This window comes from Vanellus vanellus (genome assembly GCF_965231255.1).
Source record: "Vanellus vanellus genome assembly, chromosome: Z".
Classification (NCBI taxonomy): domain Eukaryota; kingdom Metazoa; phylum Chordata; class Aves; order Charadriiformes; family Charadriidae; genus Vanellus; species Vanellus vanellus.
In genome coordinates, this window is record NC_138908.1 from 36,903 (window position 1) to 106,664 (window position 69,762).

At 48.4% G+C, this 69,762-nt stretch overlaps 4 protein-coding genes across 5 annotated transcripts in view; 3 read left to right on the forward strand and 1 right to left on the reverse strand.

Moving 5' to 3' along the window:
• Positions 1–19,120: 19,120 nt before the first annotated feature.
• On the forward strand, positions 19,121–42,839 carry FRMPD1 (FERM and PDZ domain containing 1; the record flags this gene model as incomplete). Its single annotated transcript, XM_082497323.1, has 15 exons — positions 19,121–19,221; positions 20,025–20,182; positions 21,747–21,849; positions 22,231–22,276; positions 24,799–24,906; positions 29,019–29,114; positions 31,538–31,663; positions 33,224–33,343; positions 33,650–33,786; positions 35,031–35,157; positions 35,569–35,664; positions 36,926–37,108; positions 37,540–37,687; positions 38,389–39,204; positions 40,495–42,839. The coding sequence occupies 15 exons, from the start codon at positions 19,121–19,123 to the stop codon at positions 42,837–42,839; spliced, it is 4,710 nt and encodes a 1,569-aa protein (XP_082353449.1).
• Positions 42,840–45,012: 2,173 nt separating this feature from the next.
• Positions 45,013–50,760, reverse strand: TRMT10B (tRNA methyltransferase 10B). Of its 2 annotated transcripts, XM_082497870.1 has the most exons (8): positions 50,596–50,760; positions 50,396–50,504; positions 50,173–50,297; positions 49,315–49,467; positions 48,449–48,527; positions 47,521–47,588; positions 47,091–47,214; positions 45,013–45,775 (listed from the first exon to the last, which is right to left on the reverse strand). In XM_082497870.1, exons 1-8 carry the CDS (start codon positions 50,743–50,745, stop codon positions 45,669–45,671), a joined length of 915 nt encoding a protein of 304 aa, XP_082353996.1. In that variant the 5' UTR covers positions 50,746–50,760; the 3' UTR covers positions 45,013–45,668. The 2 variants fall into 2 exon arrangements, with proteins under 2 accessions (XP_082353996.1, XP_082353997.1); XM_082497871.1 differs by lacking the exon at positions 49,315–49,467.
• Positions 50,761–50,816: 56 nt separating this feature from the next.
• Positions 50,817–60,054, forward strand: LOC309682921 (uncharacterized protein). Its single transcript, XM_082497052.1, has 5 exons — positions 50,817–50,921; positions 52,747–52,908; positions 56,254–56,353; positions 58,962–59,092; positions 59,712–60,054. Exons 1-5 carry the CDS (start codon positions 50,871–50,873, stop codon positions 59,997–59,999), a joined length of 732 nt encoding a protein of 243 aa, XP_082353178.1. The 5' UTR covers positions 50,817–50,870; the 3' UTR covers positions 60,000–60,054.
• Positions 60,055–61,280: 1,226 nt separating this feature from the next.
• The window catches only part of DCAF10 (DDB1 and CUL4 associated factor 10), a gene marked incomplete at its 5' end in the record, with an annotated part of 18,795 nt that continues 10,313 nt past the window's right edge, over positions 61,281–69,762 (forward strand). Inside the window, 2 exons of the mRNA XM_082497788.1 lie at positions 61,281–61,585; positions 66,462–66,575. Coding sequence (XP_082353914.1) covers positions 61,281–61,585; positions 66,462–66,575 — 419 coding nt within the window. The remainder of the gene's footprint in view (positions 61,586–66,461; positions 66,576–69,762) is intronic.

Below are 69,762 nucleotides of genomic sequence, written 5' to 3' on the forward strand. Positions count from 1 at the left end.
GAGCCTTCTCTTTTCCAGGCTGAACAGCCCCAACTCTTTCAGCCTCTCCTCATAGGAGAGGTGCTCCAGCCCTCAGATCATCCCCGTGGACCTCCTCTGGACACGCTCCAGCAGGTCCCTGTCCTTCTTATGTTGGGGACTCCAGAGCTGGCTGCAGTACTCCAGGTGGGGTCTCACAACAGTGGAGTAGAGGGGTAGAATCCGCCTCCTTTGACCTGCTGGCCACACTTCTTCTGATGCAGCCCAGGACACAGTTGGCCTTCTGGACTGCAGTCGCACATTGCTGGCTCATATTGAGCTTCTCATCAATCAGCGTCCCCAGGTCCTTCTCCTCAGGGCTGCTCTCCAGCCATTCCCCGCCAAGCCTGTGTTTGTGCTTGGGATTGCCCCGACCCAGATGTAGGACCTTGCACTTGGCCTTGTTGAACTGCATGAGGTTGGCTTGGGCTCACCTCTCCAGCCTGTCCAAGGTCCCTCTGGATGGCATCCCTCCCCTCCAGTGTGTCTACCTCACCACACACCTTGGTGTCATCAGCAAACTTGCTGAGGGTGCACTCAACCCCACTGTCCATGGCAACGACAAAGATGTTGAACAGTACAGGTCCCAGTACCGACCCCTGAGGAATGCCACTCATCATTGGTCTCCACTTGGACATCGAGCTGTTGACCACAACTCTTTGAGTGCGACCGTCCAGCCAGTTCTTTATGCACCGAGTGGTCCATTTGTTGAATCCATGTCTCTCCAATTTAGAGACCAGGATATCATGTGGGACGGTGTCAAACGCTTTGCACAAGTCCAGGTAGATGACATTGGTTGCTCTTCCCTTGTCTGCTACTGCTGTAACCCCTTCGTAGAAGGCCACCAAATTTGTCAGGCATGACTTGCCCATGGTGAAGCCATGCTGGCTGTCACCAATCACCTCCTTGTTTTCTATGTGCCTTAGCAGAGTTTCCAGGAGGATCTGCTCCATGATCTTGCCAGGCACAGAGGTGTGACTGACTGACCTGTAGTTCCCCGGGTCTTCCTTATTTCTCTTTTTTAAAATAGGGGTTATGTTTCCCCTTTTCCAGTCAGCAGGAACCTCACCAGACTGCCACAACTTCTCAAATATGATGGCTCGTGGCTTAGCAACTTCATCTGCCAGTTCCCTCAGGACCTGCAGATGTATCTCATCAGGTCCTATGGACTTGTGCACCTTCAGGTTCCTCACGTGGTCTCGCACTTGATCTTCACCTACAGTGGGCAGTTCTCCATTTTCCCAATCCTCACCTTTGCATTCTGCATCATGGGCAGTGTGGCTGCAGTCCTTGCTAGTGAAGACTGAGACAAAAAAGTCATTGAGTATCTCAGCTTTGTCTCTGTCCCAGGTAACCAGCTCTTGCGTTTCCTTCTGGAGAGGGCCCACATCTTCCCTAGTCTTTCTTTTCTTGCTGACATACTTAAAGAAGGATTTTTTGTTTGTCTTGATGTCCCTGGTCAGATTTAGTTCTATCTGGGCTTTAGCTTGTCTAACCTGATCCCTGGCTGCTCGAACGATTCCTCTATATTCCTCCCAGGCTACCTGCCCCTGTTTCCACTCCCTATAGGCCTCCTTTTTGCTTTTGATCATGTCCAATAACAAATAGTAAAAGAATACACAAGTCACTCTCACCACATGGTGAATTGGTACCTTCCCAAACAGTGCTTGCCAATCACCCCAGCTAACCCCATTTATGTACTGACCATGACATCTAAGGTATGGAATATTCCACCGGTCACTCCATTGTTCTGTCTATATTCCCTTCTCAGCTTCTGTGGGAAGCTGGAGTCCTTGAAAAGCCTAAATATTGTTTAGCAGCAACTAAAACAATATGCATTATTGACATTCCTTTCACAGCAATCACTAGAAAGAAAACTAACTCTTTCCCAGCTGAAACGAGGATAATGCTGATCAACCAGAGTGTAGGAAAATGGAGTGTGGGGTCAGAGAGAGCAGGGGCGGGGCGGGGCGGGGCCGGGCCCCAGGGAGGCGGTAACACCTCCCCGAGCCCCGCCCCCGCCCAGCCCCTCCCCGTCGCCGGCTCCGGCTCTGCGCTCCGCGCTCCGCTCCCGACAGCAGGTAACGACGGGGGCCTTTCTCCGCGGCGACGGCGGGGTTGGGCGCGGGTCCCCTCCTGTTCTCGGAGCACCGGAGGTGTGCGACCCCTGACCCCGGGTGGAGGCGGCCTGGGAAGCCCGCGGCGGGTGGGGTGCCGGTGCCAGCGGAGGTGCGGAGCACACCGAGACGATCAAAACGGGCCATTTCGGCTGAAAGAAGTGTTGCAGTAAGTAGTACTGCTGGTTTTGCTCTGCATCGGCCGTTTCACAAAAGCCACGTGGAAAATTGCTTTGCCACTGGAGTTTACAGCCAGCTCCGGGGATGTCTGCTCAAAACTCGTTGTCATCAAAGAAGTGAGTGCTGCCACACGGGCTTAGCTGGCGGTAGCGAGGCAGATACAGTGGGAGAGATTGTGCCATACTAACCCAGGGATCTAGCAGAAAGCCGGCGGCTCTGCGGTTTAGTCTAGTGTCCTTCTGATATTTGTTATCCAGAAATACCTGCCTCGCTGAGGGCCAGCTGCTTCTACTACGTCCGTGTGAAGGAAATATTAATGACCTTGAATTTTGTGTGCCTCCCTTTAGGTGACTTGTTTAGTGCACCTCATTTAGGTGACTTGTCTAGTGGTTTCTGGCCTGATCTTGCACCAAATGCTGTGAGCTAATTTTCTTTTTTTTTCATGGGAGGAAGCTATGTGTACCCTCCCCTCCACCCTTTCCCCATGCCCAAACAGAAAAACAAGCAAACTAAAAAACCCCAACAGCTCTCTGTTGTGGAATTCACAGTCAATGATTTTGGCTTTTTGACCACCATGGGAAAATACTGTGAGAGAAATTTCACCTGAGCTTGAGGGAGCGGAAGTCAGAGTAGTTTTAACATGCAAGCAGCAGGTGCAACACTCAGTGGAGAGCTTCATCATCAAGAGTGGTGGTCTTGCTGGGCAAAGGCAGGATCTCTGTGGGGCAGGTGGAGCACAGACATCAGAACTCTGTGCAGTACAGCGGATAGGGTCAGGGTGGCAGTGTGTGTTCATCTTTTATGTGTTACAGATTTGTGTTGCTGCCCAAAGTGATTGGATTTGCTCCATTTGTATGTGCTCGTGATGGCTATCTAATGACTGAAAGCACCAGCTTCTGCCTGGGTAGCCTGTTCTGGATGTGCATGCTGATATCCATCTCTTGAGCATTGTGTGTTTTTGCGAACTCTCTGCAACAGCTTGTCTGTGGCTCCCTTGTTGGAAGGCGGATTTACTGCAGTAGTGGAAAACTATCTGAAATTTCTCCTTCCTGGCAGATTTGGGTGAGACGTAACCCACCAGTGAGATGAGGGAGATAAGGCTTAATGGTCTGAAGGGGCTATAAGACAAGAAATATTAGGAAGCCCATTAGTCATGGGGGTCTTGTCCTGGAGGACCAGTCCTGCTGGTCCAGAAGAATCTGCAGAATTGGAGATGGAAATGATAGTCATGTTAGATGGGAAGCCCTCAGTGAACCATTTCCTCCACATTATCTCTTTCTGTGACACTGTTCCCGCTCCCATGTGAGGTTCTCTGTAGCAAGGCAGAGAGAGAACTGTTCAGAGCACTATCATACAACCTGATAAAAATCCAAGCTGGAAAAGACAAAAAAAAAGCCCTGGAAGCCTGCAAGGCAGCATTTCATTTTCCCTGCATAAATTCCAGCTGATACCAGCTAGAGAGGCACCTAACCCTTGCTCCATCCCTCCGTTTGTGAATCAGCCTGTGCAGCTCTGGCAAGATTGATGAGTAAGCTCTGGGACCAAATTGGGTGGGAAGGCCAAAAGCAAAGGTGCACTAGAATGATTGCAAGGATGCAAGACAACTCAAAGGAAGAGGCTGGCCCTCTGTCCAGCCCCATGATACTAATCAAGGTAACAGACGCTGATGTGGAGACAGGTCTTTCTCAGACAAGACTAGAGGGGTAGAAGTGCTCTGGATGGACAGGGTGCTTGAAAGACGCCAGTGAAGTCTTCCAGCATATGGCAGGTGAAGTTCTTTTCCACCAAAGCTTCTCGGTCATGTCCTGTACCAACTGCAGCTGCTATGGGAGTGTCTCGGCAGCAGCATTGGCAGCATTTGGGTGCAGCTGTGCTTGCAGTCAAGTGTGGAGCTTGCTGTGATGGAGACTCCTTTGCTTCTCTAATTTAGCCATTGGTAGCAGGCACAGGGCACACATTTCCAAGTGTAGTGCTATCTAATTTATCCTGGGTTTCACTCCTCTAAGTTTTAGTAAATTACCCTCTAAATTCATGCTAAGCAAGCTGCTAGCAAATAGAGCAGTGTGTATAATGCTATTTAGTTATCTGGGCTCTAATGCTTGCAAAGAGCCTGGCATTTTTAAAGCCAAAGAGAAGCTCTTAGGCTTTTGTGAAATGGCTCTGTATGCAGCATGAAATTCCCAAATCAATATTTTTCAAGTGCCCATATTTTCCCTTTCTTTATTCTTCCTTTCTTGGTGTTTGCCAAAAGGCTATGCAGAAGTTGTTTCCCGGCATATAGTCTTCATGCTCAGTGAAATCTGAGGCACACATAAAGATCATCTTTACTAACAGGTATGGAGGAACCTGTTGCATTGCCTGCCCTGAATGTGTACGTGCTGAGGTGAGTTTACTCCTGTGCAAAGAATCCCAGGAAGACACTGGAAATACTCCAGAGTGCCAGACTTTACAGGCAGGTTTGTTGGTTCAAGGTCTGCACCAGGACATGGAGATCAGTGCCGATATGTGCAGTTCTTCACAGAAGCTTTTTGGTTTGGTTTTTGTTTTTTTCCCTGTTGTGCAAATTGCAAGTGGCATGAAAGTGTTGCTAACAGGATGAGCTGCTTGATTTCATGGTATTGTATGTTCAAGATCTGGGGAAGAGGACAATCAGAGGCAGTTCTTTTCATCGCCGATAAAAGAAGTTACCATTGGAAAACTAAGTCAGGAAATTAGAAGGGAACATTCCTTCTATTGCTGGTGGTTCTTGTCTGGAGAGATACAGCTGAAGAGATGAAAGTCTTCACACACTTCCACACAAGTCTATTTTTAGAAGTGAAAGCTATTCAGGAGGGGAAGTATTGATTTTTCTCCTTTCCTCCTTGAACGTTCTGTTTATCATTTTCTTCAGTTTGTGTGTAACAGACTGTACACAAAGCTATTCTTACTTCTCGCCTTCTGCTCTAAATGTATGAGCCAGGCAAGGATGCAGGGTCTTTGCTAAAACCATTATTTGGTGCCCGAAGTCATTGCATGCTATGTCCAGAACCTCATATTTTAAAATTAATTTAGATGTGAAGTCTCTTATGTCTGCAGGAAACCAGAGCGCAATGAGGGTGTAATGGTACAGGCCAGACTTGCAAATGACTTCAGAAAGCAAGCTAGCAGCTGGCACGGCCCTGCAGATGGGCTAGGGAGAGCAGCAGGGAACGGCTAACTTGTGCTTGTGGTCACTAATGACTTCTGGTCACTAGTAGTGTGCCTGGTCAAGCTAAAAGAGACAAAGGGGCCATATTCACAAGTATCTGGCAGCACTGGTCACGCTGCTGCTCTGATGTTTGCATCTGTTCTCAGGTGAACTACAAGATGCACTCCTGGCTCCCTAAGTCTGGCCAGGTATTGGCTTTTGCTTAAAGATGCCACAGTACAGATTCTTCTGGTCTTCTTGGAAGATGGCTGTGCTGTGTGATTGCTGTGGAGGTTGTAGCTCATTTGGAGCTTCAGGTTCATCCTTCAGCTGGCCAGTGGCTACTGGGCTCTTCCTCTGTTGTTCTACTGCAACAAAGCCCTGCTCCAGGGCTGGGCATGGAGTCACCTTGCCAGCAATGCTGGCACCAGGTCCCAGCAGTGCTGAGTCTGAGACCCCACCAGTCAACCATGTGTCCACAGGTTGCATGAGAAGCTTTGTCCCAAGGGACACACACCTGTGAAGACACTGGGGTCTTTCAGAGCCAAAGTGTGTCTGTAAAACCTGACCAGTCCTGTGGGAAAGTGGAAGGTTGGCGGGCTTGGGTAGTTGTAATGTGCGAGTAGAGGCAGCACAGGTGGTGTGTCTGGAGGTGTCCCTGATGCTCCTGGGAAGCCTCATCTGTGTGCAGCAATTGCATGTGGCAGGGTTCAGCAGCACCACAGCCTGAAGCAGAATCTCTCCTGTCTTTCCTCGGTTGCCAAATGCTCAAAATTCTCCTGCTGACTGTTTTTGACTTACAGGAGGTGGAAAGTTTCTTTTTTTTTTTTTCTTTTTTTTTCCTTCATGGTAGCAGCTGTTTGTAAGTGAAAACTTGGGCTTCAGTAACATTAAAAAACAACGGTGCTTTTTAATTTTTTTTTTTTTTCTGGGGGAGGTGGTAGCGATAGTAATTCTTTTCCTGATATTACAAAGAAGTGCTGAACATCAAAGGTTTTTCCACTTTGGATGAGAAGGAAATAATGCTATGGCTTGGCAGCACTTTGTGAAAACTATGGCTTGGGCACATGATGTTTCTGACATGGATTGCACCTTCTGAAACACTTCATGGCTTTCTTACCACATGATGTGCTACTTTCCTCCTTTAAGACTGGAGGAGATAGCGTACTGTGGGAGGAGTCCAGTCAAGGACTCTGACTTCTTAAGTAGCTGAAGGAGGCATCAGAAATGACACTCCCTCAGGCTGCTGCACTCTGTCCAGTTCACACAGCATGGGTCCATTTTCCCAGGGTCAGAAGCTGACCTGGCTCTGAGGATGGGCTGATGAGTGGGCATGGTGGTGGCTGTCACGTTATTGCTTGAACTGTGATGAGCCACACAAGTGCAACGTACTTTCATTCTGTAGAAACAAAGATCTAAACCCCAAGATGCATTGATGGCTTGATGAAAAACTAATTAAGTCAAATCGGTGCTTTTGCCTAAGGTAGTTGGTGACAACAGCTGACAAGCCAGAACTTGCTTGCCTGCTCACTGAAAGCATGGCAATCCAAAGTGGTGACTGCTTGCTTGAACAGCTGGAGAAGGCTTGTGCACAGTGGTGCTGTAATTGGATGGTACTGGGCTTGCTTGGTCTTGCTGGGCAGACAAGGTCATGTGTTTCTGGCACAGCACAGTTTCTTTTTCTTGCTGCCAATGGCAGTAGATGAACCAGAGAATGTGCAGTGGACTATGTAGGATTGTGCCGGTGTGCTGCCTCCTGACCAGCCTGGAGGGATGTGGCCCGTCCTTCTGCACAGCACTAGGTCACGAGCTTGCTGATCCACTGTCTGGTGCTTTAGGGCTCCTTTGCTTTTTAACCAAGTCAAGCTGTTAATTTTCTGGGTCTCAGCTCAGCTTCCGTAACATGGAGAGGATGGCCAGAAGAGCTCAGGACTGTCACACAGTTGGAGGGACATCAGCTCAGCTGTGAAGTCCTTGTTAAGAGAGCGGGCCATCCTGCAGTACCAAAACAATTATAACCAGGGCCCCAGAGGTGATCAAACAAGCAGCTGACATAAGAGTGTGGAGGATTAACTCAGCTGAACAGACTTCAATCCTATTAGAGACATCTGGCAATATTGAGTGGTGTCATGGGGGTGTTTTCCTTGTGAGGAGAAGCAGTGCTGCTGTAATGGGTAAGGAGACTCACATCACGACACACAAGGATGTTTGTGGCTATGGGGAGGATCCTTGTCTGGACCCTCCTCCTTGGCCAACAGGATGAGCCCCAGATGGGCCCATACTGTCATATGGCAGAAGGTTGTCTGTGGACAATTTTGCCTGGCCTTTGATCTGGGCAAGCCCCACATGAATGTAACCTGCCTCTGCAAAAGCTGGGGAAACATCGCAGATTTGCCCAGGGAGAACATCTCCTGCTTATATTGTGTTGACTTATGAGACAGGATGACCATGCTATTTTTTTTTCTTTTTCTTTTTTTTTTCCCTATTTTTTTTTTCCTTTTTGCAAGGGTTATGTTATTTAATTGTGTGCTTATGGAAACTGAACCAGCGGCAGGTCAATCACAGCCAAATAATGACAGCAGCATGGTTCACCCCAGCCCATGTGCTCACGTTTCTTTTTTTCTTTAACTGTTCACCTGCCTTGCTACAGGGGCTGGAGATGGGAGCCATGACAGGGTCCTGTAATAATCCTCAATTTCTGTAAAAAACACTTCGTTGTTGGAAGAGAAAGGAGGCTCACCCTGTCACTATCTGCTGTTTTTGAACGAAGATGAGCCTGGGGAGAGTCCCAGAGGATGTGGACTCTGAGAGGTAATGGGTGAGTGCTGGCTGCTGGGCTGCACTTGTGAATGTATGCTCTGCCTCCCTCACCAAGCCGCCATCCAACCGCCCCTGAGGTAGAACTCAAATCATGAGTCTGGGCACCTCAATAGCATTTCAGGGTTGGTGTCTTGGGTAAAATGTCTCCTAAGAAGAGGAGACTTCTTGTGGGCCAGTTGCTGCACAGGCAGAAACATTCTTGGAAGGGTTTCTGGTATCATCTTCCCAGCTGGGGTTTGCTCTCATTCTGGTGCAAATGCAGGTTGCCGTGGAAGCTTTAATGCTAGTCCTCTGGCCCAGCTGTCTCCCCTGACCATACCTCAGGGAACATCTTTAGTTTACTCTGTGGAATATCTGTAGATTACTGTTCTGTCCCAGTGGCTTGTCAGGGCTGGCTGACCTTCAAAAGCTTTGCTGCAGAGATGCTCAGTTGTGCCAAAAGTGTCTTCTGATGCAGCCCCGGCTCACAATGAACTATGTTCACCAAGAACGAGCTTAGTTTTCTGCAGTCTGCCTAGGAAGCAAAGAATCTGCTTACCCTCTGGTGGTACTTGGACAAGAGCAATAGCTGAAGGAGCAGACATCACCAGTTGTACCAATACCGCCCTACCCTATAGCTGACCCATTACATGACGCAGATCCCCTGGCTGGTCAGCAGAGATGTGCATTCAGCTGTGTGAGGACCTGCCTGTTCTCCTGAACCTGCATCTGCCTGACCCAAGCAGCTCCACACCTGTTTCTGCTGTTGAGGGTGAAGACTCCTTCCTTGGTTGAGGGACCACAGACTGGGTCTCTTGTCCCACAGGACTCTCTGGAGTCAGGGGTGTTCATTGAAGTCTACCTTGACTTCAGTAAAGCATTTGACACAGTCTCCCACAGCATCCTCATGGCTAAACTGAGGAAGTGTGGACTGGATGATTGGATAATTAGGTGGATTGCGAACTGGCTGAAGGAGAGAAGCCAGAGAGTCGTAGTCAATGGGGCAGAGTCCAGTTGGAGGCCGGTAACCAGTGGAGTGCCTCAAGGGTCGGTACTGGGGCTCATATTATTCAATATATTCATCAATGATTTAGATGAGGGAATTGAGTGTACTATCAGCAAGTTTGCTGATGACACTAAGCTAGGAGGAGTGGCTGACACGCCAGAGGGCTGTGCTGCCATCCAGAGAGACTTGGACAGGCTGGAGATTTGGGCAGGGAATAACTTAATGAAATACAATAAGGGAAAGTGTAGGGTCCTACATCTGGGCAGAAATAACCCCAGGTTCCAGTATAGGATGGGGAGCTACCTGTTAGAGAGCAGTGTAGAGGAAAGGGACCTGGGGGTCCTGGTGGACAGCAGGATGACCATGAGCCAGCACTGTGCCCTTGTGGCCAAGAAGGCCAATGGCATCCTGGGCTGTATTAGAAGGGGGGTGGTTAGTAGATCGAGAGGGGTCCTCCTTCCCCTCTACTCTGCCCTGGTGAGACCGCATCTGGAATATTGTGTCCAGTTCTGGGCCCCTCAGTTCAAGAGGGACAGAGAGCTGCTAGAGAGAGTCCAGCGTAGGGCAACTAAGATGATTAAGGGAGTGGAGCATCTCCCTTATGAGGAAAGACTGAGGGAGCTGGGTCTCTTTAGTTTGGAGAAGAGGAGACTGAGGGGTGATCTTATTAGCGTTTATAAATATATAAAGGGGGAATGTCATGAGGATGGAGCCAGGCTCTTCTCAGTAGCAACCAATGATAGGACAAGGGGTAATGGATTCAAGCTGGAACACAAGAGGTTCCACTTAAATTTGAGAAGAAACTTCTTCTCAGTGAGGGTGACAGAGCACTGGAACAGGCTGCCCAGGGAGGTTGTGGAGTCTCCTTCTCTGGAGACATTCAAAACTCGCCTGGACGCCTTCCTGTGCAACCTCATCTAGGTGTTCCTGCTCCGACAGGGGATTGGACTAGATGATCTTTTGAGGTCCCTTCCAATCCCTAGCATACTGTGATACTGTGATACTGTGATTGGGGAGGACTTCAACAAGAACCTGGGCTAAACCTTTCTTTTGCTGTCCTTGCAATCTCTGGAAGCAAGTGGAAAAAATGTGGCTTTCTGACAGCAGAGAGGCTGAGCATAAGCTGAAGGGCTTCTCTGTGCTATTCTCCAAACCAAGGAGATCAGCTGTGTGGTGGACACCCTGCTGCTGCAGTCTCATCTTTTCAGAGCTTGTGAGGGCAGCAGATAGCAGGTAACTGGTCTCCAGGGAAGACCATGCCTGACAAGTTGGTGTAGCCCAGATAGGGACCAGGCTTGCTTTGTCTCTGAACTGCACAGTGTGAGGATGTGTCACCCGCTACACAGAAGGTAAAATTATAGAATCACAGAATATTTTGGGTGGGAAGGGATATTTAAAGGTCATCTAGTCCAACTATCCTACAATGAGCAGGGACATCTTCAACTAGATCAGGCTGCTCAGAGCCCCATCCAACCTGACCTTAAATGTTTCCACAGATAGGGGCATTGATCACCTCTCTGGGCAACCTGGGTCAGTGTCTCACCACCCTCATTATAAAAAAATTCTTCCTTATATCTAGTCTAAATCTATCTTCTTTTAGTTTAAAACCATTACCTGTTCTCCTATCACAACAGGCCCTGCTAAAAAGTCTGTCCCCATTTTCCTTATAAGCCCCCTTTAGGTACTGAAAGGCCACAATAAAGTCTCCCTGGAGCCTTCTCTACTCCAGGCTGAACAACCTCAACAGTCTCAGCCTTTCTTCACAGGAGAGGTGCTCCATCCCTCTCATCATTTTTGTGGTCTTCTCTGGACCTGCTCCAACAGGTCTATGTCTGTCTTGTACTGGGGACTCCAGAGCTGGATGCAGTACTGCAGGTGGAGTCTCACTGGAGCGGAGTAGAGGGGTAGAATCAACTCCCTTGACCTGCTGGCCATGCTTCTTTTGATGCAGCCCAAGATACAGTTGGCTTTCTGGGCTGCGAGTGCACATTGTCACCTCATGTCCTGCTTTGCATCCACCAACACCCCTAAGTCCTTCTCCACAGGGCTGGTTTTGATCCATTTTCCACCCAGCCTTTATTGACACTGGGGATTGTCCCAGCCCAGGTGCATGACCCTGCACCTGGCCCTCATGAGGTTCACACGGGCCCAATTATCCAGCTTATACAGGTCCTTCTGGGTGGCATCCCCTCCCTCAGGCGTGTCCACTCAGCTTGGTGTCATCTGCAAACTTGCTGAGGTTGCACTCGACCGCACTGTCCGTGCCACTGATGAAGATATTGAACAGTACTGGTTCCAATATGGACCCCTGAGGGACACCTCTCATCATGGCTCTCCATCTGGGCATTAAGGTGTTGACCACTACTCTCTGCATGTGACCATCGAACCAATTTCTCATCCACCAAACAGTCCACCCATCAAATCTATCTCTCGCCAATTTAGAGAGAAGGATGTTGTGGAGGACTGTGTCAAAGGCCTTACAGAAGTCCAGATAGAGAACATCTGTAGCTTTTCCCTTGTCCACTGATGTAGCTACTTCATCATAGAAGGCCATTGGCACAATGGTCAGGCAAGAACTGCCCTTGGTGAAGCCATGCTGGCTATCTTGAATCACCTCCCTGTTCTCCACGTGCTTTAACATAGCTTCTAGGAGGATCTGTTCCATGATCTTCCCAGGCACAGAGGTGAGGCTGACAGTTTGGTAGTTCCCAGGATGCTTCTTTCTACCCTTTTTAAAAATGGATGCAATGTGTCCCTTTTTTCCAGTCACTGGGGACTTCATCTGTCTGCCATGACTTTTCAAATATCATGGAGAGCGGTTTGGCAACTATATCAACCAATTCCCTCAGGACTCTGGGATGCGTCTTGTCAGGTCCTATAGACTTCTGTATGTTCAGGTTCCTCAGGTGGTCATGAACCTGATCTTCTCTTACAGTGCCCCCTGCCAAGTCCCTGCCTTGCTGGCCATCCACTCAAGAGGGGTGAGGAGACTGGTTGCCAATGAAGGCTGAGGCAAAAAAGTTGTTGAGTACCTCAGCCTTCTCCTCATCCATTGTTACCAGTTTGCCAGTCATGTTCATCAGGGGAATATGTTTTCTTTGACCTTCCCTTTCTGGCTGACATACCTTCTTATTATAAGAAGCCCTTCTTATTATTCTTTGCGTCCCTTGCCAAGTTCAGCTCCAGCTGCGCCGTGGCCTTCCTGACCCCATCCCTACACAACCTGGCAATGTCCCTATACTCTTCCCAGGATACCTCTCCATGCTTCCACTGCCTGTGCATCTCTTTCTTGCCCTTTAGTTTGACCAGCAGATGTAGATGCATCATCATCCACATTATCAATTGACTGACCTTCCAAATCCAGAGCCTCATACCGGTTGTACAGAGGTACCTGGGAAGGTAAGGTAGGCAAGGAGGCGGTTCGCGTGCTGCCCAGAGTGTGGACTTCCCTCCATTCATTCCGTTTCTTTAAGTTACTGCCTTCTGCCTACTGGTGGGAGGGTACGGGATCACTTTGATCTTGTGTTTTTTTTCTCTGGTGGATGTTTCTGTCTTGAGGAGCGCAGAACATGGTTCCACCAGCACCTTCAGTCTTTTTGGCAAGAATAGCTACAGTTTGGATACTGGCAGGGCTGTGGACTTAATTATATTCCTTTACTCTGCCATGAAGAGGCAAAGGGGAAGACATGACAAAATGCACCACCCTGTTGTGTATTTTTCACAGCTTGTTCTGGAAGGTGGCTTTCACAGCTAGCTGTAGTGCGCAGCATCCTAATAGCACTGCATGCATGGCACAGACACCTCAGCTTTTTCTCCAGGAAAACTGCTGAAGTTCAACACAACTGTGATTATTTTGAAGCCCAAGAGCTCTGGTCTGAAACTAGCTATCTGTCAAAGGGTAAGAGGAAAGATAAGACACTGAGGCTGCATTAGCAGCAATTAATGGTGTTAGTACCAGCAATCTTGCTGCTTTTGGGATACTCATCAGCCCCATAAAGGAGCACTTCGAAGAGGACAAGAGGACATTTTTGGAGCTGGGAGCCCCTCCTGAGGAATAGCAGACTGGTTTTTAAAGATCTAACCCAGTGCACAGTTTTTGACTATGCATGAAAAGAGAGATTTGGTTTTGATGAAAAGCTGAGGGGACCAGCACAAAGCACTGTATTTACACTTTGGGACATGGCACCCACTGCCATTGAATCTTACTGCCTGTATTTTCAACACCACAGGTTTTGACTGTGAGCCCTAAAGCTTTTCCAGTTAAGGGATACAAATGTTTAGAACTTGTAGACACATCTGCAAAAGGAATGGTCTCCCACAGAGCTGTTGTGGATGTTGCTGCTAGTGTTGGGGTCCCTGGCATGTTAGGGTGGCCAGAGGCAGGGTTTGTGTCTTCCATGATCAGACAACCTTGCTGCAGATGGCGAGGCTTCCTGCAAGGGCTGTGTAGGATTAGCTGGAGCTTAGAGGCCGTAAGCATTACTGCAGAGTGGCTGGGAGGATGACTTGAAGATGGGAGGTGGAAGAAGCCTTAAAGGCCCTTTACTCCCTTAGTAAATTCACATGTGAGGCAGGAGTACTGCATTAATCTTTGCGCAGCTGCACGTGCTTCTGAGAAGTGCTCCTTAAATGCCACAGAGAGCAAGTTACAATTGTTGGGTGCCTGCTGCCATGTCTGGATTCATCTTCTGCTGGCAACGTCAGCATGACTGGCAGCAACAGTGGTAAGGCAAATGCCGATCATCTGCTTTTCCAGTAGAAAAGTGTATTTTGTAAAGAAGAAAATGTAGTTGTTCTGCATCTGCTATAAATACATGTATTCTCACACTAATATTTGTGTCAGGGCTGCTGATTCCCAGTATTTAGAACAAATCAGGCCCCAAACCTCAGGAAGTAAAACAAACAAAAACCTTGAATTCCTCTCTATTTGCTTGGTGAGAATGCACCTGGGATCGTGTAACAAGAGTGTTTTTGTTGCCACTGTAAAGGTCAGATACTTCGCTCTCATTGTAAGAATCAAAGCAAATCTGAAACTTCCAGCCGTCAGTATAACTATAGCAGGGGCTCTGGGAACATCAGTATGAGGGTGGCTGGGCTGTAATGAGTTGTTAGTGCTGACAGAGATTAAGTGTTGCAAAAATATCTTGTACGTGCACCCTCTGTGTTGCCCGCAGCTGGCTGTCCTGCTCTGCCCTGCTGTGTCCAGTGAGTCCGCATGTCCACAGGAGGCTTTGGGAGCTTTGCAGGGACACGCAGGTGCAAGGGAGCCCTTAAAAGCAGAAGAAAGGAATTTTTCTATGCTGGCTTGACTATCTCTGACAATGTCTGTGGGAGAAGGAAGAAGACAGATCATCTTTCTCACTGTGTCCCAGCTCTCAGAGCTCAGCACAGATGGCTGGAGCCAGACTTGACCACGATGTTCTCCCGTCTGCTTTCCTCCAGGCTGCCTGTTGTTCTGGTGCCTCTCAGGTGGCCTGCCTGATTCTCTGGCAGAATCAAAAAGCTGTATAAGAAAAGCCACCATGCTGAATATCCTGAAGAGAGCCAGAGGTCATTTAACCTAGGTTGTCCTTGTTCTCTCAGCTGGTTACTTTAAGGAAGTCTGAATTTCAGCCTGGTGCGTTCTCAGCAATGTGTGCTCTTGCAAGGTGCTGATGGGGAAAGAATTGCGGCAGAAGAGCGAGGTTTGTGTTCCCACAAACCATTATACTCTTCTTAGCCTTGCAGGGCTGCCTGCTACATGCACAATGGTCCTATGTCAGAGGCTTACTGCATGGGTGGTGAGCAAGTGAATCACGAACAGTAGACCTCTGTTCACCCAGAGGAGCACTGAAGTGTCACAGCGCTTTATCAGTACCCATTATTGTACTGTGCTTTGGGCCTGTGGGAGAACAGGGCACCTTATACACTATTCAGATTTTATTATTGCCTTCTTTGAGATTGCACACTACTGACTGGCATCCATTAAAAGAAGTACTTAGAAAGATGCTTCCAAAAGTCCGTATGGGTGGACCACATCCAGAGCTGTTTTATGACGGCTTATTGCAACTATTTCTATTCACACAGTTCTCTGCGATCAGTGAGTGGAGGAGACTTGCTGATTCTGACTAGTGCTTCTGCACATTTTGATGGTAGTGAACACTTTAAAACAAAGATGTAATTTCAAAAACACTAGTAAAACTTTCATCCATCGGAACATTTCAGTTTGATGAATTAATACTTGCCATGTAATGACATGAGAAAAACTGATGTATTCTCCCTGAAAGTTGGTTTGTTTTTTTCCCCTGACAGTCAAATCTGGTCTAGCTGACTGGATGCTCCTTCATTTGCTGCCTTCTGTCTGATTGCGCAGCTGGCACGCATTCTTCACAGCTTCCTTTCCTCATGCAGCAGGCTGCCACCAACTTTGTACTCCACTTTGAGCAGGCAAGAACTGAGTGATGTGAGGTTAGATCTCTGTTGTCCTTGTTTGCAGCAGGGGTGTAATATGTGGACCTGCTGTGCTGCTGCAGTGGCTGAAAGGGAGGCTGTGGAAAAGGAGGCTGGTAGGGATGCAGTGTTGTCACTGCTGTGGCAGGGGTGCATGATGTATAGACAGTGAAGTCTGGCAGTTCTCCTTGTGTCCTCTGTTCCTCCATGTAGGAGACAAACGTACTTCCCAACGCTGCTGTCTGTTGTACTGCCCTGTGGCTGCATGCTCTGAGGTTTGCCAAGGCCCTGATCTTGAAGTCAATATTGTTCCTGAAGAGCCAGAATCACCCACCCAGGTTTCCTCTGAGACACCAATGGTGTCTGGATGGGTCAGTTAGCCGTGCAAATACCGGGCAAGTCTTAGTTTCCTCTGACAGAGTTTAAGGATCTTTGTGTATTAGGATCCTAGCCCACTCAAGCTGCTTAGTGACGTGCTCAAGGGCTTGGCTCAAAAATAGTTGCAAAAGGGCAGATGGGAGAAGGACTCGGGTTAGAGCTTTCATAGGACATCCTTGAAGCAAGAAGGTGTCAACTGCACATGCATGATGGGCCTGTGCAAAAAGCTGGGTAATCCTGTCGCACTCAGCACACATGCCTGTGTGCCCTGGGGACACCATGAGAAAGAAAGCTGCTACCTTGTGTTTTGCACTATTATAGGGAAGTATCTGCCAAAATTCCTCCTCTAAGACACCTATTGTTTGGCTCAAACATTCCAGTTTACTGAAGGGACAATGTGGGTTTTTTTCTCTCTTAGTATTCCATCTGGGTTTTTTAAGCATTTATGTTTGTTCTTCAGGCTTTTCCTCCTTGCCCTGCAGGTTGAGAGACTTTCTCCAGAAATTCTGTTTTGTGAAGCACAGCAGAAGCATAAAAAGGAAAGGCTGTCCTTTCTGCAAAGAAGTGAAAAATACAGGGCATGGGTAGCGGGTGGAGCTTCACACAGAGATAGTCAGAAAGCACCAGAGAGCGATTGATCTCAGTGCATCAGTAGCTGAAGCAGGTGACTTCTAGGCTTCCAGAGACCCTCTTGGGAAGAGGGACCAGCTGCAAGCAGGACTTTCCCTGTGGCTCGGAGGGGATGTTAGAGCATTTGAAGGGACGTAGGAAAGCCAAAGCACTTTATACTGCTGAGAAGAGAGATTAAGTCAAAGTCAGAAGATGGCTGCAGCCACACTGCCGGATGAGTGTTATAGTGTCTAGGGAGCTGACTGTCAAAAGCAGTGAAATACCGAGGCTGAAAGAGAATGTACTAACCACAGACAATGACTGTGCAGGCCTTGGTTTGACATGTCCAATATGTGTCTTTCAGGCTGCAGAACTGCTATGTTTCTACTTGTTCTGTTGTTACTTCCCAAGTCACCATAGGGTGACTTGTGTTGTCACCCTATGGAAAGGAAGCAGATTTCCTGTCCTGCAAGCTCTAGTTTCCCTCAGAAAACACCACTTCATTGCAAGGGTACTCAGTTTTGGTTCAGAGATGCTGCTCAGAGGCAGATATAGGAGCAGTGTGGCTGAAGGAGCAGTTTTGAATTGTGTTCCATAAAAAAGAACATCCAAGAGAATGCTCAGTGAAAGAACTCCTGAAGGGTTGAATTTAATGGCAGTTTTCTGTACACTGCTATGCAGACAGGTAGTGAAATGGGCCAAAATGGCTTCCAGGGAGGGAAAGACACATCAACAGATGTTGGTCCTGTCCTCTCATCCTTGTTAGAAAAGATGAGTTAGGGGGAGTGTTGTAAGTTGGGAGGGTGCTGATGGGAAGAGGTCCAGTTTGTGTTGAGACATATTGTTTTGTGCCTCATTTCTGTCAGCTTCCAAACATCACATTTATATCTTGTTATTCTGAAGTTATCTTACTAATATTTCTGCTACAGCAGAGCTCCTGCTATGGACCAGCACCCCACTGTCCTGTGCACTGTCCCAGCATAACAGACAATGTCCCGGATGCGCAGAACTTACTCTCTGAGCAGAAGACACAAGAGAGGAGCTCAGGACATACAAATCTTGCAAGCTGACCAGAAGACACAGTGTGAAAGGTGGCTATAATAATTCTGTTTCCTTGCTGAAATACAAAGAGTTGATAGTCTTCATGACTTCTTGTAGATGCAGACGTATTTTCTGTTTCATTTTGTGTTTGGTTCACTTGCAGCCCACAGTTCTTTCCAGTGTTTGAATGAGTCATGAAAATGGTACATTGCTACAAGCTTTCTGTATCTTGGAAGGTACAACATTAAAGTGACAAATTATCTGGTTTGATAGAGGAATCGTGGACTGGCAGGTTCAGTTTGGGGTCTGGAACCTGACCTAGCCTTTGCATTTTCAACGGAAGGATGCAATTAGGTTTTTAGGTGCAACTAAAGGCTCAATGAGTTAACCAGAGCTGAGCCAAACCCTTATAATGCCACAGTTCTTCGGTTCAGTAGGACTAAAAACATCCTATCAACAGCAGAGGGTACCTGCACAAGGAGCAGGTTGGGTGAGTTACCATTTTCATATTGTTGAACTAGAGCTTTTAAATGGAAGATCTGGGATGAACCATTCATTTTTCTGGTTTCTGGACCCATGTATGTTTGCAGAGCTCTAGAACTGGTAGATGTTCATACACTGGACCAATTTTATCAGAGACAAATTTGAGTTTATGAGTTTGGTTTAAAGACTGCTTCTGCTAGTGCAAATAGCAGCGTGCAGCAGCTTGCACTGACCACTCACTTTCTTGCTTCATTAATGCTCTCTAGAATTTCTGTGGCTGTATTAATCTGCGAGGAAATCTGTCACAGGGGGGGAATACACCAGCTCTCATCATCCCCAAGGCAGCCAGGAGTTGGCTGTAAACCTCGCTGTCATGCCTTGAAGCGTTTGGCCCACTGAGGTTGAAGGCTGTGTACTTGTCCCTGAAATGATGGTCAATGGAAGAAGCATGTCTAGTTTGGATCAATGTACAGGTGGGTGTTACCAAACTTACTGTTCAGAGATCCCAGACTGAAATAGAGAAGGGCTTTCCTATGACTAGGTACGGCAACTTTCTCTTGTTGAGAAAACAAATCACTGGATCCAGAAACCATGAAAAATTAATACAGAGGTTACTGGGTCATTCTCTGCCATGAGAGGCTAATGCACTATGACCACCAACATGGACTAACCAAAAGGATCATGCAGGGGAGACTGGATGGGCAGGAAGAATCATAGTAAGTGTTACAGACATTAACATACTTTGTTAAAGCATGTGGTCTTCTCAAGGTGCTAATGGATCTCTTTATTACAAAAGAGTTGTGAATTGGTGTTCATAACTCTGAATGGTGTCTAGAAGATTTCCTCAATTTTTTATCATTCTGTTTTCCTGTGATTTCTGTCACTTTCAGGTAGATGGAAGATTTGGAGACTAACTTAATCCAGACACGCAAAGCATGTAGAATAGAGCAAATGGTAGCAAAATGGCTTCACCGCTCTCGGGATGGTGCATCCAGGTAAACGTGTTTTGTGAAAGGAATATCTGTTGATCATCTTTGATCAGAGACAGCACAAGCTTGTTCCCAACAAACAGGAGCAGTCACAGGTTGCAGATCTTATTCATTGTTTTAGTTGTTCTTGGGAAATATGCATACAGCAGTCCCTAGGAAAAAACAGTGTTTTTAAGCATCCCCCTTGGTTTCCAGGGACAGATGTTCCTGTTTTCACCCATTTTGGTTTTGTGAGCCAAATCTGTAGAAATACAATACCACTCAATGTGAAATGTGCTTTTCTTGAAGATGAGGTTGTACTTCTTTTTGTGTATTGCCATTGGCCCCTGATTTTAGGACAAGACTGGGTTGCATTACAAGGGATCCTGGCCCACAGATGCTTTACTTTCCTAAGGTCTGTGAATCAAAATTAAGCTGGACTGGATCCTGACAGAAGCAGAGAGCTGTAAATTCCCTCACTGCCTTGCTGGGTAGTAAAGGTGTTACTGTAAAGGTGCCAGGGCTTGCTGCGGGGCACACCTCGAGTTCTCCCTCCATGTGATCACTGGGTTGGGGTGGCTGATAGAGTTGTGGTTACAACCAGCTGGTGCCACTGGTCTGATACCTTCAGCTTTCTGTGGAGCCCAGGGGATCATTGCTGGCCTGCACCGTGCAGGGCCACCTGTGGGTACCCAGGGAAGTGCTGGCCTCTCTGTGTACTGGTGCAGCCCACTGAAAGTGGGGCTGTGTGTATGTGTGTGGATCTGTGCCCCTTCGATAAAATATCTTCTGACTATATCTTAATTAATCACCAGCTTCTTGTCTCACAGGGGCAGAGTGTCTGTGACAGACAGCACCAGTGATGTCAGTGGCCAGCCTACCAGCCGTGTCAAACTTACTGTCACAGTATACAAAGATTTGGTCCTCCATCACTATGGCTTTGAGATTTGTCCAAACCTTCCTCTTACAATTGCATCTGTCACTGCAGGTAAACCCTTTCTTTCTCCCTACAATTACAGGTACAAGAAGCCTGAACTGTCCCAGATGGCCTTAGTGATAAACTCCTGCCAGGCATTGATGAGTTTCTCAGGTACCTCTGGCTGGCATATGATCCTTGAATACTGAGGGCAAAAGCCTGTGTGCCGGTGGCGTGCAGAGTGCTTGAACATCTACCTGATATTTATGGCATGAAAGAAATCTAAGCCAATGGCAGCTTCATGGCTAATCATGGCCTGTACTCAGACACAGCTGGCCTTCAGGGATGGAAAGAGCTGCATCGAACCAAAGTTCTTTCTGGTATTTTATCTGAACTGCAAAGGAAGAATTTCATCTAGGATTCTCATTCTGAAGTGACCCCAACGACTTGTTGAAAATGCTCTCTGGACTTACAGCCCTATAATGTGGAGAGGATCACTGCTAGTTACAGGCAGCCTAGGTGAAATTCTGGGCAAGTCAAGCAGATCAACTCTTCCAGTTATAAAAGGGATGGCTATAACTCTTGGGGGTTTTGAATAAAAAACTGTGAATTTATTGTTTATTTACCTTTTAATTTTTTTAATGGATACACAGAAATGCCTGATTTTTACCTGTCAGTGTGAGTGTGACAGGCAGAGAAAGACTATGTCCGAACCAGGCAGGCAGGTGTTGTGGGGAGGGTGGCTGGAGGGCTGGCCTGGGCACTGCCTCTGGCCACCCGTGTGGGCTGTGGCATCCCCCATCTGCCTGCGAGAATGGGCTGTCCAAGTGCTTGTGCTTGCAGGATGCTTAGCATAAAGTGCAGTCTCTGTCCTTTTGTGGTGCTTTTGAGTGAAATTTTCTATACCCCTTCCCATGTGAAATGTGGCTAAATTAGCTGAGAGACTTGAGGTCTAAGAAGCAGGGAAGGAGTTTTTCTGTTATGCTTTTCATTTTTCCTAATCAGAAAGAATGAACATTTTATTGAGGCACAAAGAAATCTGTCCTTTTAAGTCCTGTCCTTTGCTGTGGGAGCCCACAGCTAAAAGCCCTGTGTTTAATTCCAAATGATTGTCTTTGTGTTTTGCCTTTCATGTATGCTACCTGATGCCAGGGTCTCCCTAAGGGACAGGTGGTGGGTGGGCAAACCTATCTGGCAGAGAAATTCAGTAGTGTACCTCGGCCAGCAGGCTGGCCATGGTGGAACAGGGGGCTGTGTGCATGCTCCTCCTTCTTAGACCATGGCTCCACGTGCTACTTAGCCCCTTGGATCCTGCGACTGCTACTCTCCTGGAAAGCAAGGCTCAGAAACCATCTTTTTCCCTTGTTGTGGGTCCTTCCAGTAGACAGCGTGGTTAAGGAGACCTCCTCCGTGTTCTCCCAAGTTGCAGAGGGGAATCACCATGCTGGGAATCCAGCCCACATCTCCTGGGGACTGCTGCAGCACCTTGCTCTGGGTGGTGGTGTGCCAGGAGTGCTGAGCCCTGGCCTGTGTGCTACAGGTGGTCAACCGCTGGGATGTGTGGAGGTCACTGCTGGTAGGAGGAGGTCTGCTGGTGTGGCGCAGTTGTGACTAACAGTGTGCCGGTCGCCTGCAGGGAGCACTGCTGATGGAAAGCTGCAGCCAGGTGACCAGCTCCTCCTGATTAACTCGACTGCGGTGGATGACGTGTCTGTCGAACGAGCGGCTGACATCATCAGGTGTGATCCCGCACGGCCTGCAGGGACAAGGTGGCAAAGGGCTGAGAGGAGAGGTGTGGGGCGGCTCTCACCAAGGGTTGTGAAGGTGCATGGCCATGTGGGGCCAGCCTCCCATGGAGGGGGACCTCACTGCCTCCTGGGGTGCTGGGCTTGGTGGGGGCCTGCCCTGCAGGGACTAACCCACCCTGTGGCTGAAAGGCACAGCAGCCCATGAGAAAGGGGTTCCCCCACACTCTGGCACCATGGCAGTGCGTGGTGGGCTGCACCTTGCCTGGCTGAGAGCCTTCCCTCACACGGGGGGTGGAGGGGCCTAAGCCGCGACACTGGGGCGGAAGGCGCAGGCAGCTGCTGACCCTGGCTGACTCCCTGTCTCTGTTACAGGGAGGCTGGTGACGAGCTCCTCCTTACCATCCTGCGCTGCACATCGGTAAATGGCCTTTCTTCAGCACTCTCAGCACTCCCAGCACTCCCAGCAGCACTGTCCCAGATGGCCATGGCCGGTGGTATGGCCTGCAGGGAAGGCGGGGTGGCTGGGCTGTCATGCAAGACGGAAGGGCCTGATCGAAGCTGTGAGGGAGCTGCAAGCATCCTCTGCTTTCATTCATGCCCTTCAAGGAGGTTTTGGGGAGAATCGGTGGCAACTCCTCACAGCTCCTGTGTATGCAGGACTGGGGTGGCTTGCAGACCCTGCAAGAGAGGCTTGCTGGGCAGTTTGAGGCCATGCTCCCTGGAGCTGGAGGCTCCATGAGGGGCTGTGAGGGCCCAGCGGGCTCTGGAGGGGCCAGGAGGCCACAACGAGTGGGATGCAGGCAGGTGTCCCCAGCAAGCTCTGGCCAGCCCGCCAAGAACAGCCTGGAATGCTCCCCACATACTGGGGCTATCTGGGCCATGGGGACCCCCCGGACACGAAAGGCAGGTGCCAAGGCTGTAGGTCCAGCACCCACCCTAGGTGCTTCTTGGAAGCTCTTGAGGTTTTACTTTCTGAGTGCTGGAAAATGTATCCCTTTTTCTCCAGGCTCTGTCTGGTTAAGGGTTGGGACCTGGGTGTGGATCATACTTTGGGAACAGAAGCAGTTTTAGTATGAAACTTTGGTGCTGATTGCACATGCCTGTAGCATAAAATTCCCCAGAAGGCACATACTGCCAACATGATGACATGATGCATTTATCCATGTAGATTTCAGTGTGTGTAAAAGCTGAGCTGCAAAGCAAGGACAAAATTGGGTTTGTGTGCTTTTTGGCTTCTTGTGATGTATGGATGTGGCCTGAGGGGGATTCTCCCTGCCCCAGAAAGCATTTTGGGAGTACTTTTCATTTGTTTGGAGTTTTTTTGATTTTGATTTATTCTTAGAAACAAGAATGATGATTCCTTCAGAAGAGTTACTGGAGTTCTCAGGCTTAAGGTCATGAGGTTTCTTGGCCATTCAGTAAAGGTACATTAAAGAGAAAAATCTTTTAAATATATTTTTCCTGCCCAAAGTTTCCCATGTGTATTGGCATTCAGAGCCAAAATGTGTGCACAGAGCCAAATTGTATGCACAAAGCCAAAATAACCAGAAAAACTTAAGCAAGCCCACTGACCAGTGGCTTCCCTCTTTTGTTCATCTGATCTCCCTTGCCTAGTACATTGGCTGTCGGTCTTGCCAGTGCTTGATCTGGCTCTGGAGATTATAGTTACGCAAGACCTGCCAAAAGGGGGGAAATGCGATGGTTTTTCAGAGGAAAAAAATGTTGGCAAACCCTTCACAGGATTTGGAACACCCTTCAAAGGCCTTCATGCATTGTTGTGAAGCAAATGGGGCACAAACCCATTTTTGTTTTTTCCTTTGCAGGTCACTTTAAGGACACCTCCAAATACAGCCAAGGCTGATCTTGGGTTTGGGGTTGGCTCTTGCCCCACTCTGAAGGCAGCTGTGCTTAGAGCTGAGAGGTAACGCCTCCCATCGCTGGATACCAGACCCTCTGCCGGGGCTGCCCTGGCCACACTAGAAGAGATATGGGAGGCTTGGCCCTCCTCAGGGCAGCTGCAGGGCGTGATGCTCCCTACAGCCCAGCAGACTCTGGAAGGGCTTGCTGGCTGCACACAGAGACTCCTGCCTGCTTCCCTTCCTCTCTGTCCTTGCCAAATGGCCTTGGGGCAAGGTGGTGCTGTGGCAGATTGGGAGGCACCTGCGCCTCTGGCAAGAATGTAGGAATTGCTCTACCTCGAAGCTGTCTGGGAGGATACTGAGGGATATTGCCTCTTTTTCTCTTAGGGAATATTGTGCTTTACAAGAGCACGACGTCTGGGCACAAGAACTCAGTGGTTCCCAGGCTCATATGGTGTCTTTTGAGCTTGGTAGGCCCCATGGTGAAACCATGGTTATTTGACAACAGTGCAATGAAGTCAAGTTGGCTTTTTAGCCTTGGGCAGTTTTCGTCAACATTTGAAATATGAGAGTATGCTCTAGAAACCCCAGCTGAGCTGGGAAGTGCTGCACACACAGCTGTGTTCCTGTGATACACTGACAGGGGGTTTTGTCTATCACTGCAAGGCACCCTGCATCTGCTGGTTTATGGTACTGCATAGCCCCACTGCAAGCCAGCTGTTGGCAGATTAAGTCATTCTGTAGGATCCTGCCTTCATTCCGGGAGTTGGGGAGATGCCTAAACACAGTAATGGGTTATCAAGCAGTGAAATTAGGAGTGTGTACAGCATGTGTTGCACATGTGTCCCCTTGGACAGCTGGGTTTGTGCTCATAAAGCAGCAACCGCCTAGGTAGGTCAGAAAGGCCTGTAGCCAGCCCGGAGGCTGAGAGACTCCTAACAGCACGTGGTCCTGTAAGTTTGAGGCAGTGTGGTGCGAGCAGCTTCAGCGTGAGCTGTGATTGCACCCCTGCCTGTTCTGTGGACCTCTGCCTCTCGTGCAACAGATTGAGCTGCCAACTGAGTGCTGTTATTTTTTTCAGGGTGGGCCTAAGTCATCATTTCTTACTGCAGAGAAGAGGGCAAGGCTAAAAACAAACCCTGTGAAAGTACGGTTCGCAGAGGAAGTGCTGGTGAATGGACATACACAGGTCAGTGGGGCATGGGTGCAGCAGGTGCTGTTGGCATTGCATGCTGGGAAGAAACTGATCACTCTGGCAGACAGATGCCACACTGGGCTAATGGAGCCAGGACTTATAGAGTGGCTGCACCCTCACTATGCTAGTCTGCCCTGGATATGCATCCTGGCACCTGGTCCCAACTTGTACCCTAGGCTCAGTGGTGACCGAGAGTAAGCATCCAGGGTAAGCCCTCTGGCATCTCCAGAGGGTTTTATCTTTGATTCACTTACTTAGACTAGTGGAAAATACGTGCATGTAGTACTTTTGTCCTTTTACCATCAGGTGAACTTTAAATCAGGATTACATGGCCATGGGATGTAGTAGTCATCTCTTGAGGTGCTAATCTCTCCACAGTAAACCTAGACTGAAGTTTGGGCATGACAAGTCCTAACCCTAAAGATGAGAGGTGAATCCTACTGTTCATGCCAGGTTTATTTGCTGTCAAAGTAGCTGGGGTATCTCTTCCTGGCCAGGTAGCATTGTGTTCAGAGAGTTTGGTACTGGTGACTTTGCTTTGCTGTTAAATTTGACATATGTTCTCTAGCTGATAGGGTGACAGCTTGTGTTTCATATCGTTGCAGCAGGTTTCCACAAAAGCATTCACAGCTGCCTCCATAATAGACTGTCTGTAAGCTGAGCCAATCTGTTCTTATGTGAAACAAGATCACTGGAGGAATGGTGCAAATTTTTCACAGGTTTTCTAGCACTGATAACAAATGAACTGGGTAGATATGGGTCTGCATGTAGTAGAAAAGGACAAGTGGTGAGAACATTTGTAGCTTCCCTGGAGTGAGAACAGCTCTTAAACGTTTCCTTTTCTTTCTGTGTAACTCACTAAGCTCAATGTGGTTAGGATGGAATGGCATCAGTTGGGACACTTTAAGTCTGTTGAATTTTCCTTTGGAATGAAAAATTTTAGCGGTCAAAATACCCCACTTCTGTCCCAGACTCATTAGTGCTGTTCAGTTGTTCAGGTCTGACCAAATCTTGCTTCTTTGCACTTTTGCAGTGGTGATGAACCAGCCACTAGGCCCTTTTCCTCTTCTCTTCTAGGCTGTCTCGTTTCCCATCTCTGGTGGTAGGGAGCTCTCCTGACCCAGTTCAGGCAGGCGTTTCCTCTTTTGCCCCTGCACCAGGGTAGAAGTGCAGCCAGAGATACCATGGATGTCACCAGGCTATTAGACAGTCACAATGTGAATCCTTTGGCACCTGTGCCTGACTCCAGGCATGTTGAGACTCCTTCCCCTTCTCTGGCCTGCTCTCTAGAGCAGGAGAGAGTCAGGTGTGACTCCTGACACATTTGCCAGTCTCTCTAGACTCTGAGATTCTGTCCTTCCTGCCAAGTTGTTACCAGATGTGCTGGAGCTGCTGGAAGGCTCTTCTCTGCTCTACCAAGCTGTGTTCACATCCCTCAGATCTTAATGACAGGTCTGTCTGGGATCATGCCTGGGCATTATGGCAGCTGGACCACTCTTCCTGACATAGAAGCCAGGCACTGGACCCCTCATGTGGTTGGGAGATGTGACACACAGGCCACGTAGCTCACAAGGCAGGGAACAGGGAAGAGGAGGATGTGCTCTAGAAGTGGTCCCAGGCAGAGATGACTGAGATGCCTTGGGCAAGGCTGGTCATGGGATACAGCCAGACCTGAAAATGCCAGCAGTCTCTGCTTTTTCTTATAGCTAGAAGTTCACACCAGTATCTGCCTGGGAGCTTCCATGGTGCTGTTTCAGCCAGAGGCTGGGCACTGGTATTGCAGCACATGGAGATCTCAGATCTGTGCCATTGACTTACTGATTGCGAGGTAGGTCTTGAGAGGTCCGAAGAAGGCACTTACAAAGGGAATGCTGTACTCTGCGCTTCCTACAAAGCCTCTATCAATAGTCTGCTGAGGTAAGTGAGTCGTACCTTTGCAAGTGCAGAGGAGGTACACAATCAATGTATAGTTTGCCATTCATTTAATGAGAACATAAAGGCAAGAGAAATTTATTCAGGTGTTGGGGTCCCACTGGTGTTAGCTTCTCTTTTCACCAGTTGGATATGGACCCTGTTTTGAACAGTAAAATATTAGCACAAAGGAAGAGTTAATAAATTTGTTGCATATTTATTACTTCTTTCTCGAAAAACACTGTTCACCATAGACAGCAGCTACTCTGCTTGAGTGTTTTAGAACTGCTCTTCTTTCAGCAGACTGATGTATTAAGACAGGCAAAATGGGTATTATGGCCCTAAAAAACTGCAAAGCCTCCTGTTTCAGTAAATATACTACTCTTGTCATCTTAATGGAGCATTGCTAAGTGATCTTTGTGGCAACTGGAAGGAACCCAGAGACTGCCTTCTGCAGCTGAAACCTGAAACTCCAGTCTGGGAACATAAATTGTTAATAAGCCTCAATGCTATTCAGCCTCCATTTTCTATTGCAAACTTATTATGTATTCCCATATAACTGAATGGTATGCAAGAGACAGGTCCCTCAGGATCCTCAGGTCAGCATCAGTCTGTGTATTATTAGAAGATTTGGGCCTAGTTGTAATATGGGGTAAATCAACCCTGCACCAGACAAAACAGGAGGGGTACATAAGCCATAGCAGCAGCTTTCAGAATTAATTCATAGTAGTCTATTAGAGCCTGCACAAAAGAAGAGAAATCCCATCTGGGTGTTCTGCCAGCTAATTGGATCTGACCAGGAGAGTGGTAATACTTAATTTGTATATGAATTTCTATATATATTTCAAGTTCTGCTGTGTGCTGGCTGCACAAGGCCACATTCATATGATATCCTGTGGCTGTGGGAGCTATGGGAGAAAATACGCAGTTGGTGTAAACCAGTATCACTTTTCTGAAATTGATGGAGGACCCAAAGCCTGTCAAAGACGTGATGTGTTTGTGCTACTTTGCTCAAAGGAGTAAGAGTTTGGGCTCAGGAATAGTGGCAATGTTCACTTTTTTTTTCTCAGTGATGGCTGTAGGCAGCTTGAAACCCACAAAACAGGGAGAGGAGGAACAAGGAACAAGATTTCTGAAGTGTTTTATGTTTGTTCTGGTAGTGCTTCCAGGGTATATGGGTCCTCTATCAAGAGGAACCAAGGTTGTGAGATTTATAAGGTGTTGCACAGCAAATGAAACATAGGAGAGATCATCTTAGAAATGCCGTTCTCAACCTTGAGACTGTCATGACAAGTAGATAAACTCTTTAAGGTTGGGGAATGTGCTGGTCCAAGGATAAAAGAAAGATATGCTGAATGGGAAGTCCAAGAGTGGAATTAGTAAACATTCTCAGCACTGAACAAGAAGAATAAGGCTGAAAACAAGGCAGAAGGTGCAGATGAGCTCTATTAAAGGACTAAGGTGGAAGGCTAAAAGGTGCAGCTCTAGACAGCCCCAGAAGGACAGAGGTCAAATTCGCAGACCCTTCTTAGAGCACCCAATGGAGCTACTTTTGCTATGGGAGTCATTTCCTTGTATGATGCATTTGAGACCTATCTCAAGAAAGTCTGGTGACATCATTTCCTGTTTGGGAAGTCCCAGAGTCACATATCTTAGGGGAATGCTCAAAAAAAGTACCACTGCATGTTTAGCTGAATCCTACAGCCTTCCCGTGGTCTGCAAGATCTATTCACAGTAGTGTGGAGGGTTTGGGTAGCTCTTGAGTTGAAGTCATGGTTGCTGCCAGTGGGAAAGGGTCAGTGTTGGGGGTTAGTGCTCCTTGTTGCCCGATAATGGGAAGATGTCTTTTCCAGCAGACATTGCTGCTTTTCTGGTAATGAGCAGCAAGGATAGCTCTCAGCTTTCAGTATCTGCCAGATCTTCCTGTGCCATGTGGGAGCTGAACAGTGGGCATATCTGGGCCATGTGCAGCTATTGCACTGGCTGGAGTTTTATGGTAAAGGCATTTGTTATGCTCTCTTTCCCTTGTTCTGTGCCAGAAGCATAATCAGGGAATAAAGCTTGCTGTCACAGAAGAAGATTGCATAAGCAGAGAAAAATTTTCATTTATACCAGGATGTGCTGTGTCAGGCAGAGCAGCCTGGTGCCCAAAGGCTTAATGTCCGAGGATTAGTGCTGCTGCTTTTGTTCTGCAGGTGAATTCCCTTCTTTGTATGCCCAACGTTCTCAAGGTATACTTAGAAAATGGACAGACGAAGGCTTTCAGGTTTGAGACGAGCACTACTGTGAAGGTAATGATGCTTGGTTGTCTGTCTTTGCTCTCACCACCTGAATTCAATCCAGCAGCAAAGGTGCATGCAGTGGAAATTGCAACCTCCTTATTCTGTTGGCCAGCTAATGGGAACTGTAGTGCCAGCTGATGCAGAGCATTCTGGATTTTCCATGCCATTCCTGCAGAGGTGGTGTTGCTTTGGTTCACCTCTGTTTTCTTCTTAGCAACAAATTTTCACAGAACTTGCAGGAACTTGGCTATGAGACCACTACAGCTTTGTGAAGTGTGATTGAAGTTGGGCAAGTGAACAGGTTGGTGGGGGACTGGCAAATCAGCAGCTGTCCATACAATCATTGCTTTCCTTGGAAACCACATGGCAGAATACAGAGGAGGTTGTTTAATATAGCAGTGACAATATGCATCCCTGAGAGGGAGAACAAGTCCTCCTGCCATGGGACCTGGACAATGGAGTCCAGGTTTGCATATCACGTGAATTCAGGAAGTGCAGTTGTGCCAGTTGTTACTTAAACTGCCTGTCCATGTTCCAGCCTCATTTCTGCACTGGTGAAAACATTTCCCTGTGGAGACATGAAAACTGATTAACCCTTTGAGATGGAAATGCAGTACCACCTCCCTAGAATCACTTGTACTTGGAGGCATTATAGACAAGTTACCATCATTCTCTTCAAAATACAAGGTGCTGCTCTCCAGAGCCATTAATGTAGCACTTTCCATAATTGCCATGTTTAAACATAGGCTTACAAAGTTTTTGTAGCCTGATCTTTAGACTTGTTCAGTGCTTATGTTGGAGTTAATAAGACTTGCCTGTGCACAATGACTGGAGGCCATAATTTCTTTAAAGGATATATGATGTCCTGCACCAATGCAGTTACTGTGGAAAAGATGCATGATGGACAAAGATTCTGGAGTTATTAGGCTGGAAAGGGGAAAAGCAAGGAGATTTTATTTATAATGCACTGAAAACTTTCCTCAAAAAGAAAGAGTTAATTGTCTAGTTCATCCAAACTTCACCAAACTTTGTGGTGCCTTATGCAAGTAAGTCTCTGCAAGTCCTCTGACTTGCAGGGCAAAGAAAAAGAAAATAATGAAATAAAACAAGGAGGTAGTAAGGAAAGGGGAGATAAGTTGTAAAGAGAGATTTGAATGCCCACCTGCAAGGGATTAACTTCTAAAAGATGCATTAGTACCTCATGTTTGATGAGTTTCTCACCTCTGACCTGGAACAAATTTTTCCCTACTGAAGTTGAGTGCAACCCTCACCAACGTCCTCACAGAAACACTCAAATGGGTAAAATGCTTCCCAAATTAGGTGTTTTCAAAAGCTCCTCTGCTGTTTGAGAGATCCTTGTGTAAAACTGAAATGATTCAAATATTTATGCTTACCTTAAGTAAGTCACTTGAGTGAGTCAGAGGAGTTGTCTTTCAATTTGTACTCAGTCAAACCTTATGTAATGTTTTCTGTTTGCCAGAAATAAACTAGTTATTTCCATGACACTTCGTATTCCAACAGAATTCTCCATAAAACTGAAACACCAGTTACACTCAAATTTGGTAAGATTTTTACAATTATGCTCTCAAATTCTTGTTTATTGGTGGGGAGAAGTGTTTTTCACGAGTTCTTTGTAGTTTCTACAGAAAGTGTCATAGCGTTCTAGGAAGCTAGAATGGTTAACAGCAAACATTTGGATCAAGGGTGACAGACTGCTCACCACCACCAAACGAAAAACTTTCAGCATGAAGCAGCCCAGGATGCGTGACTCTGGACAAATCCAGGAAGTGGATTTGATGCCTATTACACCTTGAAGTTTGCATCTTAATGCACTCTTACCACAGCAAGCTGCAGTTTTCCTACCTTGTCCTCCTGATCTACTGAAATGTGTTATCCTTCTTTTATCTGTGCTTCCTGTGCTTCCCCTGCAGTTCCCTTGACTGACTTCCTTACCAACTGGCTGGCATCAGTGGATGTGGGTGGCTCTGACCACCATCCTGCTCACTGCCTGACTGGCATATTGTTTTGTTGCTCGGACATCTAGCTGGGATAGCACACCAGCTAACTACCAAGCTTGTGCATGGTGTCCCAAAGAGGTTCCCATCTCCTATACCTCCACTTCTGATGAACTTGCAGGCTTTTTCTAACCTTGAGACCTCTGTGGTGTGTCTAGGTCAATGTGTTCAGAAGCTGCCAGTGAAGAGGGAAAAGCAGCACATCATACAGACACTGGTTTCCTGTGAAACAGCACTAAAAATTCCCCCCTGTGTTGCAGCACCAGAGAATTTTGTGGCCGGCCACTCCCTTTTCAGTGCTGTTCCCCGTGGCTGCCAGCAGCTTGCTAGAATTATCTGCATTCATGCGATGTGCTAGCAGTGGTCAGCAACTGCATCTAAATTCTGTGTGACCATCTATGTGCCTTCCTTTCCCAGGATATTGTTCTCACCTTGAAGGAGAAGCTCTCCATCCGGAGCATCACGCACTTTTCCCTTGCTCTGGAGGAGCAGTACAATGTGGCAAAGATCCACCTGCTGCATGAGGAGGAGCTCATTAAGCAGGTAAGGAGAGCCCCTGGCATGCCCCCACAGCCATGCTGGGGGTGGGGAGCATCTGCAGCAATGAATTGTGGCCAGCAAGCTGCAGAGAGAGCTCACCTCTGCAATTGTCACAAGAGGGAGTCAGCTTGGCCTACTGTGCAGAGGTGCTGTCCTCTTCTCTCTGCCTGTTGCATGTGTTACTACTGCATTACAGAATCACAGAATCTCCTAGATTGGAAAAGACCTGTAAGATCATCTAGTCCAATCATTAACCTAACACTGACAAGCACACCACTAAACCATGTTCCTAAGCACTATATCTACACAACCCTCAAATACCTCCAGGGACAGGGACTCCACCACTGCCCTGGGTAACACGTTCCAATGCCTGATGGCCCTTTCAGTAAAGAAATTCTTCCTAATATCCAATCTAAACTTCCCTTGGTGCAACTTGAAGCCATTTCCTCTTGTTCTGTCACCTGTTACTTGACAGAACAGGTCAACTCCCACCTCTCTGCAACCTCCTTTCAGATAGTTGTAGAGAGCGATAAGGTCTCCCCTCAGCCTCCTCTTCTCCAGGCTAAACAACCCCAGTTCCCTCAGTTGTTCCTCATAAGACTTGTCTTCCAGACCCCTCACCAGTTTCGTTGCCCTTCTTTGGACATGCTCCAGCACCTCAATGTCCTTCTTGCGATGAGGGGCCCAAAACTGAACACAGTACTTGAGGTGGGGTCTCACCAGTGCCACTTACTGGGGGATGATCACTTCCCTAGTCCTGCTCACCACACTATTCCTGATACAGGCCAGAATGCCATTGGCCTTTTTGGCCACCTAGGCACACTGCTGGCTCATATTCAGCTGGCCATCCACCAATACCCCCAGGTCCTTTTCTGCTGGGCAGCTTTCGAGCCACTCCGCCCCAAGCCTGTAGCATTGCATGGGGTTGTTGTGACCCAAGTGCAGGACCTGGCACTTGGCCTTGTTGAACCTCATATCATTAGCCTTGGCCCATCGGTTCAGCCTGTCCAGATCCCAGAGCCATCCTACCCTCAAGCAGATCAACACGCCCACCTAGTTTAGTGTCATCTGCAAACTTACTGAGGGTGGATTCGAACTCCTCATCCAGATCATTGATAAATATATTAAATAGAATCTGGCCCCAGCACCGAACCCTGGGGGACACCACTTGTGACTGGACACCAACTGGATTTAACTCCATTCACCAGCACTCTCTGGGCACGGCCATACAGCCAGTTTTTTACCCAGCGAAGAGTACACCTGTCCAGGCCATGAGCAGCCAGTTTACCCAGGAGAATGCTGTGGGAAATGGTGTCAAAGGCTTTGCTAAAATCCAGGTAGATAACATCCACAGCTTTTCCCTCATTCACTAAGCGGGTCACCTTATCATAGAAGGAGATCAGGTTTGTCAGGCATGACCTGCCTTTCACAAACCCATGCTGACTGGGCCTGATCACCCTGTTCTCCTGCATGTGCCGTGTAATGGCACTGAGGATGATCTGTTCCGTATGAAGGGAGGGACTACAGCCATAGTTGTGGCATGATGATGTTTGTCTGTTGCAGGTGGTCCAAAAAAGAGAATCTCACGACTACCGGTGCCTCTTCAGAGTTTGCTATGTCCCAAAGGATCCCTTAGACCTCCTGCAGGAAGACCCAGTTGCCTTCGAATATCTCTACCTGCAGGTGAAATTGGGGCATTCCATGCTTCAGGATCTCTTCTCACCCAATTCTCATTTCTGCTTTAAACCAAAGCATACTTGAGGCCACTTCAGTTATATGAATGTGAAATGCAGAGCACTTAAGAACAAAGAATTTGGATTCAACTTGCTGTAAATTCTTGAATCAACTTATATGCTTGGCTTTTTAACAGAACAAGATTGAAATGAGCTGGGTGGCTCCTTTTATTTGATGCACAGTAGTCATATAAGAGGTCTTATCCTGACTTCTTGAGCTCCCATCATCATGCTAACTCAGCTCTGTTTGTTCCAGAGCTGCAGCGATGTGCTTCAGGAAAGATTTGCCGTGGAAATGAAATGCAGTGTAGCATTACGTCTGGCTGCTCTGCACATACAGGAAAGGATCTATGCTTGTGCTCAGCCACAGAAAATATCCCTGAAATACATTGAGTAAGTTCTCAAATTTCTGTGTTATGTTGTGACTAAGCCTGGCAAAAGAAGGAGACAACTAAAAGTGGCATCAGCTCTGTGTTTGCCCAGTGTTTAGCTCTGGATAAAAGAATGTCTGTGACCCAAAGAGACTGCAGTCTCTTAGTTGTGCCAGTCATTTTAGGGCAAGGTGGCTTCACAAGCCTCCCCGTCTTTAACCTGCTGAGATGCTTGAATAATACGGACAGTATAACATCCAGGCATGTCCCTAAGCAGAGGGACGTTCTGATCATTAGCTAAAGCAGGGACATGAAATTGCAAATCTCACACATCGTTATGGTTACTGAGGCTGCTCCTGCCAGGATACTACGATTTGCATGCTGTAGTTGAGAGACAGGATAATCATTTACGTTGCACAGCCAGTACTTTGCATTTCTTCATCCACCAGAACTATATCCAAAATATCTAATTTAATTATAAGTGATAGGTCCTGTGAAGTAATGGGATCTGGAAAAAAAAAAAGGCAAAAAATGCTTTCACAAGCAGCAGGTGTGCTGTGCTGCATGTCAGTGCTGTTACACCACACTTGTCCTAAAGAACAACCCTGCTTTAAGAACTTGTGATGGGCCAATCATTAAATAACAGACATTTGTGTGGTAACTGCACCATTGAGCCTCCACTAGCCCATGCAAGCACTGCTGATTCCTTGCATACAGCCAGAAATACCCAATCATGTGCAGTGAGTGGAGAGTGAGAAGCAGCTGCAGACAACTGCAGCAGTTTTAGTTCCTTGATATTTAATGCTTGAGCTGAATAAACTCTTCAGCGGATCAGATGGCCCACATTTTGGGGTCCAGGGAACTGGAGATGTTAAAATGTAATAATCTTGTAACCAAAGTAAAGTGAACGTAAAGACAGAATCTTCATCCTCTGGGCGGCAAGGACAGATTGGAACCATTATGCTGACTAAGCTTGTAGCTTGTTTCCTGTATAACCATGTAAAAACAGGCATTCTGCAGGAAAGCGCGTGTTCCTCCAACCCCATCTCCTGACCCAGTAGCAGATGCACATAGAAGTGAATTCGAGTGAGGCAGTCATGTTGCATGAGCTATCCAGACATGTTACAGCTACCCTGAAGCTCAGTGCAGTTTGGACTGGCATGTTGCCTTTGTCCTTCTCTGCCTCTGGCCCGTCTGCACATTCCTCTGTTGCTGGGGGACAAAACAGCTGGGACCCCCTTTGCTCCCTTCCCATCTTTCTGGCAGGAGGGACTGGGGAATTGAAAACTTCATCTCACCAACTTTGCTTCGAAACATGAGAGGGAAGGATATCAAGAAAGCCATCAGCTACCACATGAAGCGGAACCAGGTGCTGCTGGACCCTCGGCAGAAGGTAGTGTGCATCCCCTGGGTTCAAGGTGCCTCCCAGGATGGTGGCAGCATCTCTCAGGGCCAAAGAGGCAATGTCTTTCCTCTGTGGATCTCCTCTCTGTGTGACCACTTGGGGCTTTTCTCCTATCTTTTCCTCTTGTAACTCCCCTTGCTGCACACGCACCCTAATTTCCCCGCATAGTGTGATAGTGTGTTCTGTTGTGTTGCAGTTTGCTTGTGGCGTTGCCAGAATGCAAATATGGTAATGTGGGATGGTCCTGTACAGATCTATTGCCTATGCAAACCAAGCTAGATGTGCTGGTCAAATACTAAGTCCTGTATGAAAAGAACATCTTCTAGCCTACAGGCTACCTGTCAAACCTTACTCATCTGTCAAGTTTCTAAAGAGTATTTCTTCTCTTGCAAAATAAAGCATATGCTCGCAGCAGTCCAAGTGCGCCTGAGCTACCTGCAAATACTGGGAGACCTGAAGATGTACAATGGGAAGATCTTTAATGCCACCCTGATGGTATGAGTGCTGTTTATTTATATAATTGGGTTTGGGCATACTGTCTTATTGCCTTTCTTTGTGCATCTCTTATGGCAGCGTACATGGATGATAACTGCAAAGATAGGGCACAAGAAGCAGTTTTAACCCTTTTTCTTCACCAGTGGGAAAGATCATATCTTAACTAAAGCAAACCTTATCTAAATCAGACAAGTTTAAATAATCTTCTAAACTGATTGTTAATGTGAGACTAGCAACATCTTACTGAGTCTCCTTCCCTGTCTTTGGGAAAATGTATATTAGCTCTGGTGATGCTGTTTCAGCCAGCTCCAGTCATACCACTTTTCCCTGTCCTGGGACATCAAGATAAATATTGGTAAGGGGCTCTGCTAGGGTAAGTCAGCATAGTTCCATTGAAGTGAATAACATACCAGGCTACGCAATAATTAGGCATATTTTTTCTAACTGAAAGTTGTGACTCTTACTCTTCAGATGAGCTCTGGCTAGATTTTGTGTGTCATAAAGTACTTAGGAGATCTGGGGGCAGGGGTTCAAAAACTCTTGAAAAGATAGTGGCCATGCTTAAACCTTACTGTAAAAAAGGACACCGCTCTTTTCACAAGAGGTTGCTTGGGGGATTTTTTTGCCTGTGCCCACTTGGATCTGTACTGAACTGCGGACCACAAGCTGTTTTGTACAGAGAGCTGAGCAGTGTAGGTAGGTCTGAACCAGAGGAGGACCTTACTGATGGGTTGCAGTAATGACTAAGGTTTATACTTCTGTGCAAATTGAAATGTTTGTGCCAAATTACATGGTCTGTGAAATTATATGGGTGTTCATTATTTTTTTAAGTATCTGATCCTAACAGAAATTGTTGACATTTCTTCCAAAACCAAAAATGCCTTCCTGAAGTTTCTAGCCAGCTCCAGTAGGTCTCTCTAGGTCCATCTGGCACAGCCTGCCAGGTGACACTTCTGATAGCAACCTGCTGCTGACCGACTCTTTGGATCTGCTGGATGGTTGGTGCATGTCTAGGGCCACCTGCCTTGGGGGCACAGGGAAACTGGTGGTCCCCAAGCCAGAGAAGAGAACAGCCTGGAACAGGTGACCTGACAGCCTGTAAGTAATGAGGGGCTCCCTTTGCAGCTGGTTACAGCTCAGTTGTAGGGTCCAGTATTAAAAGATACTACACAGAATTGGATGGCTGAGGAGTCCCTGCCCAGCACAGGTGAACGGGTTCCTGCTCAGATTTCAGCTACAAATTTAACCTCTCCCCCTACAGCTACAGGACAGAGAATCGTACGTTGCCTTGCTGGTGGGTGCCAAGTATGGGGTGAGCCAGATTATCAATAATAAGCTCAACATCATAACAAGTCTGGCAGAGTTTGCAAACATCAGCAGGGTGGAGCTTACAGAGGAGTCTGAAAAAGTGAGCATGGTGAAAATCTACCTGCAGGATCTGAAGGTAAGTGGTGCTTTCATGATGGACAGCATGTGGCTGTGTCAGGGCCACAGAACAAGGGGGGAGTCATTCACGCCATCTATTGTTTTCAAAATCTGACATTTAGCTGATGGTGTCATCAGTAGAAAAGGCTTAGAGCAGACTCAGAAGGGAAAGCTCATAGGAAGAATACAAAATGACTGAAGAAAAGTGATTCTTCCCGCTGTCCTCCATCAGTGAGACATGTCAAAGAAACAAAATATGAGAAAAACCATTTGTCTACTTTGCCTCATGCACAAACAGAACACTCTACAATTATGGCAGTATGGGACAGAGGGAATGTCTTTTCAGTGTGCAGCACGTTCCTGCAGATTGTGGTACAAGCAATATTTGTCTGTTCTAACATTTTTTACTGTTTTCTCTCCCCCCCCCCCCCCCCCGCCAAAAAAAAAAAGCTGCTGACTCTGCTGCTGGAATCAAACGGTGCAAAAGATCTTGTCTGCCTCATCATTGGCTATTACAGACTGTTTGTGGATGCAAATGTCTCCATATTTACCTGGGGAGAGAAAAAACAGCAACTGCACCGTGTCTCAGCCGAAGAAGGTTTAAAAAAAACAGCCATTTTTTTACCAAAGGATGGGGAGACAGTGGGTGGATCCTCCAGCATTAGAGGTGTTATTCCTTCCTCGGAATAGCATCATGCTAGAACAGTGGCCCAGGGGTGTACTGTGGCAGCTGCAAATTATTCAAACTGTCAGCCTTGGTGCAGGCAGTGCTAGGTTTCCATCAGGCCCAGATGTGTCAGGCAGGGGAAGAGCAGCAGTAATTGTTAGCTTTTCACCAGAAGTGAAGGCTGAGTGCCTGTCATTGAAATGGCAAACCTCTCACTAAGTACTTGTGCTCTTTTACCAACCAGAACAACTTGCCCTCTGCCAGCATACCTTGGCCAGGAGAGAGAGGATCTGTTTGCCATGTTGTCCTAACCCTTGTCAGGATAACTCCAGCCTCATAGGATTTGCAGACTGAGGCTTTAGGCAATGAGTTAGCTGGCTGCTATTCTGCATCTCCCTCTGGTACTGCTCTGCAGTAAAACCAGACAAAGCAGGCAGGAGGGACCAAGCCTCCATTAACAGGTTATGGCCCTGCAAGTCAGATTGCATCGTCACCTTGTTTACTGATGAGCAAGTGAGGGCAGAACTCTCTGGGCTTTGAGCACCTGCTGTGCAGGCAAGTTCATAAACCTTGTCTGGCTGTTCCTTCTTGCCACCACAGAGGATAGGCTGATAGATGTGTTTAAATCCCAGGGTACGAATCTCGAACCTGCAGTGACTCTGAAGACTCCTGGGAGCTGGATTCCTCCTCAGAGCATTGCTTGGACACTCCTATAGCATACAGCAGTGCCCATCCTGTGTGCAATGAGGAGGAGCTGGGAGAGCTCCACAACCTGGAAAAGGACAGCACAAAGCACCAAGCTGGAGGGAGTGACCAGTGCAGTGGGGGTGACAATGCGACAGACAGCACATCCGAGGCTTCAGATTCAGCCAACACCGAGAGCCGAGGGTTTAAGACAAGTGGCTCCAGTGACTCTATGGATGCACTGGAGGAAGATGAGTTGGAAGTGTGCTCTTCCTCCAGGCCGGAGTTCTTCCACTTCTACACACCAACAGTGCAGGAGATGAGTAGCTCAGACAAGAGTTTCGTTCCCATTCATGCTGCAGGAGGCTCCAGCAGGGCAGAAACGAGAGACTACTTCTGTTTCTTGCAGGTACCATGTGCAGAGGAGCCTGGGTGTCAAGACAGCCCATCTGAGCAGAGAGGGGAGGACATTGCTTTGTCTGTGCTGGAGACCAAGCTGTCTGAGACAAACACCATGGGCTACTACAGCCTGTGCTACAGCATATCCCCTGCAGGCAGTGTAGAGAGGAACAACATCAGTTGCAGCCCTCAAAGAAGCCCTTGGAAAGATGGGTCTGCCCAGGAAGAGGCACCATGTGGCACAGAACAGATGGCAGAAGCAAGTGACCTCATTTTGGAGCCACCCCCAGGCTTTGGTGACACCAGCTCTGAGGACGAGTTCTATGATGCTGCAGACAGGCTCAGCCCTCTAGATGCCCTGGCAGGTAAACCTTCATCCACTTGCTGCAGGTCACCTTCCTTCCACTCCCTGGCCTAGGGTGTGGCCTGTTTCCACTGTCAGTCTTCCTGGAGGGATCATCTTTCAGCTCTTCATAGTTTTCCCAAGATTTTTGAAGGGCCTTTGAACACCCATTCTTCGTAAGCCACTCTTCAGCAGAAATAGAGTGGATGTGCACACAGGAATCAGAGCTGCAACTTTGCAGGGAGATTTGTCATCACGTTCAAGCATTGGATACCAGGAAAAGTCAGTTTTCAAATTAATTTGGCATTCTGGAAAGTCCCCACATTTTGTGCGGGAATTCCAGAATGCTGATGCATGGCTCTCCCTGACCCTGAAGACAACATACTGCATAAGTGAGTTCTATGCATCCTTCTATGTAGGCTGAATCTTTGGTGATGAGAAAAATGATGAGTCCCAGAAACAGAACAGAGGAAAGACCTATGTCCTTGCACTGACAAGGAGCTTTATGGCAAATATTCCCACTGTCAGGGAGTACCTTTGTTCTGCTATCTTCCTTCAAGCTGAGGAGAGCTAAAAGCTGTAAAACATTATTGTTCTATGCACCCCCAAGATCAAAAATAATTTTGGGGTCAGGGCGTGTTATGTAACTGGCTGAAGGAGCCCTGCGGCCAAGCACCTCCATGGTAGCTCTGTTTTCTCAGAAAGGAAAGGATTCTTGTTTCTGAAATAATCAGCTCTTTTAACAATAACTGAAATTCTTAGGAATTTGTTTTGTGGAGTTAGAACAATTTAGGCTTTTGCGTTCATGCACGGGAACAATACCACATTCAGGCACAAAACTGTAACCTCTGGAAATATTTATCATCTAAATATCCAGGCTGGGATTTTCTGATAATGTTTCTATTCAATATTAATAAATCTACAGTTGTAGTCAGTGGTCTCTGCAGCTGCTGCTAATATCACCAAATTTAACTTCAGAATTATAGCTGTACTTGCAGTCAGATCAAGAGACTCCAGTAAACAAGGGGAGAGCCCACCCAGTACTCTTCCTCACTAATCCTGGACTTCAGTCTTTGTAGCCACAGGTCCAGATTCTTTATTTTTCTTAACACAGCCGATTCCAAGTAGTTGCTTGATCATAACATGAGACACAGTTTCCTTTAGCACTTGGGAGACTGGCTTTGCTGCCAAATATTTATGTCTGCAGTTCCAGGACCTGTGTTAAGAGCATTTTGGCCTGCTGCATAGATGCATGGATATTCTGCTGCCTGAGGCTACTTCCTGACTTGCATGTTTGTTTTCTTGCTAGCAGGCTACAATATGACATCCCAGGAGGGTATACACAACTCCTCCTGCATCCTAAAGAAACCAAGGTGTTACAGCTTGGGGGAAAACCTGATGACAAGGCAAACAGCAAGGGAGAAACACAGAAAGGAGAAGGAGCTGACATATGCCAAGAGCCTGAGGAAGAGGAGGTCTTTCCTGAAAACTGATTACACCTCACAGGTCACTTTCCCCTTGGCTTTACCAGGCTCGCTGCAGAGCCACTGCTCTTGGCCACCGCCTCAACCACTCCTTGCTCAGCACCCTGCTCCACCCTCCTCTGAGAACATCAAGAATGATGCAGAGCTGGGACTTCCTGCTACCACCCAGGCCCAGAGAGACATTGCTAGCATAAACCCATCCTCTGACCTGATGGAAATGGAGCCTGACACTATGGAAACAAAATCAGTGACTGACTCTGTGGTTTCTTCCATCTCAGCTGTTCGTCTGCAGGGTGACCAACACAGTGAGGAGAGTGCAGGCATAGCCATACATGTGGACAGTGGCCTCCAACCTGCACATGCTGTACATCCACTTTTCCTGTCCCTGGAGGAAGCTGTGCCCCTTCCTGGGGGACAAAGCAGAGCTGCCCAGGAAAGTTCCTGCATGAAGACAAATACTGGGTGTCTGAGTGAGGAGAGCTGTGTGGCCACTGGAGGCTGGCTGGCCCAAGTGGCACTGGAGGAGGTGGGTGAGGCAATGGCAGCCCAGCACAAGGCTGGCAATGCATTCCCATTCCTGGACCAAGAGGTGATGTGTCCTGCTAACAAACATGCTCTGCTGCCATCAGTTCATGGCCCCAGTGTGGCTTCGCCCCATGAGGTAGCCCAGGACAAGGAACTGCTCCCCACTGCTGGGAGACAAGCAGTGTGTGAGGACCCTGTCCCAGCTCCCTGTGAAGAAAGAAAAGCTAGTCATGACAGCTGTGCTGAAAACAGCAGTGACCATGCTTTGTCACAGGCAAAAGGCAGACAAGTGATAAACAAGGAGGCCTTGCAGAAAGTGCAAAATAAAAATCATGTTGGTTTTCCAGATGCAACCCAGCTCTTAACAGATTGCAGCAGCACTTCAGGGGTTATAACTCGCCTCTCCTGGCTCTCATTTGGGGTGAGGACAGACCTCACATCACCCAGCTCATCTCAGGAACAGGCAGATGTCCCCCTAGAGCTTCTGGCCTCTCAGAAGACCAGTGGGTGCCTGGAGGCTGATGCTGTCAGAAGGGAGATGCAGACATCCCCAGCTGGATCACACTTTGAGAAAGAGGTGGCAAGCAGCCTGGGGCTGGATAAAGGAGAGCCCAGAAAAGATGGAGGAAATGTGGCTCACAAACAGCTGTGGCCTGTTCAGACTCCTCTTCCCAGAGAACAGGCTACTGAGGTGGGGAAGGATGCTCCTCTGACTCCATCTCTCGGGCTTTCCATCTCCTCAGGCCCAGTTCCCTTGGGCCCATTGGGGAAACAAGCAGGAGACCATGGGGCTTCAAAACACTCCTTCCTCTGCTTTAACCACAAGAAGGATGAGCAAACCCCTTCTGACCCCATCATGACCAGGTTCTTGGGTTTTTCCACCATGAAGAAGACATCACCACCACAGCTTGGGATGGACAAGTGCAGCTGTCGGCTGTCCTATATCAGCTGCTTCCACAGGTCTTCTGACAAGGGGGAACGTGAAACCACCATCCCTATGTGTAGCACGTTTCTAGGGCCTCTCACCACCCCACCATCCAGCAGCCACAGTCTTCCTGGGACCCCTGTGGGCAGTTACCCAGTCTCCATTGCTAGGGATGTAGCATGGTGGGACCCTCATGTCCAAGCCCTCAGCCAGCTGAAGGACCAAGCACGGATGAGCCCTGCAGATTTCCCCTGTTTCCTAGCCTACACCACAAAGCTTCAAAAGGTTGTGGGGAGGTTCTCTGGGAACCAAGCAACCCACCTGCAAGATCAATGTGCAGAGCAGGGTGCTGAGAGCAAGGATGCCCTTGGCTTAGCCTCCCGGGACCTGCTGTCCAGTTGCCAGGAGCTCCTGAAAACAGACCAGCCCCTCAAAGAGCTGCAGGGTGCACTGAGGATCACATTTGACCACCTGGTTGAGCTGGCAGTGGCCTGCTTCCAGGTGACGCACTGCCAGTTGTGCAGGCAGAGGCAGCAGGAGCTTGGGGCTGCGCTCATGGATGTGGTGGGCACCTACCACCAGCTTGTGCAGGCTGTTCAGCAACAGCTTTGCAGGCAAGGCTGCCCGGATCTGGGTGCCAAGCTCCTTGCCCGCCAACACACAGCCCTTACAGCTGCCATGTTTTGTCTCCTGCAGCAGTTCAGGGTACCCCCATTGTTGTGACGAGGCTGTTCAGTTGCACATTGGTACACTGGGTGGGGAACAGCCCAGTCACATTCCCTCTGTCCACTAGCAGGCTCCCCCCCACAGGATGTTTAGCCCCACAGCTTGAGAATGGTCAGAAAGGCTGTGTCCATGCATATCAGCCTGGTGCCACCAAGAGCCACCCTGTCCAGGGGGTGGTCATGGAGCAGGGCATACTGCCCTCCAGTCTAGCTTTGTGTAATTCTGCATACACAGTCCATATGTAATATGCAAACTTGTAGAGTACTTCAGTGGCTTATGTATTTTGCCTGGGGCTTGTCTCTCACCTCCCAAAGGCCTTGAAGTTGGCTGGTCTCAAGGTGTTGTCTTAGCCTTCTTCTGTCCCCTGTGGAGAAAGACAGGCGTGTTTTGGCCTGTCTTTCCTGCCCCCTTACTCTCCAGGCAGACTCTGAACTAGAGTGATGTCAAATCCCACCCTGGCCTGATATGAAGGAACCCAGGCTGCTTTGTCCACCTTCTGTAGCTGAGGATGTGTCTGGACTTGTAATGGAAACCTCTTTGGGAACAAGCTATGCTATATTTAACTGCTTTTCCTTGCAAGAGCTGAAGAGAGGGTTGTCCCAGGTGAGGGAGGCAACACCATATCTTGCTCTTCTGATACGGTTTCTGCATGTCAGCCAGCTCTTCTATTTCCATTTGCTGGTGCTTGAGAAAGTCCCTGATTAACACACCACCACCCCCCACCCCACCCGCTACTTACGGATCTGCACCTTCCAGAAGGAACGAGTAAGGCCCGAGACTGAAATGCTGAAAGGCCACCTTCACAGATGTGGAGATGATCCATTACACTGGCCTCCCCAGGAGAGGGCAAGCCCCTTTTCACAACCTCATCAATAGCTCTTCTTCCATCATGTGCAGTATATCCCTAGCTAGGTATGAGCTGTTTGCCCTTAAAGGTCATCTAGCTGTGCATCCCCAGTTTATCAGCACACTAGTGCTGGAGGCATGACCTCAGCACCCTCTGATGATGTGGGCAGAGGCAGGTTCCCGATTGCTAGTGTCTAACACAGAGGGGCTTGTTTGGGAGTGGCTGGCTTTCTCTGAGGGATGCCCGCAGCAGGAGTGCTGTGACAAGCTGTTGCTGCAGCAGGTCAGTTGCTGCAGCTGAGTGTGCTCAGAATGGAAGCGTCTGCTCCAAGCAGCAGAGAAGCATGTGCAGGCCACAAGAGGTGGCCATCTCTGCCATACCTCCCCAAGCACCAGGACAGCATGGGGAAAGGATTGTCATGTGGCCCTGTAACATCTGAGGGAGGCCACTGCCACTTTTTGCTCATTCGTTAATGTTTCTGGAGGGAATATGGTAAGTCCTTGCAGCTGAACCCTGCTGTGAAAAAGGACAGCAGCTGGGGCAGAAGGGAGCCCTGCAGCACCCCTACTCGAGCTCCCTAACCAGGCAGACTCTTAAGAGCCAGGCAAGCAAACACCCACAGGAATTCAGCAACCTTTAGTAGCCTTATACCAAGTCCCTACAGCTGCTACTCTCAGTGTGCCTGCAGGCAGCAAGCTAGCTAACCAAGGGCAGTCTGCTTTCTTGGCCAGTAGCACTGCCAGGTGGTTTGGGTTAGCATATGCTGCTGCCTAGCAAACTCAGGCTTAGTTAGAAAGTTTAAGTCTCTTACACTGAAGCCCAAATGCAGACCTCTAACTATGCACCCACAGCTGGTGAGCAGGGGGATGTGAGAAGTATGAAGTGGGAGAGTCCATGGGACACCAAAAAATAGGGCACAGCAAAGCAACAGGCACCAGCAAACAAAAATTCAGCCTACATGGGGTGTCCACCAACAGCTTCTGCTGTCGCAGACCATATTGACACTGTCTCAATGGGCACTGAATTCCAGGTGTTGCAAGAGGGTCTTGATGTGAAGAAGAAATGAAAACATGTAAGCATATGAGCTAGTAGTTTACCTCAGAAGACCTTCATCCTTCCACTTAGAGATAGTCATTGATCATTAGGGTATTTTTTTTTTTTCTAGCAACAATGGCTGAGGTAACACGTTTACTTAAATGCATCAAAAATGCTTTCTGCTGTGGCCATGAAATACATAACTGCTCTTTGTGCAGGGCACAGTCAAATCCCAGGTACTTTTCCAGGAAGAAAGTCAGGGTTAGTGAACTTCACACGTCAGGATGTGATAATGTACCATGCATGCATCAGTAACTGTAAGGATGCAATGGGAGTTTAAGAGTAAACATTTTATTTTAGATAAGATGCACAGGATTAGCTATAGGCTTCAACAACTCAACAAGTCTTCAACTGGTTTAATGTTGTTCAGACATGGCACACCTGGGGACTGTTTTCTCCACTGGGGAATCACTTCCCATCTTCTGTTCCCCTATCGGACCAGCGCTGTCATCTTCCATGGGAAGCAATTTTCCCCACCAGTGAGTTTTTTAATTCTAACTTCACCTTACTGTTTAATCAAGATGAAATACCTAAAAGCTGTTCTTCCAGTCCCAGAACAAGTGTAGATGCAAGAGTCAGAAACACTCTAACAAGCATCTGCAAAGCAGCAAAACTGAATTCCTGTCAGTTTTTACTTGATCCCAGAGCTCCATCGGCTTTGTTTTCTCTTCAAGGGGAAAAGACATTTCCAGCATTGTACTGCTGAGGTAGAATGTGTCACTCTTGACATGATTGTTAAAGATTTAAGCAGAGCTGTTTTCTCTACACACATTCATGCTGGTGCCTCTGCTTGAAATTTGGAGTTTGCCTCTCTTGTCTGCACAGCTCCTCAACATCACAAATAAAGACTTTTCTTGTGCATTGTCATGCTGAGGTATTTCCACTTATTTCACTGCATCTGGTAGTACATAGCCTTTTCCAGAAGACACTCCAGCTTTCAAGGCTGCTGGCCAGCTTCGGGTCTCATAGTAAGTTGATAAGACATCAAAGACTGTCAGGAACAGAGACATGTACAGTGCTGTGATACCCGTATCAATAGCAAGCTCTATAACGCACACCCCACTGGCTGCAAAACATCAGGAAATTAAAACACTTGATGCCCAGAGAAGGTTAGCATGGGGTTTGCATTCCCTCTCATTTAAAATTTGATGAGCAAGTGTTTCAGGCAGCTTGTCTAGGAGCAGGTGACTATTTTGAAGATGACTCTGGGGAGCTCTGGTTAGGAAAAGCAGAGGCTGTGTCAACTAAAGCAAGGTGGCCTAGTCACCATTTTGACTAAACTGTACTGCCTGTCTGTGCTGCTGATGACAGTACACCCATGGTGGGTCATACCTACTGTGCTTCCACCATCGCTTCTCAGATGCCGTATCTCCACATCAGGGCTCCCTTGGGACACACAGTGGCCTCTAGCAGCTAGGCTTGGTGCTCTGCAGAGCTCTCCACCACCTCCTCTGCCTTGTGCTAACAGAGATGACAACAAAGTCCTCATGCCAGAGGTAAGAACTTACTAGAGCTGGCCAAGGACATAATAGGATGAGGGGGAATGGCTTTAAACTGGAAGAAGGCAGGTTTAGATTAAACATTAGGAAAAAAATTTTTACTTGGAGGGTGGTAAGGCACTGGAACAGGTTGCCCAGAGAAGTTGTTGAGGCCCCATCCCTGGAGGTGTTTAAGGCCAGGCTGGATGTGACCTTGGGCAACCTGGTCTAGTGGGAGGTGTCCCTGCCTACGGCAGTGGGGTTGGAAATTGATCTTCAAGGTCCCTTCCAACCTAAACCGTTCTATGATTCTATGAGCTGCTCCGTAGTCTCTAGCAGAGAGGTATTCACATTACAAAGCTACAGATTGCCAGCAGAGGTGGAGGAGCATGAGCATATCCACTGATGTGACCAGGTAGCCCAGCCCATGGTCATGACATGGAGCCATCACACAAACACCCCACCCTGGTGTTCTGAGCCTTGCCTTGATTGAACCTCACATGGCCTGACAACTCCTGTGCTTCTCCCTTGCCTGGGACCTTGTGTGACTTGTAGCAACAGCAGCCTCCTCACATCTCCCCATACCAGCTGTTCACTACTTTGTGCAAAGCAAGTCCTGCTCCTCTGAGAATGGGCTGATGCAGAGAAGCACACAAGATCTTAAAGTGAGGGCAGCAGGGGTAAAACCTAGTAACAGAAACCTCTGCTCCCAGTGTTTTCCCCATTACTTAGCACTAGGCCTCCAGATTGCAAACTCTGCTGCTCGATAGCCAGCCCTCCCCCCTCCCCCCCACCCCAGCTCAGGCAAGTGACAGCTCAGCCTCTCACCTTGATTAATTGCCAGTGTCTCCGAGTGGTAGTTCTTGGTGTTAACAGTTTTCACCATGTACTCGCGAATGGGGAGGCGGGCTGTTTGCAAGGACTGCTCTTGTGCCCTTTGCAAAGTCAGGTTCTGCAAAGGAAACAAGAACAAGGTGCCCAATGTGTACAAATTTGCATGCGCGTAGCATGCACATCATTTTGGGTACAAGCTGCAAAGCCAAAAACTGTCCTGGGGCTCATTTCACCCAGACTGTTGCAGTCTCTCTCAGCCTGGTGCTGGATCCAGGCAGAAACCTGAGGAAAAATGGATGGTGGCACAATAGCAATGTCTCAAATTGAGGCAGCAGCAGCACTGGGTGCTACCAATGGGACATCTCTGCTCTCATGAGAGAATGGAGCAGACAGCACCTTCAGATTCCAAGAGGCTACTACCCACCTTGTGAATACTTTCATCCACCAGTCCTCCAAGGACGTACACCTTACTTGGATCAATATCTTCAAGGACTAGAGACAAGAGAAGCACTTGCTCACCACCATACAACAGTAAAATCCTGCACCACACCATCCCCCAAACAAGACTCCCCTTCCATGAGAAAGCTGTGTCCAGAGTCACCCTTCACCCTGGAACCTCAGACAGCGAAGGAAGCTTTGGCTTCACAGACAGAAGTGTCTGCCTGAATGCACAGGCTGACTGAAAAGGGGAGATCAGACGTAGGCTGAAAGCACAGGAGTGCCAGAGATACTGCACATTGCTCTGTTGAACCATTGTCAGTTCTGAGATGTGTTTGATCTGGTCAGTCTGATCTCAATCTGCTCTGCAGATGCCTCCCCGCTCTCAAGGTCACCTACTGAAACCTTTCCCCACCCTTACCAGATTCTTCATCAGAGTAAGGCACTTGCATAAAACAAGAAAGGGATCTACATCCCCAGGAACATGTCGCTGGTTAGAAATGGAGGAAGAAGAGAAAATAAACACAGCAGCAAATTAAGCAATAAAGGGAACATTGTAGCTCCTGCGTTATTTCAGAGAAAGATGTAATTTAGACCATATTCAAAACTGCCACAGCATCTTCACTTTGCCACTCTGTAGTATTACAAGCTTGCAGGGGATCTACACATGGATTTTAAGTCTCCTGCAAATGACACACAGCCCTGACTCAAAACCTGTCTATCTGTCAAAACAGATTGACATATGAATAGATTTAGCATCAGACCTAAGTACAGAGTGTATCTCATGCAATTTGAGACAGTGAATGCTTGGAAATGAATCACTTGAAGAAACAAACAGTCTCAAAAAAAAAAAAAAAAGCTTAAAAATCAACCTTTTGCCCCAAGTCCCCTGTGCCTAAAGCAAGCATACTTACCATTCTCAGAGTCAGGAGTGAGATAAACAATTGCATCTAAAGGAAATAGGTCCAGGTAACTTTCTTCAGTTCTTTCCATCTGAAAAATGCAAGATAGGAGAAGCAGCCCATTAGCCCAAACTCCATCTGCCAGAGCAAAACCCGCTCTCAGACACAGAAATATACCAGAACTGACACTACTGCTTTAAGTGTTTAAAATCCTATGAGTAGAGTGGGTTTTTTAATGTGGAACATGTTTCTATACGGGCAATGAACAATACATATCTCAAAATCCATTTAATTCTCTTCTCATAAAAATACCTAGATGTGATTTGAGGAAGGGAGATCAGCAATAATTATCTAATTTTAAATGAGATTCTAATTCTTGAGAGATTCAAGAATCTCCACTTCAGGTGGTTTTCTCTCCTCACTCTTACCAGGTGCTGCCCCCCCACACACTGTAGAACACACAGCTCAATGTCACTGCTATAACCTGTACACGTGGGTCTCATGCTCAAGTCAGACCAAGCTTGGTACAGAAATTCAGGACAGGACTGTGTGATCTGCCCAAAGCCTGACTAAGCTTATGTGTCTGCCTGTCCCTGGTATCACAGGTCTCTTCACAGAATTAGCATCTGGAGAAGGAATTCTCCTCCTGCAGGCAGGAAGGACATGAGATCCAACCAGAAGGCCTTGCACATCGCCCCATTATCTGTCAGCTCTTGTCTCCTGCCAAAGGGCAAGAAGATCTGACCTTAACCACTGTCACTGAACTGCATTCCCACCATCCCAGCCCACCTCAGCCTGTCTTGGGCCAACAGTGAGGGCCAGCACTGTGGCTGTGGGGTGCTATGAGCCTTGAAAGTACTGTGGTCAGAGACCCTTACCAAATAATTGGAGAAGCCGTCGTTCATGCGAAAACACTCCTCATAGATCAACGAGCCCACCACAAACTCCGTCAGACAGAGCCAAAATGGCTTCTTGGCCCGCCTGTTTGCCCCGTAGAGTCTCCTAATCTGGGAGGCGAGGCGGCTTGTTTCCTTCCAACAAACAACAAGCACAGTGACCCACAAGCCTAGGGGCGGGGGGCAACACTGCTGCATTCATGGCCTGCAGATATCCATCATGCCCATATCACTGGCTGGTTGCTGAGGCTCTGTAAAGGCTGTTCTGGGGAGCACTGCTCAGCTGCCTCTGGGTTTGAAGGAAACCCAGAGAGCTGGGTGTTGTGGTTTGGGTTGGACTGGCCACTGAAACAAACAACAGATGCTCTCCCCCACCTCTCTCTCACGGCTGTGCAGCCAGCCCATGGTGGAGTCCAGGCAGCCTTAGAGAGATGGGCACAGACGGGAGGGGAGCCCCCAAGACTGAGCTCAGGGGAGCTACTATGTGTGCACCCTCACACATCCTGGTTCAAACTGAGCTGTAAGGTTTCTCAGTTTCCCAGCACAGCTAGAACAGACCTGCCCCAGCTACCTCCTCTCCCCCAGCCCTGTTTCAGAGGACTCCCTCTGCTGCCTCCCTACAAACAGCACCTTCCAGGAACAGCACAGGGCAGGGCACTTTCCAGAGCAGAAGCAGAGCGAGACAGATGGATGAGAGGAGCAGCTGCCAGGCCGTGTCGAGTCTATAATTGGGCACGTCCTCATAGCAGCTCCGAGCAGTCTCCAGACCCCGCAGCGGGTCTGTGCCGTCGGGCAGCGGCAGCACCGGCGCGGAAGGCCGCAGCAGGCCAGACCCCGTACCTTCAGCGACATGCGGTGGGCCAGGCCAAGGTCCACACAGAGCCGGGGCCCCAACGCCCGGGCGTCCAGAAGCCGCTCCTTCGCCAAGGCGGCCGCGGCCCTCCCGCGGGCCCGGCTGGCAGCCCCTGGGAGGTAGAGCAGAGAGAGGGCAGCCCAGGCCCCGGCAGGCCCCAGCCCCCCAGCTAGGAGCCCCTCGGCGGGGCCGCCCCGCTCCATGCCTCACCTGGGCCCTCGGCCCGCCGGGCCCTGCTCCGCTCCCGCTCCTGCCGTCGCTTCCTCCTCTTCGCCGCCAGGACCCGCTCCCAGCGCCTCCGCTTCCGCAGCGCGTTCCTCTGTGGGAGGAGCGGGACCTCAGGCCTGCGGGCCTCCCACCGCCGAGCCGGGCCCAGCCCAGCCGCCCCCCACTCGCCCCACGGCACCTACCGAGCACCGCACCGCGCCGCCCGCCCGCCCCACGCCGGGGCCGACGACCGAGGGCTCAATGCGCAGCAGACGAAGGGCTTCACAGGCTACCGCCGACTCCCCCTCAGGCTCCACCGACAAGCAACCCCCATCACTGCTGCCGCCCGCCATCGGCGCTGCTTTCCGCTCCGGGGCGGGGCGGGGCCTGGAACGGAAGGGGCGGGGCGGGGGTCTCGGTGCGAGGCCGGTGGCGGGGAAGTCTGAGCTGGGGGAAGGTCCTGAGAGGAGCGTAGGCCATGAGCGGCTCTCTGTTGCGCGGCCTGCCGCTGCGGCTCGCCCGCCCGCCCGTGAGTAGGAGCTCGGTCTAGGGCCCGGCGTAGGGGGCGCTCCGTGCGGGAGGAGCCGCCCCACGGGGCCGGGGCAGCGGCAGGGCGGCAGTGAGGGCGGCTCTGGGTCGAAGGCGGCGGGCGGGGGTGGCCACCGGGCGCTGCCGGCTCCTGCCCTGTCCCCCCGAGCAGCCCGGACCAGTGCCGGCGGCGGGTTTCGGACGGCGGCGGAGCCCGGGCGGCCCCTCCACGGAAAGAGTGGCAGAGCAGGGAAGGACCGCTGGTCCCGCCGACCCTGGCCTCCGCGGAGCCATCGGGTCTCGTCGAGGCCACCGACTCCTGCCCCGCGGCGGTTTCTCCTTCTAACTCGCAAAGGGGGGTGAATCCGTCAGGCACTTGCACACCGTCCCCCCGTGAAGCTGCCTGCCCCGTGTCACATACGCTGCTGCCTTCGGTCCCTTACACTTGTTCTAGTGATGGAGAGGAAAACGTACCAGGCCTTTGTATTGATAAATGCAGGTCTGCTCCGGTTTTGAACTAGGTGCATGGCTGACCTTGACATGATGGGAATCTGTGCTTTCAGTAGCCCTAAAGCTGCTTGTTGCACCCCAGCATTGCACTTATCCACAGAAGTTTCATTTCTGAGATGATTTCTATACTTATACTTGCTTCAGTGTTTTTCTCATAATTTTCATAGGTGGTACTAGAACACGTTCTGGTACAGCGTTACAGCTGTTTGAGTGTTTTCCTTCTGCACAGCAGCAAGCTGAGGTGTCTCTGTCCCGGTTATCGTTGTTACTTGTTTATGCTATAGTAGCGTGTTGGCATCTCAGGCCAAAACTTGAATATATGCCGAGAAAGAACACTCAGAGAATGTGTGATCCAACAGGTTTAGTTTTCATCCCAAAATTGTGGGGGTAACTGGAGATTGTGCAGTGTTCCTGGGAACATTCAGAACTGCTGTAGTGTGTGCTGGAGAGCTGGGAAGGTGCTTAAGGTACCCTCCAAGCAGGACAGCCGGACACCTGGGTGCTGCTGCCATGCCTGCACCAACTGCCCAACGCTGAGTCACTCCACTCTCCAGCCCAGCCTGACCATCTGTAAGATGCAGCTGCTTTTGTAAAGCCCTTTGCGACACAGCTGAACAGCTAACAATGCCTATAGTTTAGATGCTATGAGACCACAACTTCTTCTTACAGTAATGGAGCATTACAAAGGGTGATACAGTCTTGTCAGTACCAGACCCTTTCCAGTAGTTCTGGCTTAACATGGCTGTTTGTTTCAGGCCTCCAGAAGGCCTGATTCTGGTGCCATTGATTATTCTGCAAGGGGGGAGGTGGCTTTACCTGGAGGAAGGCTGATTGGCAGAAAAAAAGGCCTTGAATTTATTCTTTGTGCTGCTTTGTTGAAGGAGATCTGTTAGGCCCACTGCTGGATGTCCGTGTGATGTTGCTGTATGCAGATTGGTGGGAAACACCTTTTAAGTTTGGGAGATGCTGCAGGTTCAGCGTTGGTGTAGATGGGCTGATCCATGGCTCGTGAGGACTGTAAGAAGGAGCCATAGCCTGCAGCGGAGATCATGCGTAGGAGGCGGGCAAGGGAAGGTGGTGCTTGCCAGATGCCCACACAGCAGCTTAGGGCTACAGCCAGGAATGGGACTTGGGTTTCCTTTCCCAGAGTGCTGGCGGCCCAGCTAACAGAGCAGCAAATACCTTACAACGACAGAGGTGCCCCTGAGTCCTGTCAGAAAAGCAGGAGTAGCTGAGGAGTAGTCCTCCATCTGCAGGCTGCCAAGGCAATACGTGTCCTTCCAAATAACAAACTTTCCTCCCTCCTTTCTCCCTAGCTTCTGCCTCTCCTAGCCTCAGGGGGACTCCAGAGGTGGCCCCGGGTGGCATACGGCACCAAGGAAGAGAACGCTGCAAGACCTATCGGGCGGTACCCAGTACCCAATAAGAAGGACATGCCATATGACATCGTGGAGCTCATGGAGGAAGTAGAAATGAAGGTAAAGGAGTTCTGCTGCAAAACTCCATCAGTGTAAAGGGTCCAAAGTCTGAGTAGGTCATACACCCTAAGAGAGCAGTTCTGGTCCAGTTAGGTCTAACACAAACCTGATAGAAGACTGAGGTGAGTGGCACTTCTTGCAAAGCTCCTTCCAGTCTACAGAATGGGGATTTTACTGGAAATCCTGCAGTATGTTGGCAGGAATTTGTATCCCTGGTTCCATGAGACTAGTGGGTTGTTTCAGATGGCGACTTGTGCACGGGGTTAGCTGGAACACTGACATGTATTTGTTTTTCTGGGAGAGCATCTGTGTTTACTTGAGACACTATTAGGAGTGTTTTTAACGCTTTTAATGGTGAGAAAAAATGGGAGGAGCTGTTTTGATGACAGTGTTAAAAGGCTTAGGGGGTATTCCTGCTGTTGAGCTTTGACCTTTTTTCTCCAAAGCTAAATGGGCTGTACAGTGGCAGAACAGGAAGCCTAATGCAGAACAGTGTATAAGGGGAAAAAGAGGGAATTGGACAAGAGTTTCTTTCCCTGCTGTTGCAGAGAAGGAATGCCACACAGTCAGTCCTTCCTGATGGCTAAAACACTCCACCAGCCACAGCTCCATGGAGACTTCGCTCTCCCAAGAGCTTCCTCTCAGGGGAGTGCAGGTCCATTGCTCTCTATCCTTCCTGCCAGCCTGTTGAATCTGTTGAATCTGCTACCATTGCAGAATAATGAAAGGAGTCAGCAGACTTGAGGGTAAATAAGATGTACAGAGGAAGAGTCAGCTGTCACATGCTGTGACACAAACCCCTATGTGTCAGTGTACCAAAGGAGTCAGCAAAGACCTGTGGATCCAATCAACCCAGCAGACTTGGATATCCAGACAGTGCTGCCAGTCTCTGTTGCCAGAGGTTCCTAAGTAAACTAGTGGGTTGTGGACAAAGAAGGAAGAGCCTTCCTGTACTTATCTAACAGTAAGCAGATGGGTGAGACAGGAGGAAGGCGCAGACAATTGGGTGGCAGTGGAGAGAGGTTGCCAGTGGGGCCTGTGACGCGTAACCTACTCTCCTTTTCCATGAACACCCTGAAGAAGAGCAGCTGGTAAGCTGATGGAGCCTGTGGACCATTAGCACAATCATGGCAAACCTGACCATTTAGAACTGTAGCAGGCAGTCAGGCACTGAGTCTGAACCTCTACTGATAAATGCTGACTGCTGGGACCCAGGCACAGGTGGGTGCTGCATGGGCTGATCCTGCATGTGAGAGGCAGCAAGCAATTCTCTGAGAAAGGCAGCCTTGCATGCCATCACAGAGATGGACTGGGCATTGGCAGCTATCAGGGGCAGAATGGGGAGAGTAGTTGTGGTAGCTGAGGAACCCGAAGGTGCACAAGTCCATGAGACCTGATGAGATTCATCTGTGGGTCTGACATATGAAGTTACCAAGCCATTATTCATCATATTTGAGAAGTTGTGGCAATCTGGTGAAGTTCCCCCTAACTGGAAAGGGGAAAAAAAATGCCCATTTTTAAAAAGGGTAAAAAAGAAGACCCAGGGAACAACAGGCCCATCAGTCTCACCTCTGTCCGCAGCAAGATCACAGAGCAGATCCTCCTGGAAACTCTGCTAAGGCACATGGAAAATAAGGAGGTGATCAGTGGCAGCCAACAGGACTTCACTAAGGGCAAATCATTCCTGAAAAACTGGTGGCCACCTACGACAGCATTACAGAGTTGGTGGATAAGTGGAGAGCAACAGATGTCATCTACCTGGACTTGCACAAAGCGTTTGACGCTGTCCCGTACTACATCCTGTTCTCTAAATTGGAGACATGGATTTGACTGATGGACCACTCAGCAGTGGATAAGGAGCTGGCTGGACAGTCATACTGAAAGAGTTGCTGTCAACAGCTCAATGTCCAAGTGGTGAGCAGTGGCAAGTGGTGTTCGTCAGGGGTTGGTACTGGGATCCGTGCTGTTTAACATCTTTGTTGGCGACATGGATGCTGGGATGGAGTGCATCCTCAGCAAGTTTGCTGATGACACCAAGCTGTGTGGAGTGGTCAACATGCTGTAGGGGAGGGATGCCATCCAGAGGGACCTTGACAGGCCTGAGAGGTGGAGAGGTGGGCCCATGCAAACCTCATGAACTTCAGGACAAGTGTAAGGTTCTGCAAGTGGGCCAGGGCAATCCTATGCATAAATAGAAGCTGGGTGGAAAGTCGATTGACAACAGCCCTGAGGAGAGGGACTTGGGCATATTGGTTGATGAGAAGCTCAGCATGAGCTGGCAATACACGATCATAGCCCAGAAGGCCACCCGTATCCTGGGCTGCATCAGAAGTGTAGCCAGTAGGTCAAGGGAGGTGATTCTGCCCCTCTACTCTGCTCTGGTGAGACCCCACCTGGAGTACTGCATCCAGCTCTGGAGCCCCCAACATAGGAAAGACATGGACCTGTTGGAGCGGGTCCAGAGGAAGGCCACAAAGATGGAGCACGTTTCCTATGAAGACAGGCTGAGAGAGTTGGGTTTGTTCAGCCTGGAGAAGAGAAGGCTCCGGGGAGACCTTATAGTGGTCTTCCAGTATCTGAAGGGCACCTACAAGAAAGCTGCAGAGGGAACTTTTCACAAGGGCATATAGTGATAGGATGAGGGGGAATGGCTTCAAACTGGAAGAAGGTAGATTTAGATTAGATATAGGAAGAATTTTTTCACTACAGGGGTGGTGAGGCACTGGAACAGGTTGCCCAGAGAAGTTGTTGAGGCCCCATGCCTGGAGGTGTTCAAGGCCAGGTTGGATGGGGCTGTGACCAACCTGGTCTAGTGGGAGGTGTCACTGCCCATGGCAGTGGGGTTGGAACTAGATGATCTTTAAGGTCCTCTCCAACCTAAACCATTCTATGATCTGTATACATTGACTGTGTGCCGACACCTCAAACAGCATGCTGTTCAGATTGGGTCAGCGCTGTCTCGTGTCCTGTAAGCTCAGAGGGAAGAGGAGAGTTACAGAAGGTTTAGGATGGTCAAATGGGCACAGTGGCACCTGTGCGGGGAGACTGAGTGGAGACAGCCTCTTGGTTTGGAAAGGAGCTTGCCAATGTGACTGTGGTCATTAGTGCTCTGGCTGAAGTGAGCAGGGCAATAATATGAAAATGCAGCAACACCTAATTAAGAACCACATCATTAAGTGTTCAGTCCTATGTATAAATGGGCTCAAAGGGCAAGAGAATGGGTCTGCAGAGATTCCGCAGCATTGCTGTGCTAACAAACTGTTCTCTTAGCCTAGTGCATTAATGTGACCCGCTATGCTCTGTGTTGTTACAGTTCTTGAGTTGTTTTTCTTTTTCCTTGAACAGACTGGATTTCTGCCCAATGTGTTCAAAGCCATGTCTCACCGACCTGCTGAATTCAGAGCTTTTTTTGCTTATTACAATGCCATTATGAACAAAGACACAGGTAAACCATACAATGACCTCAAAACTGCCCTTCCCATTGTAGATGTGAGAAGTTGCTAGAAGGGACATTTCTTATATCCTCAGATGCATTGCCTCACTGTGCCTTCTCCCAGCCCATAACAACAGCTGTCAGAGGCTGCAGCTGCACAGCTGCTTCTGGCTTCACTTGTATCGCATACAGCTTCATAATCTTTAGCCTGTGGTTAAAAAGCAACTCTCAAGCCAAGCTTTGCTGCCTCGCTGCACTATACTCTGTGTCATGACAAAGAAAGGACAGGCTGCGCCCTAGGGGAAGATGAGCTGGGAGCTGACAACCTCGTCTAGGTGTTCCTGCTCCGACAGGGGGATTGGACTAGATGATCTTTTGAGGTCCCTTCCAATCCCTAGCATACTGTGATACTGTGATACTGTGACTGTGCTGGAAGGGTGCAGACAGAGGCAGTGGTTTCATGGGCAAGGCTGCAGCCCCACACTACTGGAGTAAGGCGAGCAGGGTAGGTCTGGCAGTGGTGATCATGGCCAGCCAGGAGTCTAGATTTCCCGGGCAAGTCTATGGGGAAGAGCCAGATCCAGGATCAAGCCAGGAAGTCAGCCTGGGGGTCAGTCAGGTTCCAGACCAACAGGGTTATGCAGTCAGTCACCGCAGCCGCAGCATGGCTCAAGTGGGGTCACAGCCAAGGGCCCAGCATGAAAGAGCTCCCAGAGGAGTGGCAGATCCTTGCTGACCCTGCCTGCACCTCTTCCTTCACAACAGTTCTTGGCCATGAGCTGCCCCTGAGCAGTGCGCACAATTCATGTGAGGAAGGCTGTACCCTCTGGGCCCTGACATGCTGCGCCACGGACTTGGAACCAGGGGGTGTTTGTACTTCACAGCGGCAGGGAGAGGGCCGAGTTGCTGCACGCTGGGACATGGAGATGAGGGAGGGCTGGCTGCAGCAGTGCCGCTGGACAGGGCTGTAGGGAATTCTGCACAGCTGTCCAGCCTTTGAGGAAACATGGTTTGAGGACTGCCTGTTCCTCCCTCATTCTTCCCACGGTACAGGGTACCAAGGTGCCTGTTGTCATTGCATTTGCTCTGAAGGTACATTAGTAAAAATGGTATTTTCTAAAAATAAGCTGGTGCATGTAGACTGCAGGAGATGAGGTCTCGGGAGGAGTGTCTCAGCAAGGTCTGGAGGCAGCAAGGAGTGCAGCCTTATGCCTCTCCCACATGGTATATGCAGTCTCTGTGTGAAGTGTTCTGCTCTGCTTGTGTTGCTGGAGTGAAGCCATGCCCCTAGCTGTACAAGTTTCTGTTTTTTCCTTCTCATTCCCATGCTTTCATTTTTGACTTTGAGGAGGACTATTGTGGATCCCACGCTTTTCAGTATCTCTCTGGTGTTGCCACCTTCTAGCACTGAACCCGAGCAAGAAGGCCTGTTCTCCTGACTGCTCTTTACCCAGGAGGTTTTAGTAATGTCTTTCATACTCTTAGAAGACAATGGTTTTATGGAAATATTTTCAAAGTCCAGTAAAGCAGTAGCTTTTGTGGGGAGGAGGAGGGACCCTGACCTTCCCTGTGAAGTGTAGTTTTGAAAAAAAGTGGCTGCTAATTCTCTTAAAGAAGGCAAAGAGCATGAGTGCTGATATGCAGCCAGGTAAGTTCCTCAGATCCTGTGCACAGTCCTCTTGTAAAGCTGTTTGTGAAAATGATTAGGATTGATTCTGAATATAACAAAGCACAGCTGTCTTTTCCACAGCTTCTTTAAGGCAGTCATAGGGCTAGACACTCTGTAGAAGTTGTGGTTTGTCTGGTGGTCCCTAGAAGTTCTCAAACCCCCAGTCCTAGGGTACCTCATTGTTCCTTTTGTTTTTTTCTTTCTGTCTTCAAAAGCTGCCAATAATGTTTACTTGCTGAAATCTGCTTAGTGGGTTTTAGAACACTGTACTTCTCTGTAAAGCAGCAATAAAGCATCAGAGGAAGAACAGACAACACCCTCCCTAGCCACTTGCCTCCAAGACATACACGGAGAAGTACCAACCAAGCTTCCTGCTTGGTGAGCAAGTAATTTTGCTCCTCTGAGTTTTCCTGTTATGCAGAATTGTTGTTTTCCTATTGACCAAATCTCATGTCCCTCATCCTAATTAGGTGCCTCATGAGCAATTATCCAGGTAAATTGGTTGCATGGATGATCATAAAATTACAGAGTGGTTTGGGTTCAAAGGAACCTAGAAAGATTATCTAGTCCAACACCCCCTTCTGCCATGGGCAGGGACATCTTCCACTAGATCAGGGTGCTCCAAGGGCTGTCTAACCTGACCTTGAACACTTCAGTGGTGGGTTACCCACAATTTCTCTGGACAACCTGTCCCAGTGTCTCACCACTGTTGTTTTCTCCTTACGTCCAATCTATCCTAGCATCTTTCAGTTTAAAACCGTTGCCCCTTGTCCTGTCATATAGGAGCTGTGGTTGCAGTGTCTCCCTGTATGCTGTCTGGAGCTCTGTCTCCTGGGCTGTACTGCAGACAGCTTGCACCCGGAGCCCTCCCCTCCCTGTTTCCCCAGTGATACTTACTGTGGTGGACATTTTTAATGGCAAAGTGTGCTAAATCTTTTGCTGTCCCTGTAGGGCGACTCAGCAAGGCAGACAAAGAGCTCATAATTGTGGCTACAAGTGTTGTGAATAGATGTCCCTACTGTGTGGTTGCACATGGAGCACTTCATCGGATATATTCCAAGCAGCCAGCGCTGGCTGACCAGGTCAGTGGGGTTACAACAGCATGTGCCCCACCTCCTTCGCATGGTCTCCTGGAAGGTGGGAATGGCCCTCTCGTGTCTGCTTTCTCACCTGAAGTTTTGATCCTTAGTCTATATTTTGAACCTTTGATCTATGTGGTTCCCAGCAATCTTGAGCAATTTTGACATGTCTGGGGCCCCAACTCAATACCTGTCTCACTGGGTGAGCAGTCAGAGCAGTAGCCAGTGGGAGCAGGACCTCAAGGTGGGGGTCTCTGTATCCTCATCCACCTTCCAAGCACGATGGCGGGAGGGATGGTTGACCTGCAGAGCATTCATCCTGCTGCCCACATTCTTTGCTGTTTTAGTCTGGTATGTGGAGGAACTTGGTAGCAGCATCCTGGTGGCGTTGGGCTGTGTTTCAAGTACTCCTTCACAGTTTTGGCTCACCAAAACTGCCACAGTCCCTAAGATGAGAAGGGTGGTAAAATAGATGAGTCTTTTGTCTGATGGTAGCCAGGATATCTGGTTCAGGTGCTGAGTAAGAGCCATCCCTTTGGCTTGTGGAGGAAAGAAGGTGGTCAGCCAGTTAGACTGTTTGCTGGGTCCATCTATGCTACCTCTGTTTTCTGCTTTCTCACAGGTCATCGTGAACTGGAAACTGGCTGACCTGAGTGACCGGGACCTGGCAATGCTGGAGTTTGCGCTTGCGGTCTGTCGAGCTGATAACATCACTGAAGAGCATTTCCAGAAGCTGGAGAGGCATGGTTTTGACCGTGAAGATGCCTGGGACATAGGCATGATTTCTGCTTTTTTTGCTATGTCTAATCGCATAGCTCATTACATTGACTTGCGCCCAAACAAGGAATTCTACACCATGGGCAGGGTGCCCCGTGGGGAGAGGGAGGCAGAGGAAGCTGAACATGCCTGACGGGGCTCTCTGATGCCCACACATCCGACAGATTGATCAAGCTCTTAATTCACAAGCTAGTGTGGCTTATTTCTGAGCATGTAAAAGTGTTACCTCCAAAAGAGGTCTAAGTCCTGATTCTCCCGAAACACAGAGACTATGTTTAGAGAGGAGACATTGCTTTATTCTGGCCAGGGTGCACAGGGGAGTATTTCCAGAAATCATGCATACCCCATGCTGGCTTTCTTGTCATATTTATACACAAAAGTTACAAGGTAGCATACCCCCAGTTACAATGATGGGTTAGTAATTTACATATTATTATAATATTTGTTATGGCGTTCTCCTCAGTTACCACGCCTGTGCAAGGGAAGGGTCTTCATATGGGCAAGGGTCTTCTTGGCCTATGGGCATGACTTTTAGTATTATAATGAAGGTAGTTCAGCTTAGGACACCCAGAATTTTCACTTTTCTGCCAAGTGGGCTAGGCCTTTCAAAACATGGTAGATTAGTAGCATCCTCAAGGTTTATATGCTGATCTGCTCCAGGATGTTTTACTTCAAAGAAAGACACCACCACCTCCTTTCCTTGATTAGGTGTTCTTTCTCATATGACTCAAGGATAGAATCCTCGTTATCTGTGAGAACGTCTCAGAAAGTTCCTCTATTAATTAGCCCAGATGCTTGTGAAGAAATATACCCAAGGCCGACCATCTGGCCAAGTATGTAACAAAATGGTCATACACAAGACCCTATATTGCAAGTTCAGCTAACACCAAAAGTTAACAGGCCTAATTTATGCTAACAACTTTAATGTTAATGAAAATGGCTAAAATTCTAACTAGAAGACAACAAAAGGGTTAAAAAGTTAATGCCAGATTTTAGCCATGAGGGGTGGTGGGTTTCCCTTTTCCATGCCGTTCGGGCTGACTCCGTGCTGCGGGGAGATGGTGTGGTGCGGGGAGAGCGGTCTCGGCACCGGCCGCACAGGTGACGATCTCGCTGGGTCACCCTGTGCCTTCGCCCGAGCTGCTGCGCGGCGCTCTGCCGCCTCTGCCGTGTGAGATCCGGCACACCGAGTTACGGCCGGCTGCTCGGGACGTACTCCCGCCGGCTGACCGGGGCTGCGCAGCTCCCAGGGCCTGGGAACTACTAGGGGACATCCGAAGCGGGCGGGGGCGGGGCGGGGCGCCGCCAAGCGCGGTGGTCACGTGGCCCGCGCGGGGCGGGGCCGGGCGGGGCGCGCAGGCGCAGGGCCGCCGACGGAGGAAAGGTGGAGGCGCCGCCCGGCGATGCCCGCGCTATGAGCGCGGAGGCGGAGGCCCCCCAGGCGGGGACCGGCACCGGCGGCCCAGCGGCCCCGGGGCCCGGCTCGGCTGTCGGCATGGAGCCGGCGCTGCAGCCCGCCTCCCCGCGGGCGGTGCCGGGGGCTGGCCTGTTCGGGTGGCTGCGCGGGCGCTGCCTGGGCCGCAGCGCCGCCGTGGACCCGGCGCGGGACACTTTCCGCGCCATGACCGGGCTGTACGGCTCCATCCAGCCCGCCGACTCCGTGTACCTCAGTACCCGCACACACGGCGCCGTCTTCAACCTCGAGTACTCGCCCGACGGGTAGGGGCCCAGCGCGGCTCCCCGCTCCCCCGCCGAGCCCGGGCCGCTCGCCGCCGGCCCGGCCCCGCCGCCACTACCGCCCGGGCGGGCAGAGCGGAGCTGCCCGTGCCTGCGCCCTGCCGCCCGGCCGCTGCGCGCCGCGGAGCGGTGCAGGGTGCCCCGGCCTGTGGGAGCTGGGCCAGGCCCGGCTGGCGGCGTGGCTGTCCCGTCCCCCACCTCTCCGGGTGCTGGTGCCCCCCTCCCCCCCCCTCGCCCGGTCGCGCTCTACCGCGGGGCCGCTGTTATCGTGACCTGGGACACCCGTGGCGGGGGGATCGTAAGGTCTGGGGCGGCTCAGCTGGGGCAGCGTCAGGACTCGGCCCCAGGGGGGACGGGACTCGGCGCGGGAGGCCCTGGCGCTCCGCTGTTCTTGCCCACGAACGGCCCGTCCCTCTCGCCGTGAGCCCGTCCGGCTTCCCACGGCCCGGCGGCTCTCCCGGCTCCTCTGCGGGTCTTCTCGGGGAAGAAAGGGAGATGGTAAACTGAGGCACGCAGTTGAGAACAGAGTGGTGGAGGTGGAACCGCTTCGTTAACTCGCAAAGGTGTTCATGCCAGATGTTCGCGGAGACCTAAGTTTCTGTTTGAAATGTGACATTTATTCATGTAGGGCTCCATGAGTTTTGTGAGTCTGCACTGAGAAATGAGTTTAGCGGTGTTCTGCACACTCGTGTAGCAGTGTAGACAAAAGCAAATGGCAGTTGGATTTAGAATAAAAGAAGTGCTGGCACACCAGCTGAAAGCAGAGTGAGTTCGATTCAGAGATACCTGCATATTTGTATCTTACAGTATGCTTGTATGTGAAGTTTTCTTGTCAGAAAGACCTTGCGAGCTACGGTGGTCTCCGCAGCATTTTCAGTTTGGATAGTCAGAATTGAAATCTTTGTAACCCTTGATGGCTGGCCAGCTTTTCCATTTTCAGTGAGTTTTCATCAGCAGAGACTTCTGGTTTTCAAGAACATCTGAACTCATGACAGTTTTGCTGCAGTTGTGCTGTAGAGCCGAGTTTCAACTCCTTATTTGTTCCTCTGTTTTTTGAAAAGGACAAGGTTAAGCTCCAGAAACTATCAAAACCATTTTCAGGTGTGTTATGGTTTGAGAGACCCATAACAATTTCTTGTAATTTAAACAACCATTCTATCACCTGATGACCCCTCCCCACCTGGGAAAGGGAATCTGGAAAAACAAGGAAACCTGGGAGCTGAAGTATAAAGAGATTTAATAGAATAAGATTAAATAATTAACATTAACAGCACTAAAGAACCGATATTGATCCCGACACCAATACAGAATAGACAAAGATTATTCTCAGCCAATTATATCAGTAGAAAGTTGTGCACTCCCAGCAGTGGACAGCAAATGTCGGACACTGCGAGCGCTACAGCTTCAGAAGGAAGGGAAGGCCTCAGGAGTCTAACACCAGGGCACAAAGTTCTCAGGATGGCAGCCATCAAGGGAGAGAGGGAATTTCACAGCAAACTTTCTAATTTATAGTGAATGTGACGTTGATGGTATGAAATAATCCTGTTGGCCGGCTTGGGTCAAGTGCCCGGGTCTAGCTCCTCCTCGTCCCTGCACCTGGCTAGCTTGAAAACACTGAGACCTTGAGATCCACACACCATAGCTGGCTGTAAAGTAAATATTTTCACAAATTCAGACACTGGAGTCTTCTAAAAGTGCAGTTTTCCCAAGTATTAGAAGAGAAATTAGTCCTGTGTCATTCAAACCGGGACAAGGTGACTGTAGCTGGAAAGTGATTTCTTTTGTAGATCGCCAGCTGGGTGTGCTGAAGATTCCCAAGACATGGGGTCCTCTCTGCTGTATGGAGTGCAAAGAGGCCAGGGGGAATTGATCTGCTGGCTTGCCTTGGTGACTACAGTGGAAACACACCCACGTGTGGATGTTCTGTACTGGTGTAGAAAGTGTCAGCTGCAGTAGCAGTACAACTGGGCTATTCTTTAAGATCATTTGTGCAAGTTTCTGGCAAAAGGTGTAGTTCTGTATTCCTCCCACCTCCTTTCTGCTTGATGCTTGTGAGACTGCACAGTGAGCTAAACCAGGGACCTTCCCTCTCCAAAACGAACCCAGCAAAAAGATTCTCATGTCAAAGGGATGCATCCATGGACTTGGTGTTCTCTGTGGCTGCAGTGTTTGGCCCAGCAGACTGCCAGTGGCGTTGGGCACAAGTTCAGACCATGGCACTGAACCTCAGTTGCCTGGATACCAAATGAAACAGCCCAAACCATGCTCACTTCTGCATAATTCTCTGCTGGTTATGCTCATCTTAGAGCAGTCACAGACCTGCCCTAACCCATGCTGGCCAGACCTGTCCTGTGTAGTGGAGACTTTTGGTCTCTCTGTAGCTTCTCTCAAGGAAACCAACTGTGGTCAGTGATGCTGTGTCGCTGTCCCTTGCCCCTTCTGTCAGCTTCTGGCGCCTCAAAGCACTGTTCTGGGGACATGTTGGGGACCTTGCCTTTGGGCTGTGTGCACTGCGGGTTAGGTCTGGCATGCCTGTGGGGAGCTGCTCTCAAGGGCTCACTTTGCAGACTGAGGGTCGCTGGGGTGTGCAGCCCTGTTGCTGCAACACTGCTGTACTGGTCAGAGTTCCACAGTGTTGGGGGAACTTTTGAGCTTTTCTGGAGGTTGACTTCACTAACTGAGCAGGCCAAACTTCACTGTTACTGTGATGTCATCATACTTAGACTTTTCAACATACGTGAACCCAATAAATATCGATACCCTAGGAGAGGCTGGTGCAGAGCTGGACAGCCTGCCCAAGCTGTGGGCAGTTGATGGTTTCTGTGCCTGTTTGGACCCCTGTGAACTGTCTGCAGATGGCTGTCTGGTCTCATTCAGAAATAATGTGTATCCTGGACAAGGTCTTTGATTTTTATTTTTTTTTTTCTCTAAGAAAAGCTGTAAATGGATACACGGATGTTTTCATGTGGGGAAGAAAAAGTGCAGTTTTTTTAAAGGAGGTAATATCCTTGAAATTGTAGTTCCTAGAGATTGCTCTGATATTGGCAAGAGAATTAGGAGATATGGTTAGATACTAAATCTTGCTCCAGACTTTTCTGTATCTTCAGAGTAGTAAGGGTAGTGTGGCTCAATGTCTGGTGTGAAATTAATCTCAAAACCATGGATAACAATTAGCCAAGTTCCTAGACTGAGTCTCTTCTAATGCCCAATTTATACAGGTGCCAGTGCCTCACTATTCCTGCCTTTGACCATCACTTCCATAACAACACTACTGCATTTAGAGTTCTCTAACAAAAGGTGTTGTTTTCTTTCTTTGTAGTTAATAGCATGTGGCGTCTGATAGCAATCCCCTGACTTCTTGCTATTTTAAACAGTAAAACTTTTAAATCTAAACTTTATAATATAAGGTTTTAGTGAAAAAAATGACTCAGTTGCAGAAAGGCTGGATACTTTAAATAAACTTTTGAATCAGTCTTACTTCTGCCTTTAGCATTTATTGGCTTCGTGCTATTGTCATGTAGAAAAGTGCAGGCAGTCAGCAGAGCTTCTTCAGTAGTCGGATTATCGGGGAAGGATGCTATCCTTTAGAGTTTGGTTTAAACATTCTGCTCCTGAATATGCAGTGTGAAGGTCATCTTTATGCTGCTTTTGGGTGGATGCCAAACTAAATAGCCATTGAAGTCAGTGTTACGGAAGGAGATGAGAAAATGGTACGTCTTTACCCCTTCACCCTGAAGAAGGTGGTGGTTGCACTTCGGCACTGGCTGCCTGTTACAAAGTGGTGGTGTAGCTGGGGTAGCATCTGTAAAGGTCTTAGGGGGGAATATTGTCACAGTTGATACGGGAGGAAGATTGGAGGGGGTTGTTACTGTATGTTGTCGTCTTTGATGAGGGTTAATGCAGTGACAGTGTAAAAGGTGGCTTGCAGCTGGCTGGTTCTCGTGTGTGAGCAGACTGCTGGCACTCGATGGAGGCTGCGCTTCCTTTTTCTGTACAGCCTCTGTCAGACCCTTGCATCTTACAGAGCTCTTCAGCTGATTGGCTGACACCCTAAAAAGCAAACTAGTGTTTTCCAACCCCCTGAAAAGTGTTGCCGGTGAATGGACAGAGGGAGACCATGACATGGGCATAGTCATATAGGAAATCTGCAGTAGAATTTCAGAGCAGATGCCTTTCCACTTACTCTTGGGTGCTGTTGTCATTTTTTTTTTTTTTTAATTCTTTCCTGCAACATTAAGCAAATACCCTCACATGAACAAAGCAGGAGGTTTCCTGCTTTGAATCAAGCCAGAGCTTGATTATTCTTTCTTCCCAGACAGGAACTGCTGAGTTTGTGCACTGTACTGCAGTGATGGGACAAATCACGCTTAAGTAACTTTAAAAAAAACCCACTGATGTAAATACACTTAACTGTGTGATTTAAATAATGCCATCATTGGATCTGTGAAGTAAATGGCCATTATAAAACAACCACCTTGCATGTTTAAAAAAACGAAGTTAATTAAAAGATCATGTGTTCTGCCCAGTGAATGCAGCAGCTGTGCATTAATTATGCCAACAGCCAGGCAGAAAAGTCAGAAAAGGAATTAGAGAAGTTAACTTCTCCAGAATAAAACAACATGCTATTTTCTTCTACATTTTTTGTGTATTACATGCTTGCAAATAGGCATCTGCAAGAAGGCATCAAAAAAACCATCAACACTGTGGCAGATTCTGTGCAGTGTAAACAGAGAACCATGCTAAGTAATGGTGAAGCTATGTTTCTGTGAGGACAGGGAACGGAGGTTAGCTGGATGCGCACAGATGTTATTTCTTTTAACGGATACAAATGTTTCTGCTTTGCTGTACTCCCCTGCAGGTCAGTGTTGACTGTTGCTTGTGAACAGACTGAAGTACTGCTTTTTGACCCAATATCTTCAAAGCACATCAAAACTCTCTCTGAAGCTCACGAAGACTGTGTCAATAATATCAGGTAGGCCAGAAAGAATGAGAGACCTCATATTTTGTCTTACCATAGATGCTTTTCTTACGACAGTGTGGTAAGTTTGTGTTATGTGCTTTCTTGGGGGGAGCGGGTTTTGTGAAGCCATTAGGCTGCTGTTTGCTTTGTGCCATTTTCCTTCTCTTTGGTATTGGAGGTAGCGAAAGGCTGGAAAGGGGAAGAGGAGGAATCTGAAAGTGGTGGTGGTATATAATGCTGGCAGATGATTTTGGATAGAAGAGCTGCAGTTTATGGGAGGAGAAGAGTGTCTTCTCCTAGTGGCTGCGACACAGGTGCATTCAGGGGAAGACTGGGATCTTTCCTCCATCGTGGACAATTTATCATAGTTTTTCAAAGAATGTCTCATTTTTCTCAGTCATTTTCTTGGTTTTCTCAGTCAATTTTTTCCATGGCTGCAACAGTGAGGGGATGAGAGAGACTGTCTTCATACCTTCATACTGTTGTACTCTGTTAGCCACTTCATTTACAGTTGGTGTGTCGGCATCAGGTCCTCCCCAGACCATTGTTGACAATGTGTGGGAATACATCAGTGGTGCACTCTGCACAAACTTCCACAGCATAGGAAGTTTGCATGGCATTTCATCAGGGTCTACATTCACTTGCCAGTCACCATAAATCACCTCTTGCGCAGCCAGTTCTCTCAGGTACTTAATACTTTTTTCCATGCTGGTCTATCTGCTTGGGCGGCATTTGATGTCGTCCTTAAAGGGATACCTGCTCTTTATGGCTGATTGGAGTTGCCTCCGGAGACTGAGATTGTCTGACTTTCTTCCAATTGCTTTATTGATACCTCTGTTTCTAGCCAGGTTTCCCAGCTGCCTGGCTTCTCTGCCTTTAAAGCTATGGTATCTGCCCCATTATCCCAGCATTGGAGCAACCAGGTGATAAGTGTCTCACTTTCATTACAGCTAAAGTCCTTTCTCATGTCTTGCAAATCCTCTGTAGATAAGGATTGAATTATTACCTCTGTGTCTGACTCCCCCTCCTGCGTTGATACTGCCCGAGAAGGACTCTCTCCCTGATCTGCTTGAGAAGGTCCCTTTCCCAGATCTTTAGAAGGACCCTTTCCTGGATCTTTGCCAGAACTCTTCTCTCCCATGCTATCTGGCCTCTGTCATAAGGACCAGGGGAACAAACTGCCCTCTTTTTCTGTTTGCTGGTCACTGGAGCGACTTGTACCAGTACTGATGGAGTTGGAGTAGCGGCAGTATTTGTTGTCAGAGCAGCTTGGGTGGCTCGTGCTGGTACGGGTGGTGGACACCTACTCCTGCACTATATTTAATAAGAAACCACTCATGCAACGCATGCAGAAGAATTGATGATGTTAATAACAAAAAGAGCTGACCCTTTGATCCCTCACCATTTATACTGAGCATGAGGCAGATGGGATGGAATATGCTGTTGGTCAGTTTTGGGTCACCTGTCCTGTCCACTCCTCCCTCTATGCTTTTCTGCTTCCAGTCCTCCAATTTGGTATGTAACAAAGTTAGCTGACCTTGGTTGTTACAGCAATAAGTATAAGCAAGAGCCTCTCTGCATACCGTTCCTTGGTATTCACTATAAACATCAGACCTTGTCTGCTAGAGGTGGACATAATAGACTGTTAGTTGCAGTCAGTTAGAAGAGGCTCAATTGAAAAACTACTGAAGAGAAAATTGGTTCTGTTTTACCTTAGACCAGGACAGGTATTGTCACCTGTTTTAACTGGCCTTTGGAATGCCCTGAATGAACATGGTAAATCGGAGCATAACAAGTAGTGTGTGATTTATGTTTAAATTGCAAGTCTGAGACTAGCAAGATCAGGTATTTATATTAATACATTGAATCATAAGAGTAATTGTCATAGTTGCATAGGCATTTCCAAACAAAGACTGGTTGCTTGAAATATCGGTAGGATATAGACAAGCTGGGAAAGTGAAATGGCTTCTGCAATTCAACTTAAACTCAGTCTTTATGGTTTAAATCCTGTGCCTGTTTCCCAGGATGAAGTGGGAAATAGCAAGAGCAGGAACCTAAATCATCAGTATTTTTGTCATCTAATGTTTTTCCTTTTAAATTCTATTATTTTTAGCCTAAAAATAATAAAACTTATAATAAAATTTAACCTAACCCCCAAAACCAAACAACAAAAAAAAGAAAACTGTAGAAGCAATCTGAGCATTTCCCCTCAAAAGAGCTGAATAAAATGTGGAGTGCTAGTGTCTTTATACGTTCTTCAGATATATACTGATGTTTTTCACAAGCTGCTTGTCCTTTTTAGAAGAGACTGAAGTTTTACATCTGTTGGATGTCTTTCAGAAAAGCTAAAGTAAAAGCTGGTGTTATCTGACACAAATAGAAGGGAAGACGCTGAGAACATGCTTTTCTGTAAGGAAATTTCATGTCTTGCATGCTGGGGGTTGTCCTTTAAACATGCTTAGTTTTTAGATAGGTGAGAAATAAAGCCAAGATATTGGAAGGCAAAGGCAAACTGGATTTATTTTGCTTTTTATACATCTCTAATTCAGTATCTGATCCTTATATTCAAACTACTATTGCTAGTGTTTCAAGTGAGTTAGTCTGGATCATGTTTTACAAAGAGCATTCTGTTGCAGGCTCCTTGACTGGTTGGCTGGTCAGCTGTGCTGGTCTTGAAAATTTATCTCATTCCTTGGTTGACAACAGCATTGAAACTTCCTGCCACTCTCTTCTCTTATTCAAAGGATATCCTTTCTTTCCACTTTGTCTGTCTGTGAGGCTTTGTAATTCTGTTCTTGGTCCTTAAATGTCTTTTCTCTATGTAGTTTAATTTACATAAAAATACCAGTACTACCTCCAAGCAGATAAGTCAGATCTACTGTTAATCACCAGACTGAGGTCCTTCCTAGCAACATGTAGTAAATTTTCTGTTCTTCTTCGAAATGGTTCTTAAAGCTTTATTTTTTCTTTGTAGGATAGTGGCATCTTTTCCTGTGGTTTCCTTTATGTCCCCGTTTGTTGTTATAAACTTAGTTACAAGGTACTTAATTATATTCTGTAATACATGGTTAGTACAGCATTACCTGGAGTATTTTTTCTGCTTAATGGGCAGGACTTCAAGCGTTATACTACTACATAAATTCCTTGAATTAAGTACCAAAAATAAATACCGTTACTGCTGTGGCCTATAGCAGGTGCC

Coding starts and splice junctions, on each gene's coding strand:
- TRMT10B (XM_082497870.1), bottom strand. CDS start 50,745: ATGGCGGGCGGCAGCAGTGATGGGGGTTGCTTGTCGGTGGAGCCTGAG. Junction 50,505..50,595: donor GCGGCGCGGTGCGGTGCTCG/GTAGGTGCCGTG, acceptor CTCCTCCCACAG/AGGAACGCGCTGCGGAAGCG. Junction 48,528..49,314: donor ACGGCTTCTCCAATTATTTG/GTAAGGGTCTCT, acceptor TGCATTTTTCAG/ATGGAAAGAACTGAAGAAAG.
- LOC309682921 (XM_082497052.1), top strand. CDS start 50,871: ATGAGCGGCTCTCTGTTGCGCGGCCTGCCGCTGCGGCTCGCCCGCCCG. Junction 50,922..52,746: donor TGCGGCTCGCCCGCCCGCCC/GTGAGTAGGAGC, acceptor CTTTCTCCCTAG/CTTCTGCCTCTCCTAGCCTC. Junction 59,093..59,711: donor AGCCAGCGCTGGCTGACCAG/GTCAGTGGGGTT, acceptor GCTTTCTCACAG/GTCATCGTGAACTGGAAACT.